Genomic DNA, 72,089 nt, shown 5'->3' with positions numbered 1-72,089 from the left:
GTTTGTGCTCATTTTATGCATCTTTTGAAATTCCTTTTTACAATGGCTTCTCAGTATAAGTGAGTCACGACTGCTTATCAGAATTTATGCTGTTGTCATAGTATTTCTCCAGTAATCAGAGAATGTGAAAAGTCACCAAGAAAATTTATTTGCTTTTCTAATGGATATTACTTAATACCAGTAATGCACTTGGGTCTTCCCTTCCACATATTTACTCTAGATCTCAAAGGAGTACCTGACTTTTATTTTATTTTCTTTTATTTTATTTTGATAAGTTAGGCTTATCATCATTTAGTTTATTCTTAAGATTTACTGAAAGCAGAATCTAACAAATAAGAAGCAAGAATCTAGTTTGTGGCTTAGTAATAAGATACACAAAGTAAACTTGACTAAGCTCAAAATCAGAATTTGCTTGTGTTAATGAGTTTCCACATAAACAACTAATTCAAACATGGGATTCTAGTATGTTAAAGACTACTAGGTCAACATCTAGCACAGTTATCCTCATTGGATTGAATAGTCACAGAACATTCAAAACACTATCAGAGTTTAAAGATCCACATCAGATAACAATCAGCATTTAATGAATTTCAATTAAAAAACAAATTTCATGAAGATAAGACAATCTGTAAACACTGATCATAATGTCTGATGCATGAGAACAAAAACTAAGTAGATTTAGAGAAAGAAATTGAAACCATTCCAAGTTCATTTACCAGTCTTGTAAAAGTAGCTTCACATAGTGGTTTGGTGAAAATATCTGCTAGTTGTTGATCTGTTAGAACAAATGCAATTCCACTGTACCTTTCATCATATGTTCCCTTATGAAATGGTACCTAATGCTGATGTGCTTTGTCATTGAGTGTTGAACTGGATGACCTGTCATAGCAATAGCACTTTGATTATCATAGTAAATAGGGATTTTAGAAAATTTTAACCCATAATCCAGTAACTGATTCTTCATCCAAAGAATTTGTGCACAACAGCTTCCTGCAGAAATATAATCTGCTTCTGCAGTTGATGTGGAAATTGACTTCTGTTTCTTGCTAAACCAAGAAACCAGTATGCCTCCAAGAAATTGGCAACTTCCACTAGTCCTTTTCCTGTCTATTCTGCATCCTGCAAAATCTGCATATGAGTAACCTATTAGCTTAAAATTTGATTATCTAGAATACCACAATCCCAGATCAGCTGTACCCTTAAGGTACTTGAAAATTCTTTTCACAGCTATTATGTGAGGTTCTCTTGGATCAGCCTGAAATCTTGCACAAAGACAGGTAGCATACATGATATCAGGTCTACTTGCAGTTAAATAGAGTAAAGAGCCAATCATACCTCTGTAAATAGTAATATCTACTGATGAACCAGTATTTTTATCTAACTTGGTTGCAGTGGCCATGGGATTGGATGCAGTTGAACAATCTTGCATTCCAAATTTCTTCACTAAATTTCTGGTGTACTTGGATTGACAGATAAAAGTACCTTCTTCATTCTGCTTGACTTGAAGGCCCAGAAAATAACTAAGTTCTCCCATCATACTCATTTGATATCTTGACTGCATTAGCTTTGCAAACCTCTTACAGAGTTTGGCATTTGTAGAACCAAATATGATATCATCAACATATATCTGTACCAAAAGTAAGTCATTTCCATGGTTTAGGTAGAACAGTGTTTTATCAATTGTACCTCTGTGAAATCCACTTTCCAGAAGGAATTGAGCTAAAGTCTCATACCATGCTCTAGGAGCTTGCTTAAGGCCATAAAGTGCTTTGTCTAGCCTGTAGACATGATTTGGAAATTTTGAATCTATAAAGCCTGGAGGTTGTTTAACATAGACCCCTTCTTCCAATTCTCCATTAAGAAAAGCACTTTTCACATCCATTTGAAAGACTTTAAACTTTTTGTGAGCAGCATAAGCCAAAAAGATACTTATGGCTTCTAATCTAGCAACTGGTGCAAATGTTTCATCATAATCAATACCCTCCTGTTGAGAGTAGCCTTTAGCAATCAGCCTTACTTTATTCCTTGTAATTATGCCATCACTGTCAATTTTTTTTCTGAACACCCATTTTGTGCCAACAACTGATCTGTTCTTTTGTCTTAGCACTAGGGTCCAGACTTTATTTCTTTCAAATTCATTTAACTCTTCCTGCATTGAAGAGTTAAAGAGCCAATCAGCATCTTGCTTTATTTCTTGCACCCAATCAGCATCTTGAAGAGCTTCTTCCACTTTCTTTGGTTCAGTCTGAGATAGAAAAGAATGATAGAGACATTCATTTGATGTTGCAGTTCTAGTTCTGACACCTGCTTCAGGATCTCCAATAATTAAGTCAGGTGTATGTGATTTGGTCCACTTCCTAGCAGATTGAAGTTGACTTCTAGAACTGGATCCTCTCATCCATGCTGTCTCCATCAGCATTTTCTGATGCTCCCCCTGTAGTTATGCTCTCTGAGACTTCAGAGTTTGACTTGGATCCTTTAGGATTTGAAGTATCAAAGCTTCCAGAATGATCAGAATTTGGCTCATCAGAACTAGATGAATCAGAACTTAAAGAGCCAATGACAGGTTTTGATGCTTCTTGAGAGTCTTGAGATATGGTAGGATCTTCAGCTTGCTCCCCCTAAACAGGTGCATTTTCCTTTGGTGTTGTTACCACAGATTCAATGACATCAGTACTTATAGGATCAGAGTTTAAGTCATCAGAATTTACAGAATCAGTATTTAAGTCTTTATATCAAATCTCAGCTGATCGTGATCATTGAAATCTTCAAGTCCAACAATCTTCTCATCATCAAAAGATACATTGATAGATTCCATGACAACCCTTGTTCTTAAATTGTAGACTCTGGAGGCTTTTGTGGAAAGTGGATATCCAACAAAAATTCCTTCATCAGCTTTTAGATCAAATTTTGACAGCGGTTCAGGATGAGTCTTAAGAACAAAACAGTTACATCCAAATACATGAAAGTATTTCAGATTTGGCTTCTTTTTCTTCACCATCTCATATGGTGTTTTTCCATGCTTGTTTATGGTGTTGCATCTGGTGTAAAATAAGCAGTCTGCACAGCTTCAGCCCAAAAGTAGGTTGGCAGCTTTGCTTCATCAAGCATAGTTCGTGCAACTTCTGTGGCGCCCTCCAAACCCGGGTCAGAAGTTTGGGGTCCACAATACATACACAATATATAAACCTGTATAAGACATATTATTTGCAATGACCCTTCTTTACATATCCACGGATAGAAACAGGTTAAAGTATGAAAATAAGCCACAACCTTAACTTTTATTACATCGTACCAAATCCCGACTAATTTAACTTACAACTGATAATAAAATTATTCTTACAATCTTACTATCTCACTACCGCAATAAGCTCCTGCTAGCTCGATCCAACTCAATCTGTAATCCTAGCTCGTGCATTGAACTGGGAAACCTCGTTATCAACCGTATCCTTCTTAACTGTAGAATACATAAAAAGATTCGCAAGAGTGAGCTAAATAGCTCAGCAAGTCATAATGACAATAATTGGGGTTAATCAATGATTAAACAAGATGATTCAGAGGAATCAAGTTTATTGCTAGACAATCATTAGAATTGAATATTCATTCTAAGTTTTAAAACCAAGGTTAGGCTGCTGATCAGTCACGCACTAACCCCGAGCAAAGCACACAGCACTGCTCTAACTACTGGATCCAAGGCACACATTGGCCTAAATTGACCATAGATATGGTCTGACCACGAATCCGGTCCCCATATATAAAAAAAACTATCCAATTCTAAAGCAGTTTAATATGATAAACAAGGTATAGTTCTTTGATGTTATAAAGAATGGTTGGAGTATAAAAGTTTCTGGTTTTCAAACAATTTTGTTCCAATATTTGGTGTTTGGTAGTTATACATTTGGGGAGTAGTATCATATTTGTGTGGTTTGGTGTCTGAGGATCAACAAAGGATGGTTTATAAAGTATAAGGCTTATGACTCAAGATCAAGAAAAATCAGAGTTCAAGGTTAAATAGTTTAAAGCATTTGCATCATAAAATAGGAGTTATGTTTAATAATAGCGACATGTTATGAAATAGTTCGAAAACATTGGTAATATATCTTGAAGAAAAGTTCAGAAATACTTGCCTCACAGGGCTTTACAACTGTTACTGATCAATTCTGAGCCGACTCTACCGCTCAGGCTTTAACGTCCAACCCCTAGACCATCTTAGATTCGACTTTGACGCTCAGGTTTTCTGTTGAAATTCTATTGAGCTTGTCGACTGACTACTAGGTCATCTCTAGTCCATCGTTCACTTTCAGGTTCCCGATTATAATCACAGGGTCGAAATACCCTATGTTAGACGTCTAGGTATGCTTGACACATCCTCGATAATAATTTTTACCCAACGATATTCAAACCCGACTCGTAATTATATGGATTATTATAATATAACAACACACCCAATAGTCAGGGTTCACATTCTCGAGAAATCGGTTTGGTGTTCACTTTCCGAAAATATGTATACTTGAAATTTCACAAAACCAGGGTTATGGATTTTAGCAAATTATTTCATCACATCGTGCAATCAAGTTCCATATAGAACACATATATATCTATATAACCATTCGATGTCCCGATAATCGGTGGATACGCTCCCGTATTTTTGTAGGTAAATTTTTCGGAAATCGGGCAGCGTCTCCTTTGTTTATCGGACTACCCGTCGATACATCAATCGACGTCAAACCAACAACAATCAAATTCACAACTACAATTCCAACCACCAGTTCAATCCAACAATCAATCCAATCACAATTCGTCAACTAAATTACGTACTCGACTTTAATGCAAAATCAAATTCTCGTTTCAAAGATAATCTCACGACTAATTTATTTATTTTAAAATATTAGGACTCAGAATAAACATCACAATCCACCGTCAGCTCACGAATGTTCATCGCTGACGGCGGCGAAATTCGCGGGTACCCGATTAATTTCGGGTTTCCTACGCGGACTCCACCGATTTAGTAACTAACGATTCCCGCATAAATTTATTATTTATCTCACAAAAACCATCAAAATTCGATCCTGCAGAAAATAAAATAAAATGAAAACAAATTCAATTCAGCAAAAGCACTGAAGTCACAGAACTGCACACACACAGGGGCATACACACGCTGCGCGTGCACACCCACTGAACCACCACCATAGCATCACACCCAGTTCATATACATATGTATATAGACTGAAAACGAAACCGCACCATCACAGATGGCCGGAATAAAAGAAACGGCGACAATCACAGACCCACACACACGGAGATACACAAGAACACCCCGATACACATCAGGCACACACGACTGAACCAAGAATCAAATAGAAGAATGGCAAGGGCGGCCGGAATTTTGAAGCGGCCAAGAAACTCACCAGAACTCAGGGCCAATCCGGAAAATAAAAAGGAAAGAACACCGAGGAGAGAGAAGCAGCCAACGAGAGAGGAAAGAAAAAGGAGAAGTGAAAAATCGACCTGATAGATTAAAGAGATGATATAGGTAATCAGAGAAATTGGTTCTGTGAAGTAAAAGTGGAGAAACAAATAAATCCTGGACACGTATTCTGGAAATAACAGGGAGCTGCCACGTGTCCTTAATTTCCCTGGAAGCCTAATTTTATCCCGAAATTCGAAACTAACGAACAAAGGTGCACGCGAAACAATTTTAGAAAATTATGAAAATAATCTTAAAATGTCATAAATATCCCGAAGTAAATAAAAACGTAATTTTCATAATTTTAACACAATTTTTAAAATGCCACTTATACCCGCTTTTATCAATAAAACGAAACAACGCGCGGGTAAAATTAATCCCAAAAATTTCCAAAATAATTTTAAAATTCTCGGAATATTTCAAACTTAAATAAATATGAGTTTCATAATTTTTGAAGAATTTTAGAATTAAATATGGATTTTACAAATAAAAGCAATCTGAAAATCATACAGGGCTAAATAATTAATGAAATATTGATTTCTAAATTTTATAAAATCCCAAAAATAATTATTGTAATTATAGAACCATAAAAACAATTTTTGAGATATTTCGTATATCTATGCAAATACATTTGCATGAAATCCACTTTTTGAAAGTGAGAACAATTCAATACGACTCCATAATTATTCCCGTGGACAACCCGGTACACCATAATTCACACCTAAATAATAATAAAACAACATCGAGCTGACAAAAACTATACACATACTTTATTTATTTAATACTTCCACAATTACATATTTAAATAATTCAAAAATACACGAGTCGTTATAGCTTCAATGAGAGTCATGTTCTTTCTTTCTACAATTCCATTTTGCTGTGGAGTTCTAGGTGCAGAAATTTCCTGTTTGATTCCATGCTCTTTGCAGAACTCTTCCATGATTGAATTCTTGAATTCAGTGCCATTATCACTTCTTATAATTTTAACAGAACCTTTGACCAACTTATCCAGCTGTCTGACGTGATCAGTTAGAGTAAATGCAGTTTCATTCTTCTTGTACAAGAAGTACACCCAAGTGTACCTGTGAACTCATCCACTATAACCATAGCATATTTCTTCTTTGCAATTGACATGACATTGACTGGACCAAATAGATCAAAATGCAGTAGGTGATAAGGCTCAAGAATTGATGACTCAGTTTTGCTCTTGAAAGAAGATTTTCTTTGTTTTGCCTTTTGACATGAATCACAAAGGCCATCAGGAGTAAATACTGATTTTGGAAATCCTCTCACAAGATCTTTCTTTACAAGCTCATTTATGTTGTTGAAATTTAAATGAGAGACTCTTTTGTGCCAATTCCAGCTTTCTTCAATTGATGCTCTACTCAACAGACAGATTGCAGAACTATCAGAAGTTATTGAAAGTCTGGCTTCATAAATGTTACCATGCCTATATTCTTTCAGAACCACTTTTCTTGTAGAATTGCTTACAACTTCACAGTATTCTTCAAAGAAATCCACATGATAACCTCTGTCACAGATTTAACTCACACTCAGCAGATTGTGTTTAAGTCATGAGACAAGAGCTACTATTTCAATGATGACATTCCCAAGATTACTACTGCCATATCCCAGAGTTTTTCCCATGTTGCCATATCCATAAGAAACTCCTGGGCCAGCTTTCTCCACAAAGTCTGAGAGCAGAGCTTTATTTCCAGTCATATGTTTTGAACATCCACTATCCAGTACTAGGATATTTTTCCTATTGCCCTGCAATCACAAAGACCACTAATGGTTAGTTTTAAGGACCCAGACTTGCTTGGATCCTTTGGCATTTTCAAGTTTGTTAGCATTAGCAGCGGATTTAATATCAGAGTTTATGCTAACATGCTGTTTATCAGAACTTATATCAGACTTTGCATCAGACTTTACACTAGAAGGAATTAAAGCAACTTTCTTCAAAGAAGGTTTCATTTGAAAATAATCATAGTATAAAATATGATATTCCTTACAAGTATAAATGGATGCCATACACTTCCACAATGAAAAAAAGAATTTTGTGGCTTAAACCTAAGAAACTGACTCTTAACTCCTGACTTAGGAGGTAAAGAGTTTATATTCTTATTCTTCCTGCAAAAAGAAGTAAGATGGTTAGAGTTTCCACAGTTATAACATTTCTTTCTAGGAGCATTAGAAACAGGCATATAAAGTTTGCTTTTATTCACACCTTTCTTTCCATTCCTATTTTTCCTAGCTGCCTTAACCTTGTTGACATTCCTTATTTCTTTTAGCTTATGCTTAAGCTGCTTCTTTGTCATTAAGCCTATTTGACTTCAGCTGGTTTATCCTGTTCTAATTTGTCAAAAGTTGACTTCTCCTTAACTTCTGTCACAGACTCTTTCATCTTTTCAGAATCCGACTTTACAGTTTTAGCTACAAACTTAATAGGATTTACCTTTGGCATAACAGTTTGTTTAACAGTAATTGGCTCAATTTGTTCAGTTCCTTTTTCACTTTTATCATCTCCATAACCTAAGCCCTATTTCCAGTTTCCATTACTTAATAAATTCTGAGTTGTTCTGCCAGAGTTAGTCCAAGTCCTGATAATCTCTTTTACTTTTTCTAACTCAGTTTTGAGAGATTTATTCAATTTTAGCAATTCATCTCTAACATAAAAAGCATCATCTCTCTTTCTGAGTTTGATGGAACATAACTAACTCTTTTTCTAATTATCATTCCTTTTCTTATAAGCAAGATTTTTATAAGTTAATCTTTCATATGTTAAAGTTTGATCTCTGTAGCTAATAAACATGGTTTTAAGATATAATCTCAACTCAGTAATATCATCAGTATGAAAGGCATAAGTTGTTTGAGGTACCTTTAATTCAGCAGTTTCAGGGCTGCCATCAGCATTTGCCATTAAAGTATAATCCACCTCATCTTCAGAATCTGAAGAGTCTGTCAAGCTTTTCTTCTTTGTGACAAGTGCCTTGCCTTTGTCACTCTTTCCTTTCTTGCAGTCAGGAGATATGTGGCCTCTTTCACCACAATTGTAGCATTTGACTTTTGAGTTGTCTCCTCTGTCAGACTTTGCACTTTTGCCTTCATACTTTCTGAAACCTTTCTTATCAGTACTTCCACCTTTCTTGAAAAACTTTTGTCCCCTTCTGAATTTCCTGTAGGCTATCTTTGTGATATCCTTCACCATAAGAGCACACAATTTCATCATCTCTTCATCAGCATCTATTTCAGGTAAACTTTCAGTTTCCGAATCATCATCATCAGAACTTGATGATTCTGAATCAGACTTTGTGATGAGAGCTTTTCCTTTGCCTTTCTTTGAGACAACCACTTTGGGGGATTCGTCCTCAGCCTTAAGAGCAACTGTCCTCGACTTTCTCCCTTGTCTCTTGCTTCTTTGATCCATCTCAAGTTCATAAGTCTTGAGCATACCATAAATTTCATCAAGAGTAGTTTCATCAAGTGATTGACAGAAGTCAAGAACCAACAAAACTTGAAGATATTCCAGTTATGAATGAATTTCCAGACGTATTTCCCGACGAGTTACCAGGACTTCCTCCAGATAGAGAAATTGAATTTGCGATCGACTTAGCACCTGGAACAAAACCAGTATCCAAGACCCCGTATAGAATGGCACCCGTCGAGATGAAAGAGCTAGCAAAGCAATTGTAGGAGTTGTTAGAGAAAGGAGTAATCAGACCCAGTGTATCCCCATGGGGAGCCCCGGTATTATTTGTCAAGAAGAAAGATGGAAGCATGAGACTGTGTATCGACTATAGGAAGCTCAACAAGCTGACAATCAAGAACAAGTATCCGTTACCCAGAATTGACGATCTGTTCGACCAGTTGAAGGGAGCCAAGTATTTCTCCAAAATTGATTTAAGATCAGGATATCATCAACTAAAGATCAAGCCAGAAGATATACCAAAGACAGCTTTCAGAACAAGGTATGGACATTACGAGTTTTTAGTGATGTCTTTTGGGTTGACCAATGCCCCGGCAGCGTTTATGGACCTGATGAACAGAATTTTCAAGGAGTATTTGGATAAGTTTGTTATTGTGTTTATAGACGATATTTTAATCTATTCAAAGACGGAAGAGGATCATGCGGAACATGTGAGAACGGCTTTGGAGATTTTAAGGAAAAAAAAGTTATATGCTAAATTCTCAAAGTGTGAGTTTTGGCTACAGGAAGTTCAGTTCTTAGGGCACATAGTTAGTAATGAAGGGATCAAAGTGGACCCGGCAAAGATCGAGGCAATTACGAATTGGGAGAAACCGAAAACACCCACCGAGGTAAGAAGTTTCTTAGGATTGATGGGATATTATCGTTGATTTGTTCAAAATTTCTCGAGGATTGCCACACCATTAACAAAGCTTACATGAAAGAATGAGAAGTTTACATGGAGTGACAAATGCGAGGAAAGTTTTCAGGAGTTAAAGCGACGATTAATCACGGCACCTGTTTTGTCACTTCCAGATGATCAAGGGAATTTCATAATTTATAGTGATGCTTCTGACAAAGGATTAGGATGTGTTCTAATGCAGCACGAAAAGGTGATTGCGTATGCGTCAAGGCAATTGAAACCACACGAACAGAAGTATCCTACTCATGATTTGGAGCTAGCAGCCATAGTTTTCGCTTTGAAGATTTGGAGACATTATTTGTATGGAGAAAAGTGCGAGATTTTCACGGATCATAAAAGCTTAAAATATATATTCACACAGAAGGAACTTAATATGTGACAAAGGAGATGGTTAGAGTTGATCAAAGACTATGATTGCTCGATTAGTTATCATCCCGGTAAAGCGAACGTGGTAGCAGACGCATTGAGTCGGAAGGAAAGGTTGAATGTGTTATCAGTACCTGAAGATATATATAAGGAATTTCAGAATTTGGAATTGGAGATTAAAGTTTGCGAGCCTGAGGAAGCGAAAGTATACAGTATGACTTTCCAACCGGAATTATTTGAGAAAATAAAGAAATGTCAGGAAGATGTAATGGATCAAGATATAAATCGCTTGGTAGGGGAAGAATTATGCACGCAGAAAGATGACCAAGGTATTCTGAGGTTTTCATCTAGAATTTGGATTCCACCAGTGACGGAGCTGAAAAATGAAATTTTACAAGAGGCACATAATTCAAGGTATTATATCCATCCAGGCCAAAATGTACAGAGATTTAAAGAAGAATTATTGGTGGCCAGACATGAAGAGGGAAATTGCGGAATGGATTAGCAAATGTTATACCTGTCAGAGAGTTAAAGCAGAGCATCAGAGACCAAGTGGATTGTTACAGCCATTGGAGATTCCAGAGTGGAAATGGGAACATATTGCCATGGATTTCATAGTTGGATTACCAAGGACAAGGGCTAATCATGATGCCATTTGGGTTATAGTGGATACACTTACCAAGTCAGCTCATTTTCTGCCTATAAATGAAAGATTTTCGCTCGACAAGTTGGTCCATATGTACCTGAAGGAAATTGTAGTTCGTCATGGAGTTCCTGTGTCTATTGTATCTGATCGAGATCCAAGGTTTAATTCAAGATTTTGGAAGAGTTTTCAAGAATGTTTGGGAATAAGACTGAATATGAGTACGGCCTATCACCCCCAGACGGATGGCCAAAGTGAAAGAACGATCCAGACAATCGAGGACATGTTACGTGTTTGTGCTATTGATTTCAAAGGAAGTTGGGACGAACATTTACCTCTGGTAGAGTTTGCTTACAACAACAGTTATCATGCCAGCATTGGGATGCCACCCTATGAAGCCCTTTATGGACGCAAATGTAGATCTCCAATATATTGGGACGAAGTAGGAGAACGCAAGATACTTGGGCCTGAACTGGTACAGCAGACAAAGGAAATTATCAAAATTATCCAGAAGAGATTGATAGCCGCAGAAGACCGTCAGAGGAAATATGCAGATCAGTCAAGGAAAGACATGGAATTTGAAGAAGGAAGCTTGGTATTACTGAAAGTATCACCGTGGAAAGGACTAACGAGGTTTGGAAAGAAAGGAAAGCTGAGTCCAAGATATGTCGGACCTTTTGAGATCCTAAAGCGCATTGGCAAAGTAGCTTACGAGTTGGCGTTACCACCGCACATGGAGCACATTCACAATGTTTTTCACGTATCGATGCTCAAGAAATATAATCCAGACTCCATGCATGTAATATAATATGAGCCAATAGAGCTTCAGGCCGATTTGTCATATATAGAGAGTCCGATAGAGATTCTAGAGGAGAGGGAGAAAGTATTGAGAAATAAAGTGGTAAAGTTAGTAAGAGTATTGTGGAGAAACCCAAAGGTTGAAGAGTCAACCTGGGAGTTAGAAAGTGATATGAGAGAAAAGTACCCTCATTTGTTTTCTTAGGAGATTCTGAGGACAGAATCCTTTTAAGGGGGAAGGATGTAATATCCGGGATATATCGTGTAATTATTTTGCTATTAAATAATTATTATGTGTGTTCAGTATCTATTCTGTGAGTTAATTGTTAAATATTATCTGTACATAGATATTCAAAAATAATATTAATTGAGTATTTTAATTTTTATATGTCCAAAATAAAATATAGATAATTGTCATATCTTCCTAATTATTTTTATGTTGATTTATGGATTTATAAGGATCATATGAAATTTATAAAATCTTTTTCCGAGTATTTAAAATCTATTTTATAAAAACGGGAACCAACCGACGTCAACCGTTGTTACGTTTTTGGAACCCGAAACTCTTCCGAGAACTCCTTCCTAACCTAATTGTAATATTCCGAGCATATTCCATGTTTCGACTTTTTCGATCCGGCGTACGGTTTGTTCTGCGCGGGTCCCGGCACAACATTTCCGATACAATATTCATTTCGGTAAATCAATAAAACCCGTATTTTCGATAAACGGGAGCTTTTTATTAAACTATCCCAATTATCACTTCGTAGTACGTGTAACCAGGCGCTGAGACCAAGACCGCATTACAAATTGTACTGATTTGGATAATTATTCCGAAAACCGATACCGTTTGGATCAGTTTTTATAAATAAACGTACCGTTTTATATCCGGAATGATCCAACGGGATACTAATTTTGTGTAATTATAAATAACCTTTTTCCCTATTTTATTTCGTATCAAAACCATTTGTAGATAGTTAATTCTATAATTTTCAGAGAAAAACCCTAACTACATAAACTGTTCTAAGAATCAAACAGCAAAACGAAGGCGTTATCGATCTCTGTTTTCAAAGCTTGAGTAACCAAAACGAAGGATTTGAAGTGTTCTATCAGATTCTGAGCTTTGTTTTACTGTAGAATCAAAGGTTTATTTTCTGAAAATTTATTTATTTTCGAATTAAATTTATTAAAAATATGAATTTTTGTTCGGATGATTGTTTGTATGATTTGATGATTGCATGTTGTAGAACTTGTTTTCCTGATGATTTTGATATATTATACGTCTGATTTGGAGTTCAATAACATGTTCAAATTTGAGTTTGATTTTCGAATTTTAAAATTAGGGTTTATAACCCGTCTGAATGTTCTTAATTGAAATTTGGGGGTTTCTTATTCTGAAATAGATTGATGTTGTGGTATAGTGTATTGTATTCTCTGTGAAATTTGCAATCTAGTCGTACAAGTTTCATGAATCAACGAGGTCTGTAGAGAAGGAAGTTGTGTTTTGAAGTTTACGTCGAACCCGCCGGAAACCGGCGAGTTTCTTGATCAAATTCCGGCCAAGTCTGGGGTTATTGATGAATTTTGATTACAGATATAGGTTCCTGGTGTTGTGTAGTTTAATTCTGGAGGTGATGGTGGTGGGTGGATGTCGGAGGTGAGTTCTTCGGCCACCCCCGATTTTCCGGCGACTGAAACTACAAAATTGCAGTTTAGTCCCTATATTTTTAAAGATGATGAAGTTTAGTCCCTGTAGTTTGCAAAGTTTTCAAAAATAGGATTCCTGTTTATAAAATGTTTAAAAATCATATTTCCTATTTATTTTTATTATAAAAATTCATTTTTAATTTCTGAAAATTCTGAAAATTATTATTTTAATTCCGAAAATTATTTTTAATTCAAAAATAAATATGAATTAATTAGTTAATTAATTTCAGTTAATTTTTAATCGATTAATTGGTCAATTAATTTGGAAATTAATTGATTAATTGATTTAATTAATTATTAATTGATTTTAATTAATTATTTAATTAGATATAATTACTTAAAAATGATTTAAAAATTCCGAAAAATAGTTTTGAGCTTTAAAATATTATTCTAAATTATTTCCAAAGCTCGATAATTAGTATAAAATTGTTTCGGAGCCATAATTGGCCTACCGAACCTTGTTTATTAACACAAAATTGATCCAAGACCCATTTTAATTCCGAAAAATGTTTTAAAAATCATTTTAAATATCAGAAAGCCTATTTATGACCTGAGACTTCTTTATAAATAATATATCATTGATTACGTGATGTATTATGTGCTATATGTGACTTGTTGATTGACTATCAGTCTATATATTCGGTGTTTACTTGATCATTGCATAACTTTCAATCCGTTAATCGGATTTGGGTAAAACGAAGGGTAGATAGAAGTATGTGTTGAATAGAATTCTATGAGCCGATTATTGATAGATGCTTATGATATGTGAGCAGAAGAGGCAAGGCGTAGGAAAGGGAAACAAGTAGTTGAGGAGTAAGACGGTTGTGATTGGAAGCGAGTGCAGTGTAGTAAGCTAATACCAGGCAAGTGTTCTGAACTTTCTCAAGATATTGTAGTACTTGATAGTCTTGTTGATATTGCAAGTGCTTTGAAGCACTGTACCCTAAACCTTGATTCCAGTTATTGATCTTGAGCCGTAACTTAATTCTTTCTAGACCATTGATTGTTGTATACCCAAACACGAACCTCAAGTATACGATCCTACTCCACAAATACATACAAACTAAATATTAAACACAGAACCAGATTGCTTACACAATAAAATCTTTGTATTTTATGCTTTGAAAGACCAAATCCTTGAAACCCTGAAACATTGATTCCTTTGTTATCCAATTCTTTCATTACCCAGCATCCAAGCTTTGAAATTACCTTATTGATCCTTACAAGGATTGAAACCCTTTCATTATTAAACACTTATTGTTGTTGATGATTCTGGTTATTGATTATTATTGCTTATTCTGTTATTATGTTAGAATTGGATTGTTTTTATAAAATTGTGGACCAGATTCGTGGTCAGACCATATAATGGTTAAGTTAGGCCAATGTGTGCCTTGGATCTAGTAGTTAGAGCAGTGCTGTGTGCTTTGCTCGGGGTTAGTGCGTGACTGATCAGCAGCCTAACCTTGGTTTTTAACATGAAAATATAATATCCAATTCTAAATTATAATCCATTGTTCACTTAATATCATAATCATGTTCACTTGATGATCATTATTCTCAGTTTTGTCATTGTGACTTGCTGAGCTAGTTAGCTCATTTGTGCGATATTGTTTCTGTTCTTCTCCAGTTAAGAAGGAACTAGTTGGTACCGCGGATCCCCAGTCCAGCGCGAGAGCTAGGGGTTCAGGTTGATCGAGCTAAGCTAGTAGGTTTCTTTTGGGATAATTTAAGTCTGTAAAAGTTTGTAATAATGTTTAATACTCAGTTTTAAGTTTGGAATAGTTGGGATTTGAACAGTATGTAATATAAGTAGATGTGTGGCTTGTGTGCATACTTTAACCTGTTGCGATCCGTGGTAGTTGGTAAATAGGGTCACTACATATTATTGTTATTTTTATTATTGCTATAAGCAGGTTATAAAGAAAGCGGGTGTGTGTGTGTGGACCCCAAACTTCTGACTCGGGTTTGGAGGGCGTCACACAATAGTTAGCTCTCTGTCTCGAAAACTAAGAACAAGCAGTTGTATGAAATTGGGCATTACGACGACTATGTTTACGCGATTACCAAGTTTTAAACCACTCCAAACAACCACCATTCAACTCACAACCAATAGTACAACCAACCCTCATCCAAACCTTACTACATCAGTCCCCAAACCTCAAGATTTTCCAATTTATACAACCCCATACATGAACTACTAGCTATACTTAAGTTTCATTAACTATAAACAAGATTTCAACATCCAAATCACTAAAAATCCAATCCAAACTCTAAACACACAAGCATCATGCTTCTCATTTACTATAACCATCAAAACCATCATAATACTCAAAGTAAATCTAGGGTTTGGAGGTGTTATACCTTCCTTGGAGTGATTAGAGTAGCTAGGAAGTCTTAGGGAGCCTCCTACAAGCTTGATATTTCCAAAGAAATCAAGAACACAAAGTTAGGTTTTGAAGTTTCTAAAAGTCAGATTGAAAGAACTGTCAAAACGAGGGTCTTACCATGCTTATTTGGACTAGACTTGTGAACAAGAGTTGTAGGCCATCTCAATACCTTTCCAAAGAGATATAGAACATACTATTTGAGTGAGTATTGAAGGAGATATGGTATTTTGAAGTTACTGCTCTGGTTTTGGCCGAGAGCATTTGTTCTTGGAAAGCAAAAGTCAACTTCTAATTTGTGTTTTGTGTTTTTGATTTGTTTTGCTTGGTTGTTTCCTTTTGTTTTGCTTAATTACCTTTTAACCATGGTAAAATTTGTGTGGCTTGTAATCAACCAACAATCCCTCCATTTGTCATGCTTATGTCACCATGTCTATGTCATCCATTTGCCACATGTCTCTTCCTTGTGGTTTGATGATGTCACAATCCTTGGCTTCTTGTACAAGCTTGTCTCTTGGTCGCTTATTTGTTTTACGATTCGCTTAACTTTCGTTCTCGTTTATCGTTTGAGAGATCATACCCGGGATCTTATTACTTGGGTTCCCCTAAACCCTTCTTAATAATTTATATTCCTTTTATGATCCTCTTTTATAATCCTTGAATTTAAATCCTTTTAATCATGTTACCTTATACCCAATTCTTTCGGTATCTGGTAGATTTTTGGGAAAAATCAAAGTGTTCGAATTTGGATTCTGACGATCTTTACATACACTTATTTACTTTATGGAGTACTAATACGATCTTAGAATTTCCATAACAGTACTCCTATATAGCGTGTTCTGATAATTTTCCTTAATCAGCATCATCAGCAAAAGTTACTATTCATCCGTGTTCAAAAAAAAAATTCCAAAATTGGGGTTATTACATGTCTTCATCCAACTTGGTTGCAGTAGACATTGGTGTAAATGCAGGTGAGCTATCCACCATACCAAATTTCTTCAATAAGTCATTCACATATTTGATTTGGCTGATGAAAATACCATCACTTCTTTGACTAACTTGAAGGCCAAGTGTAATAACCCCAATTTTTGGGAAATTTTTGAAACCCTTATGAATAGTGTTTTTGCTGAATGAGAAAACTTTTCATGCCACACTATGTAGGGGTTCTGATATGGATATTCTGAGATTTTATTAGTACTTTATATGGGATATAAGTGTACGTAAAGATCGTCAGAATCCAAATCCGAACACTTTGATTTTTCCCGGAAATACACTAGATACGGTGAGAATTGAGTATAAGGTAACAGGATAAAAATGATTTAAATTAAAGGATTATAATAGAGGATCATAAAAAGGAATATAATGTATTGAGAAAGGTTAAGGGAACCTAAGTAATAAGATCCCGGGTATGATCCCTCAAACGATAAACGAAAACGAAAGTTAAGCGAACCGTATAACAGATCAGCGGTCATTAGGCAAACAATTAGGAAGTTAATCAAAGGGATTAGAGAGGATGATGTCACCCAACCAATGGGAAGAGGACAAGGAGGGAAAGATGACATCATAGCATGACACAAGCATGACATAAGGAGGAAGGAGATGTGGATGGTTATTAACCACACAAACATCAAGGTTAAATTGGTAATTAACCAAAAACAAATCAAAATCTCATCCACCAAGCCAATCATTTCATTTTCATCAAACAAAACACAAAAATCTCTCTTTCTTCCCAAGCTAGCTCTCGGCCTCTTTTCTTAAAAATTGAAGATCCAAGCTCCACCACTTACTATTTAGCAAGGTAATTATCTAAGCTTCCCCATGGATAGTTACATACTTCCTATAAGTTTAAGCTTCTAATTCCAAGCCAATCTTTTTATATAAATCATGAAAGAAGATGGTGAATAGTGTTTTTCAAGAATTAAAATTTGTGTTCTTGAAGTTTTGTTTAGATTAAGCTTGGATAAGGACTTTAAGGGTGATTCCAAGCCATTCTCTTGATTCTCCACTCTCCAAATAAAGGTAGTACTTTCATATAAGTATATCTTTGGTTATTTAATACTCGTTTCAAGTATAAGTTTTAAAACTTCTACTTCAATTATTTTTATAAAGATTATTCTTTATGGGAATATTATTTAAATAATAATATTCAGTCATTTTCTAAATATTCTGGAGACTGATTTACTTCATTAAATCAGCTTTACTCCAAACACTCTATAAAGTGTTTTCGAGTCTTCAAAATGATTTTTAAAAGTTAGAGCGGATCCCAAAACTCATTTTTATATTTAAGATCTTCCTTTTTAAGGGGATTTAAATACTCGCTCAAAACCTGAGGGATCCGGCTCTGTGGTGTATTTTATATTCGCAACACGGTTGCAGTTTTGGTAAATGACTTGATTACTTACCCAACGTTCAGGAAGTAAGTCCATCTATTGAGTCGGCATAAGCAACATGGGCTCAGTGGGCGTCCATAATAGTGTAAGTGGCTCAGTGGGAGTCCATCAAATGCATAAGTGGCTGAGTGGCAGTCCAGCATAAGGTCCTATTGAGACCAGGGTGATGACCAGTGGGGAATTCGTCCATCTACTAGTAGAAAAGGTTACTTATGGGTATCTTTGCCTGATCAGCAAGATATCTGGTTTATGCCAAAATTCTTTTCCTTTCCAAATTTATTGGATATTGCAATTCTGTTCATACTTTACATGACAGAGGTTTTCAGGAAATGTATAAAGAAGATGTATATGTGGATATATATATATATCAGAACTTAATGAAGTATATCAAAACTTCATTTCCTTTAATAATATTTCAAAGATTTAATCTATTCAAATCTTGTCTTGTAGTCTCATCTATGTGATGAACTGTTGAAAGCTCATTATACTTTGAACAGTGGTAGTTCAAGTAGCTTTATAAATGATATAAGTATAGTGAAGTATTTGGTAACTTCATCCCTTGTTTTTACTTATATCTAGTAAGTAATTATCTTACTCATGATAAAAGAATCTAGTAAGTATCCATTTAGATACTTATATTATTGTTATCACTATATATTATCTTGCGAGCTGTAAGGCTCACTCTTGCTTTATTTCTTCATCACACAACAACAGTTAGGAAAGATGGCCAGACTCCAGCAAACCCAGCGCAAGCGCGTGGGAAGCGTCCCGCGTCTTCCCGATGATGTTGTGGCTGCTATAGCTGCAGAGGTAGATCTATTGGTAGATCAGGCATTCTATTTTTGAGAATCAAATTATGTATAATTATAACTTGTGGCAGATAATGGCAATTAACTGTAAATTTATCAAGTAATCATTTTGGGCTGTAATAACTTTTAAATTGTGGATTCAAAGACTTGTACTTATTTAAATTTCATCTCTGAGACTATAACGGGTTGTGGTGTGTGTTAGTGTGGGGTCACAGCATAAGGTTATTATTATTAATTAAGTGAAGTGATATTGTGGAAGGAAAGACCGTGACGACCCGGATCCCCGACCCCGGATCTGGGGGTGTTACAGAAATGGTATCAGAGCTAAGCGTTATAAACCTCAGAGATGATGTGACGTTAAGATAATAAGTTAACCAAGATAATAAGAACTCTTGCCAAGTTCATAGTCGGGCTACCTAACGTAGTACTGACAGTTAAAACCCTTATGGGAACCCTTATAAATATCGTGATAGGAGCATAGTTCGTTATCGTATATGGTAGCGGAACTCCGAACCCTAAGGTTGAGGAGCAACAACGCGATGATGTTTTATTAGTTATTGGAGATCAGATTGTGGATCCGATAGAGCGTCCTAACACGGGACTGGATGATGTTCATATTGAGGACGTAGCGGTTGAGGATGTTGTCCTAGAAGGGATAGTTGCTGAGGAGGATCCCATGGAGGATCCTGACAAGAATGAATAAAGGACCACTGATGAATTGATGACCATGGTTAGGTCGACTACCAGAGGTAGGATTGGTCGGTCACTACCGGAGGTTCGTTCAAGTTTGTAAAGATAGTAGCCCCTTTAACGCGGCTTACTCATAAGACTGAGAAGTTCGAATAGACAGAGAAATGCGAGAACAACTTTTAAGAACTGAAGCAAAGGTTGGTGACGGCCCCTATGTTGGCGTTGCCGGATGGAAAAAGGAGATTTTGTGATTTGTAAGTGACGCTTCGCATAAGGAATTAGGGTGCTTCTTATATAGCATAGCAAGATAATCGCGTCTGCGTCAAGACAATTAAGGGAATTTAAAATTCGATATCCCCACCCATGAGCTTGGGCTCGTGGCAATAGTTTTGCCCTAAAGATTTGAGGCACTACTTGTATGGAGAGAAGTGTGAGATTCATAAACCATAGGAGCTCTAGTACATTTTTACGTAGAAAGAGCTCAACATACGCCCGAGGAGGCGGTTAGAGCTAATCAAGAATTATGATTGGGAGATTCTGTATCATTCGGGGAAAGCCAATGTGGTGGCTGATGCCCTTAGTAAAAAGGAGAGACTCAAGATGATAATGTCTTTGGGAGAATTGATAAGAGATTTTGAGAAAATGGAAATAGTAGTGAAGGTAACCGGAGCCGGTACCGAAAAGTTGTTTGAGATTGCAATAGAGACCGAATTATTGGAAAAGAGCATATTGTGCCAGAAAAAGGTGATGAATGAAGGCAGAAAGCCAACAATTAGATAAAAGATTAATACCGAGAAAGATGATAAAGGAATAATGAAGTATTACTATAGAATTTGGGTTCCGAAAGTTCAAGAGCTTAAGGATGAGAACTTATATGAGAGCCATAGTTTGAGGAATAGGATTTAGGGCAAACCCAGAATGTGATAGTCAGGGAGGTTGCCATCAAGAAAGAAAGAACCCATAACATAATAGAGTGGAAAACAAGGTTTTTAATGTATAAGATAACCCCGATTATGGGAGAAGGTTGAAATATTTCATACTAAGGAAACAGAAAGTCGAGTAAGGAAAGGAGACCCGAGACGGTACTCCTATACGGCAATTTATGGACCTGTCTAGACAGAACTTAGACTATTATCCCCAACCACCACCTTGAGGAAACCTTGAGATAATTCGAAGGATAAATAATGAGACGCGGATAGACTGAGGACATAAGAAAGTAAGAAATTAAGAAAATTGGATGAAGGAAGTGACCTTCAAGAAGGTGAAGTGTAAGACCGGTGGCAGGATACCCAGAAAGGGAGACGCCAGGTATGAGAGATATCCCAACCTTGAGATGACTGTTGAGATAAACAACAAAAGTAAATAAGGAATTATTAAGAAGAAGTTCACGTTGAACACGACCAATATCTTCCAGAACATCCTTGTTATCGTTACCAAATTAGGCAAGAAAAGCGGATGACCATTGTTATCTTTTGGAGGCCATATGGATCGACCTCAATTTGAATAAGTATGCTATTATGAAGTTAGGTATAGACTATCGAGGTGGGAATGATTGAATAAGACACCCTTATCAGGGATATATGACTTGATTTATCCATGGAAGGATGCAGGTACCTTTTAAAGGTGGAATTAAGGATAGAACATCGGTAACTTAAAATGAATCCTAGGGGAGTGCATAAAGGTTGGCATTTCACCCTTAGTAGGGATAGTATGAGTTTGCCAGTAGGATTTGGAAAGGGTTAAGGTAACAACAACCTTTAAGTATCAGTGGAGAAATTTTTCAGAAGTATATAGACAATGATTCTGGTATTAGTAAACGGTATTTTGATATGCCCTGTATCTAAGGAATACAGGAGGAACGATTCAAGGATAACCCTAGAGGTTTTACAAGGAGAAAGGTAATATTCAAAATTTTCAAGAATAGAAATGTTGATAAAGGAAATATGACGTAATTATATTGATGCCAAGTGAGGCATGTGTTAAACCACGAGAAGGTATGGATCGAACCAGTAATGGTCGAAATTGTTCAGGGCAATTAGGACTTAAGATAAAAGATGTTCTAAGTATAATTGAGAGTTAGTCGTGACAGTGATTAACCTCTAAAGACTGAGGCAATAACTTATGGAAAAAAATGGTGATTTTTTTTTTACTCATCAGATTTTAAGGAAAACATCTTCACATAAGCTGTGATTGAAATGAGGTAGAAAATTATTTGGAGGTGGTTAAAATGACATTGACTGTAAGGAAATTGCACTATCAGGAAAGGCCAAAGAGGTGGCCGACACTTTAAAGGTAAGAGGATAATTATAGGCGCCTGTGCCAAAAGAATACAGTGATGATGGTTAAAGCTGTGAAGGTTGTATTATGGTTTGGAAGATTGACATTCCTTCTGATGACTGTGCAATACCCAACCGTAATAGTAGTTGGTAAAGGTTTAATTCGTGTAATCGCCATGAACGGGCTATCTATCTTAGAAGGTCCTATCTTGAGATAAGCCAGGACCATGTTTCAAAAAGGACTAAACAAACCTTTGAGTTAAGTCTTCTATTGAAGGCATATGATTACGAATGGTATTAACCTGCTATCGTTGCTTTGAGCGAAACTCTTCTGCAATTTTATCTGCTTCATGTCATGTATGTATGTCAGAATCAGGAGTGTACTCCATGAATCATGAATGGTGATTATGTTACCTCCTTAGAAGGATTTGATACGACATGTATGGACTTCGTATGGTTAGATATTAAGACTTCATGGAAAATGAATGACTACAGTAGGTCAGTGGTGGACCATAGTAAGGCAGCAATGATTCTGCGAGTATTGAGCTGAATACAACCGTGAGAGTTGTATTGGAATGGGTGTTGAGATTGAGTACCACTAATCGGGTCGTGGTAGTGTATAAGTTATCATTGATAGACTAATTAAGTAGAGTATCTACCTAGTGAATAATTATTCTTTCTTATCAATAGAGAGTCGTATTATTATACGAGGAAGGTTGCGGAGCAAGCATAGAATTCTAGTAACGATGATGTATAGAATGAGATCCCAGATTCGATTTTCGATGTCGAGGGAGTTTCAAAGGTGATTGTGTATAAGCTCGAGGAAGAGTGTGGGTCCATAAAATGATGGACGGGATAGCGAAAATATTTAGGCATGGGAAATACGATGCTATAATGCTTAATGTTGATTTATATATGTATATGATTTGTTCTCCTATGACAAACCTCTATAGTTCAGAGGTAGGTTCCAAGCCAGATATTTTGTGGCAGTATATTTTTTTTTCATATATACAATTCTCTTCAATTCGTTCTTTTCTCTTCATTTCATTTCATGTAAGCTGAGAAGAACAACCCTTCCAGAAAGGGGAGGTATTGCCGAATGACTATCTATTTGTGTGATAGAAGCCTAGTAGGATACCATCTATTGTTTAATTGCTTGTCAAGTACAAAAGGCTGGCCACCTTCTGTACTAACTATGCGATATAACAAGTGTTCATGATCATAGTGATCTCTCAATAAATTCTTTTACTTCTATATGAAGGATTAAGCTTTCGAAGATAGAAGCAGCTGAAAAAGGATAATAAAATTGTGATAGTATTTGGGATGGAAACACATTCGTGATACTAAGGTTGACGTGGTTATTAAAAGGTTATAGAACGCTAACGAGCAAAAGTATAACCAGTATAATATTAGGAACGAAAGGTGATAGCGATTACGAACTGGAAAAGAATGGGTATTGAGAAGCAAAAGCTATAATGATTAGAAGCTATGATGAGAGTCTGTGTAATAGACTTGAAAGAATTTGGAATGATCACTTAACGCGGATTAAGTTATCTTACGACAATAGATCATATGTCAGTATTGAGGTATCGCCTTATGAGATCCTTAAGGGAAGACAATGTCGATCTCCCTTATGTTAGGATGAAGTTGTAGAGCGCAAGATGCTCGGACCCGCAGTAGTCCAAAGGACCAGGGATATAATAGATCTAATCAGAGGACGACTGGTAGTAGCCAGGAAGGACATAAGAAGTATGTCGATTTGACACGAAAAGACAAAGAATAGGAAGGAGGCAACCTTGTATTGTTAAAAGTATTCCCTTGAAAAGAATTAATTAGATTCGGAAAGAAAGGAAAGCTAAGTCCACCAATTGTTGGACCCTTGGATATATTAAGAAGTATTGGGAAGTTAGCATATGAGCTAGCCTTACCCCAGAACATGTAGCAAGTCATAACGTGTTTCACGTATCAATGTTAAGAAAGTGTAATTCGGATGCCAGATAAATAGGGGCATAGGAGCGTATAGACATGCAACCAGACGTAACCTATATGGAGCAACCAGGAAGGGGTATAGATTAAGAAGGAACGAGTGCTTAGGAGAAGGGTTATCAAACTAGTAAGAATTTGATGGTAGAACCACAATGTGGGAAAATTGACTTGAGAGTTAGAAAGTGCAATACTAAGAAGGTATCCCTATTCATTTCTATCTGATTCCGGGACGGAATCCTTTTAAGGAGGGGAGACTGTAATAACCCCAATTTTTGGGAAATTTTTGAAACCCTTATGAATAGTGTTTTTGCTGAATGAGAAAACTTTTCATGCCACACTATGTAGGGGTTCTGATATGGATATTCTGAGATTTTATTAGTACTTTATATGGGATATAAGTGTATGTAAAGATCGTCAGAATCCAAATCCGAACACTTTGATTTTTCCCGGAAATACACTAGATACGGAGAGAATTGAGTATAAGGTAACAGGATAAAAAGGATTTAAATTAAAGGATTATAATAGAGGATCATAAAAAGGAATATAATGTATTGAGAAAGGTTAAGGGAACCTAAGTAATAAGATCCCGGGTATGATCCCTCAAACGATAAACGAAAACGAAAGTTAAGCGAACCGTATAACAGATCAGCGGTCATTAGGCAAACAATTAGGAAGTTAATCAAAGGAATTAGAGAGGATGATGTCACCCAACCAATGGGAAGAGGACAAGGAGGGAAAGATGACATCATAGCATGACACAAGCATGACATAAGGAGGAAGGAGATGTGGATGGTTATTAACCACACAAACATCAAGGTTAAATTGGTAATTAACCAAAAACAAATCAAAATCTCATCCACCAAGCCAATCATTTCATTTTCATCAAACAAAACACAAAAATCTCTCTTTCTTCCCAAGCTAGCTCTCGGCCTCTTTTCTTAAAAATTGAAGATCCAAGCTCCATCACTTACTATTTAGCAAGGTAATTATCTAAGCTTCCCCATGGATAGTCACATACTTCCTATAAGTTTAAGCTTCTAATTCCAAGCCAATCTTTTTCTATAAATCATGAAAGAAGATGGTGAATAGTGTTTTTCAAGAATTAAAATTTGTGTTCTTGAAGTTTTGTTTAGATTAAGCTTGGATAAGGACTTTAAGGGTGATTCCAAGCCATTCTCTTGATTCTCCACTCTCCAAGGAAGGTATAAACTACTAACCCTAGCTTTAGTTTTGAGTAATTAGGATTGAATATGATTGATATAGTATATGTGAAGCATGGTGCTTGATTGTTTGAAGTTTGGTTGAGTTTGTAGAGATTAGTTGGTTTTGTGGTATTGTTGGAGTTGTAAATCTTGATAATTAGTTAAAGAACCTAAGTAAAGCTTTTAGTTCATGTGGGGAATAAGTATAAATGGTTAATGTAGATTTTTTGGGGCTGTTATGATGTGGTTTGGATGGGTGTTGGTTGTATGATTGATTTGGGGTTGAATTGTGGTTGGTTTTGAATGATTTAAATTGGGAAATCGCGTAAACATAGCCGTCGTAACGTCCGATTTTCTTTAGACTGTTTTTGTGCATAACATTAGGACCCGAGAACCCCCTTCTAGATTATGACCATTACCATGTTTAGATAGCTCATGTTACGAGCTTCGTTTTGATATGTAGTTCGTTCGATTCCGATGCACGGTTTAGGAGAAACGACCGTTTCAAGTAACGGCGTTTCGCGAACGAAACTTTTCCCCTCGCCTTACTTTGAAACATAGGTTAAAGACCAAAAAGAGTTAATTAATGTATGAAACATTTATGGTAAGTGTGCTAGGAAGTTAGTAAGACACTCGCGAAGGAATCGCCTTAAAACTCATAAAGGTTAAATTATTAAAAATGGTTGAGCCGAGGGTACCCGAGTGACTTAAGCGAGTCAGTAAGCGCAAAATAAGCGTTAGAGTCTAAGTTAGTTAAAGTATAGATTTACAAGTGACTTTGGTTTAATTCCAACTTGTTGTTTATAGGTTACCAGACTCGTCCCGAGCCTTTTATCACCCCAAGTCGCTCAGGTAAGTTTTCTACCAGTTATAACTGTTGTTGTGATGTATATATGTATTTGCATTATCTTGCGATAGATGCATGTTGGTTAATTAGCAAATGTTGCAATATATTGAAGCATGTTGCTATGGTATATATATATGCATGCCTGTTTCGTATTCTTTCCATATATATCTGTTGATTCAGTTGATAATACCTATGCTAGAGGATAGCGGTAATTTGCATATACCCTTAGTACAGGGACCCAAAGGTGAAAATATTTTCTAAAACCGGGAGTCGAGGATCCCGAGTAGATTTTGTATATATGGATATAAATATATATATATATATATACTTATATATATATGGTCATAGTTTTCAAAACTATTAATCGAATAAGGTTTATTCGATAACTTTAACTTTATTTTATTATTGAATATTATTTCGAATATTATTCGAAGGCGTATAACTCCTTTATATTAAATGAATATTATTTTGAATATTCATTCGAGGACTTATGACTCCTTTTACTTTATTATCTGAATATTATTTGAATATTCATTCGAGAGCTTATAACTCCGTTTATATTATTTAATGAATATTTTTGAATATTCTTTTGAGGATCTATGACTCCGATTATTTGCTGAGATTTGTTCTTTATTTTATTAAAGAATAAGGTGTAAATAATCAAACTTATTTTCGATTATTCAAATAAAGATAGTACTTTCATATAAGTATATCTTTGGTTATTTAATACTCGTTTCAAGTATAAGTTTTAAAACTTCTACTTCAATTATTTTTATAAAAATTATTCTTTATGGAAATATTATTTAAATAATAATATTCAGTCATTTTCTAAATATTCTGGGGACTGATTTACTTCATTAAATCAGCTTTACTCCAAACACTCTATAAAGTGTTTTCGAGTCTTCAAAATGATTTTTAAAAGTTAGAGCGGATCCCAAAACTCATTTTTATATTTAAGATCTTCCTTTTTAAGGGGATTTAAATACTCGCTCAAAACCTGAGGGATCCGGCTCTGTGGTGTATTTTATATTCGCAACACGGTTGCAGTTTTGGTAAATGACTTGATTACTTACCCAACGTTCGGGAAGTAAGTCCATCTATTGAGTCGGCATAAGCAACATGGGCTCAGTGGGCGTCCATAATAGTATAAGTGGCTCAGTGGGAGTCCATCAAATGCATAAGTGGCTGAGTGGCTGTCCAGCATAAGGTCCTATTGAGACCAGGGTGATGACCAGTGGGGAATTCGTCCATCTACTAGTAGAAAAGGTTACTTATGGGTATCTTTGCCTGATCAGCAAGATATCTGGTTTATGCCAAAATTCTTTTCCTTTCCAAATTTATTGGATATTGCAATTCTGTTCATACTTTACATGACAGAGGTTTTCAGGAAATGTATAAAGAAGATGTATATGTGGATATATATATATATATCAGAACTTAATGAAGTATATCAAAACTTCATTTCCTTTAATAATATTTCAAAGATTTAATCTATTCAAATCTTGTCTTGTAGTCTCATCTATGTGATGAACTGTTGAAAGCTCATTATACTTTGAACAGTGGTAGTTCAAGTAGCTTTATAAATGATATAAGTATAGTGAAGTATTTGGTAACTTCATCCCTTGTTTTTACTTATATCTAGTAAGTAATTATCTTACTCATGATAAAAGATTCTAGTAAGTATCCATTTAGATACTTATATTATTGTTATCACTATATATTATCTTGCGAGCTGTAAGGCTCACTCTTGCTTTATTTCTTCATCACACAACAACAGTTAGGAAAGATGGCCAGACTCCAGCAAACCCAGCGCAAGCGCGTGGGAAGCGTCCCGCGTCTTCCCGATGATGTTGTGGCTGCTATAGCTGCAGAGGTAGATCTATTGGTAGATCGGGCATTCTATTTTTGAGAATCAAATTATGTATAATTATAACTTGTGGCAGATAATGGCAATTAACTGTAAATTTATCAAGTAATCATTTTGGGCTGTAATAACTTTTAAATTGTGGATTCAAAGACTTGTACTTATTTAAATTTCATCTCTGAGACTATAACGGGTTGTGGTGTGTGTTAGTGTGGGGTCACAGCATAAGGTTATTATTATTAATTAAGTGAAGTGATATTGTGGAAGGAAAGACCGTGAAGACCCGGATCCCCGACCCCGAATCTGGGGGTGTTACAGAAATGGTATCAGAGCTAAGCGTTATAAACCTCAGAGATGATGTGACGTTAAGATAATAAGTTAACCAAGATAATAAGAACTCTTGCCAAGTTCATAGTCGGGCTACCTAACGTAGTACTGACAGTTAAAACCCTTATGGGAACCCTTATAAATATCGTGATAGGAGCATAGTTCGTTATCGTATATGATAGCGGAACTCCGAACCCTAAGGTTGAGGAGCAACAACGCGATGATGTTTTATTAGTTATTGGAGATCAGATTGTGGATCCGATAGAGCGTCCTAACACGGGACTGGATGATGTTCATATTGAGGACGTAGCGGTTGAGGATGTTGTCCTAGAAGGGATAGTTGCTGAGGAGGATCCCATGGAGGATCCTGACAAGAATGAATAAAGGACCACTGATGAATTGATGACCATGGTTAGGTCGACTACCAGAGGTAGGATTGGTCGGTCACTACCGGAGGTTCGTTCAAGTTTGTAAAGATAGTAGCCCCTTTAACGCGGCTTACTCATAAGACTGAGAAGTTCGAATAGACAGAGAAATGCGAGAACAACTTTTAAGAACTGAAGCAAAGGTTGGTGACGGCCCCTATGTTGGCGTTGCCGGATGGAAAAAGGAGATTTTGTGATTTGTAAGTGACGCTTCGCATAAGGAATTAGGGTGCTTCTTATATAGCATAGCAAGATAATCGCGTCTGCGTCAAGACAATTAAGGGAATTTAAAATTCGATATCCCCACCCATGAGCTTGGGCTCGTGGCAATAGTTTTGCCCTAAAGATTTGAGGCACTACTTGTATGGAGAGAAGTGTGAGATTCATAAACCATAGGAGCTCTAGTACATTTTTACGTAGAAAGAGCTCAACATACGCCCGAGGAGGCGGTTAGAGCTAATCAAGAATTATGATTGGGAGATTCTGTATCATTCGGGGAAAGCCAATGTGGTGGCTGATGCCCTTAGTAAAAAGGAGAGACTCAAGATGATAATGTCTTTGGGAGAATTGATAAGAGATTTTGAGAAAATGGAAATAGTAGTGAAGGTAACCGGAGCCGGTACCGAAAAGCTGTTTGAGATTGCAATAGAGACCGAATTATTGGAAAAGAGCATATTGTGCCAGAAAAAGGTGATGAATGAAGGCAGAAAGCCAACAATTAGATAAAAGATTAATACCGAGAAAGATGATAAAGGAATAATGAAGTATTACTATAGAATTTGGGTTCCGAAAGTTCAAGAGCTTAAGGATGAGAACTTATATGAGAGCCATAGTTTGAGGAATAGGATTTAGGGTAAACCCAGAATGTGATAGTCAGGGAGGTTGCCATCAAGAAAGAAAGAACCCATAACATAATAGAGTGGAAAACAAGGTTTTTAATGTATAAGATAACCCCGATTATGGGAGAAGGTTGAAATATTTCATACTAAGGAAACAGAAAGTCGAGTAAGGAAAGGAGACCCGAGACGGTACTCCTATACGGCAATTTATGGACCTGTCTAGACAGAACTTAGACTATTATCCCCAACCACCACCTTGAGGAAACCTTGAGATAATTCGAAGGATAAATAATGAGACGCGGATAGACTGAGGACATAAGAAAGTAAGAAATTAAGAAAATTGGATGAAGGAAGTGACCTTCAAGAAGGTGAAGTGTAAGACCGGTGGCAGGATACCCAGAAAGGGAGACGCCAGGTATGAGAGATATCCCAACCTTGAGATGACTGTTGAGATAAACAACAAAAGTAAATAAGGAATTATTAAGAAGAAGTTCACGTTGAACACGACCAATATCTTCCAGAACATCCTTGTTATCGTTACCAAATTAGGCAAGAAAAGCGGATGACCATTGTTATCTTTTGGAGGCCATATGGATCGACCTCAATTTGAATAAGTATGCTATTATGAAGTTAGGTATAGACTATCGAGGTGGGAATGATTGAATAAGACACCCTTATCAGGGATATATGACTTGATTTATCCATGGAAGGATGCAGGTACCTTTTAAAGGTGGAATTAAGGATAGAACATCGGTAACTTAAAATGAATCCTAGGGGAGTGCATAAAGGTTGGCATTTCACCCTTAGTAGGGATAGTATGAGTTTGCCAGTAGGATTTGGAAAGGGTTAAGGTAACAACAACCTTTAAGTATCAGTGGAGAAATTTTTCAGAAGTATATAGACAATGATTCTGGTATTAGTAAACGGTATTTTGATATGCCCTGTATCTAAGGAATACAGGAGGAACGATTCAAGGATAACCCTAGAGGTTTTACAAGGAGAAAGGTAATATTCAAAATTTTCAAGAATAGAAATGTTGATAAAGGAAATATGACGTAATTATATTGATGCCAAGTGAGGCACGTGTTAAACCACGAGAAGGTATGGATCGAACCAGTAATGGTCGAAATTGTTCAGGGCAATTAGGACTTAAGATAAAAGATGTTCTAAGTATAATTGAGAGTCAGTCGTGACAGTGATTAACCTCTAAAGACTGAGGCAATAACTTATGGAAAAAATGGTGATTTTTTTTTACTCATCAGATTTTAAGGAAAACATCTTCACATAAGCTGTGATTGAAATGAGGTAGAAAATTATTTGGAGGTGGTTAAAATGACATTGACTGTAAGGAAATTGCACTATCAGGAAAGGCCAAAGAGGTGGCCGACACTTTAAAGGTAAGAGGATAATTATAGGCGCCTGTGCCAAAAGAATACAGTGATGATGGTTAAAGCTGTGAAGGTTGTATTATGGTTTGGAAGATTGACATTCCTTCTGATGACTGTGCAATACCCAACCGTAATAGTAGTTGGTAAAGGTTTAATTCGTGTAATCGCCATGAACGGGCTATCTATCTTAGAAGGTCCTATCTTGAGATAAGCCAGGACCATGTTTCAAAAAGGACTAAACAAACCTTTGAGTTAAGTCTTCTATTGAAGGCATATGATTACGAATGGTATTAACCTGCTATCGTTGCTTTGAGCGAAACTCTTCTGCAATTTTATCTGCTTCATGTCATGTATGTATGTCAGAATCAGGAGTGTACTCCATGAATCATGAATGGTGATTATGTTACCTCCTTAGAAGGATTTGATACGACATGTATGGACTTCGTATGGTTAGATATTAAGACTTCATGGAAAATGAATGACTACAGTAGGTCAGTGGTGGACCATAGTAAGGCAGCAATGATTCTGCGAGTATTGAGCTGAATACAACCGTGAGAGTTGTATTGGAATGGGTGTTGAGATTGAGTACCACTAATCGGGTCGTGGTAGTGTATAAGTTATCATTGATAGACTAATTAAGTAGAGTATCTACCTAGTGAATAATTATTCTTTCTTATCAATAGAGAGTCGTATTATTATACGAGGAAGGTTGCGGAGCAAGCATAGAATTCTAGTAACGATGATGTATAGAATGAGATCCCAGATTCGATTTTTGATGTCGAGGGATGTTAGGTCCCAATGTGTTTGTAGAAGGGGGGTTGAATACAAACGTTACCAAATAATCGAATAAAATGCGGAATAAAAAATGTGAAACAAAATTCAAGTTAAATAAAAATATTATTAAACTTGAAATGTGTTACAACAACTGTATCGATTACAAGGTATTAATCTCAAATCAATTATCACAAATTTAGAATAAATTCGACATGAACTTTTTCTATTTTTGCAATAATTAGAATCAAATGCTAAACGCGATTTGAGATTAAGTTCTAGGGATTTTAATCCGCTAGATTGATATACAAGAACAAGATAAAGATTTCTAGTGGATTAGATTTAACATTACAATCTAGAAATTATGATCTTGAATAAAGCAGATGAAGGATGTTATATTTTTCAGAGGCGGCTGCTCTTTGTTCTTGTCTTCTCTCTTTTTGTTAAAATGACTTCTGCTTCTATTTATCAACAGCTGAGTTAATTGAATTGGAATGACAATCCTTTAAGCTTGTATGACTTTCGGTAGGACAATTGAATGAACTAGCAAGACAATCTGAATGAACTAGCAAGACAATCAGAATGAACTAGCAAGACAATCACCCTCCTGATGTAACTTTCGGTATGACAATGTAAAATGGCCTAGCATGACAATCGGTATGACAATCCTGATTGTCATGCTAGTTCATTTTCAATTGTCTTGCTGATTTAAAGCTTAAATTTAATCCAATTAAACTTCTGAAAATTCCTAAAATTCCTAGAATTAAATCAGAATTAATTAATCAATTAATTCAATTAATAAATAAATTATTCTTCACAGATATAATTTATTTTCTTAATTAAATTAGATGAATTAATTAATTACTAGAGAATTAATTCTAGTCTTGAGCAGCAACCATTCTTCTGCAAATCTTCCGAAAATCACTGAAAATTATGAATCAATTCCACCACTTCAACGTTGACACTCGATGTACTGTCTGGTTCATGAGTGACTAACTTCCGTGACGTTTCTTCATGTCTTGACTCTGACACTTTGATTTTCTTCAGATTAAATCCTTGTAATTTATTGATACCCTGACGAGATCTCTGTCACTTGATTAAATCCACGATCTTGATTTATATCACTGAGGCATGATCAACTTCTTGAACTTCTTCCAGTGAATTAACTCCTCAAGTCTGTAGATGAACCTTGTTTCTGAATCCTTTGACAGATATTACTTTGCGAGATCTCTCTGACGGTAGATCTACTATTTACTTATTACATTCTTATTTGAGTTGAGTTGAATCCTCGAATATACAAATAGGCTATGACATATGACTTACAATCTCCCCCTATTTGTTTGTTAGACAATGACACACAAATACCTAGAGGATAACTCAACTAACAAATAAGAAAAAGATATAAACATACATGCAAAGTAAATAGCAGAAAAGTTCTGGATGAGATTTAACATTTTCCAGATTCCAAGTAGATGTTCCTCTAGACTGAACATATCTTCAAGTAGTTCCATCTTCATTTGTACAACCACATTTCCTGTTGAGAAGCCCATATCTCTTGCTTCTCCCCCTATGAGAATCAACTGATTAAAGAAGATCACCTTCGTTTTACCACCTCTCCCGTACAATAGGATCCGCAGATAAAAACCAATGGTACTCCCCTAACAGCTTCTTCCCTTACTAGGAAATCACCTTGTGTTTACCACCTCTCCCGTACAATAGGATCCGTAGTTACAAACAACAATGGTGTGGTGTAGTGTACATGTAGGATCTTTTTCTTACTCCCTGCTATTTCTCCCCCTTAGTTGAGGAATCCTCCAAACTATTACTTAAGCTTTTATCTCCCCCTTAAAGAAGGAATGTATGCCGTCGTCTGAAGGAGTTCTCATATTTCACTTGGTTGGAAAAGAAATAACAAGTAGTTTCTTTTTCTTCCTCACTGTGAGTGTGTGATTGTGTTTTAGTGTACCTCACATGTGTTTCACTCTTCTCTCCACTCGTGTTTACACTCATTCTCACAAGTGTATCACTCCTCTCATAGCTCCAAAAATCAGCTATACCTGCAAGGAAAATCACCTTAGCCATCCTTAAGGAGGTCACAGGTGGTGCAATGGGAGTTCACAAATCCCCATCCTTGTTAAACTCGTCAGATAAATCTGAGTCATAATCTACAAGTTGCTAGTTTCCCTTTTAGGGTTCCAGATTTGAATTCTGGGAAGGTAAACAATGATCCAAAGAATTTAGCATAAAGATCAAAGTTCCCTTCTAATGCCTGTGAAGACATTTCCTTGTGACTCATCAGGTAATATCTGAATCATTGTCAACAAGTTGCCGATCTGCACCTATGTCAGATCCACTATCCGCAGATGCATCCAGGGGATTTAAGCCTGGGGAGGTAGACACTGACCACTGACATATGGCTTTTGGATCAGTATCCTCTCCTAACACCTGTAAAGGCAATTGGTCCACTAACGAACCTTGAACAATCGAATCTGACCTTAAAATGGTCGAAACTCTTGTTTCCGTCAACTCATCCTTTGTGTGTGTAACCTCTCCTTGTGCATCAAGAATTGATTATGTTTGAAGTGGTGACACTACATCGGATACCTTGGCCGACAGGCAAAATTCAATAGACGCACCCTGTTGAGAGAATGAATCTAGTAACTGTTTTTGTACCTTTTCAGCCATTACATCTTTTTGAGAAGATGTATGGGGGCTAGCAGTTGTCTCGGTTTAAATACTACTCATCTATGTAGGAGACAGAGCTACTGGGTTGACTACAGAACCTTCCTTATGTGGTGCACTAGGCACTATCTCCCTCACGCTCATTCATACTACTTTTAGTGGTAAGAGAGTGTTGGTTGGTTCTGTTTTTGTGTTTGTCTTTACAGTCTGGGATAGACGTTGTGGGTTTTCAACCTCATGACTGTCAATGAAAGAAAGTCATTGGAGACTGAACCTGTATCATAGAACATATGGTAATAGAGAGAAAATGATTTACAATAGTGATTTCAAAAGATTTTACATGACATAAGAAATCACTAATGTAGAAAGAAGTTTGATTTTGTTTTTCAATATGAATGAGTTTTTGATAAAACATTGATCACTTAGGGTAAAGTCTAAGTAATTCTCATTCATATCAAAAGCTTACAAATATCTGCAACATAATGTTAACAAGATATCATTGACCGATACTTGTCAAGTACTTTAGATACTAATTGTTATGTTGCATAATTATGACGACTCTACTAGTTCATATAAAATTACAATTTCTGTTAGAGTGCCATACCATGTTCTTGACGATTGCTTGAGCAGTATACTAGTTCATACCAACCTGAAGTGAGATTGTGAAGAAGAGATTGCATAGTCCGATAGATCTGCAGCTGCAAAGTCCATGAACTGTGGTGCACTGACTTCCTCTTTTAACTCACCAAACAGGAGTACACTTGTACACATCTTACTAGAGTCCAATTCCAAGTGTAATGTGCAGCAGGTGCCTGATATGTCGTAATATTCTCAAGTCTCGTCACTGGTGCTATATGTTAGATACTGCTTCCTGATAATAACCTAGCACAATATACAAAATTACAATGATAACATTCCCAGCTTGCAAACAGCCATATCCCTCAGATAAACCTTTGCTGTTATCTCCAAAGGTAACCAGGGGGCCAGCTTTCTCAATCACATTTGATAGCAGGGCTCTATCTCCGGTCATATATCTTGATGATCCACTGTCAAGAATCCACACTACCGGTTACACCTGTATACTGCCCTGCACTTCAAATGGATTAGACCTTCTTCGGAACCCAAACTTGGTTGGGCCCGGCATACTTGTAGAACTGTCCTTTGTCAGGAAAAACAACATTTTTAATCTTAATTGTCTCAACTTTCTCAATGACTGAACATTTGACCTTGTAAACAGCCTTAACAAATTTCTGTTTAAGCTTAGGCACAAATGTCTCCTTTCTAGCCTTAGAAGGACTAGCAGTCTTAGACCTATCATGCTTCTTGTTATTCACATGCTGACGAGGAGTAGTCTTATCATTAGACACATACTTACCATTAAAATAAGCATACATCATATTAAAAGCACAAGACATACAATTAGCAACACCACATGCTTTATGAGAGTGATTAACATCAGGCAATTTATGCATGGTAGACATGGCATTATTGTTATCCAACTCATGTGTGTCTGAGTTAGTCTCAGTTGCTTTCACAACTTTGACTGGAACTTTCGACTCACTTGACTTGGAAACAATCTTCTCATAAGCATGATCCTCAGCACGAATTTCTTCTTGAATAATAGAAGAGGTCGCATCAAATGGTTCAGCAATTGATGCTTTATAGAGGGGTTCATCAACACCCTTAAGCACATGTGGTACTTCCCTCCCTTTAGCACATACATGAGGAGGGGAGTTTATGCCTAATTCTCCAATAGCAGCATTGTAATCATAACCTATTCCAGATGTTTGATTAACAGCTTGCTTACTGTAGAACTCTTTAGCCTTCGAACAAGAATTGAAGTAGGCTCTAACCTTAGTCTCAAGACCGGTGATCTTGTCTTTGAGAATAGTTTCGAGTTTTCTATAACAGTCAACTCTATTCTCTAGAAAAGATACCTGTTCTTTTAATTTGTCTTGATTAATGTGCACAAGTCTTAATTCATTGACCTCTTTCTCAAGGTCTGTGATCTGTAAACTTAACAGTTCATTATCACGACGTGCACAATCTAAGTTACCTCTTAGATGATAAACCATTTCAGCATCAGAAAGTTTTACCTCTATTCTTGACGATGAAGCTTTTCCATCAATAGCCATAAGAGCAAGATTTCCTTCATCTTCATCTTCACTGTCAGTATCATCCCAGCTTCTTCCCTTTGCCAGATAAGCCCTTTCAGAGTTCTTTCTTACTTGCTTTGGCTTCCTACATTCTGTGGCAAAGTGTCCCAACTCATTGCAGTTATAGCATCTAATGGTGCTCCGATCAACCATCCCTGTTTTGTATCCACCACTGCTGGTGTTAGAGGATGAAGATCCACCTTTCTGGAATTTGTTGTAGTTGGACTTGTACTTAAGCTTGGGATTCCTCTTGAATCTGACATGGGAGAATCTCTTGACAATTTGGGCCATTGACTCGTCTTCCAATTGCTCCAGCTCTTCCAAGGAATAAAAATCATCACTTGATTGATTTGTAGTAGGAGGATCATATTCTGCTACTAACTCATTTTCCTCACCCTTGGAAAACTGTACCATTCTTTCTAACTGTTGAGATTGTTGTTGTTGTTGACCTTCAGCTACAAGTGCAGTAGATGTGCTGACCATTCTATCCTTCCCGTAGACTTCCTTCTGTTGAATCTGCTCCAACTCATAGGTTTTTAACACTCCATAGAGCCTGTCCAAAGAAATCTCACTCAGATCTCTAGCTTCTCTAATGGCAGTGATTCTATGTTCAAGATGAGCTGGCAGTGTTAAAAGGAACTTTTTGTTGACCTCCCTGATTGAATAATACTTTCCATTGATGTTCAGGTTGTTGATCAACGCATTGTACCTCTCAAACACTTCAGTAATTCCTTCTCCTGGATTTGATTTGAAATGTTCATATTCAGAGGTTAGGATTTCCAACTTGTTCTCCCTAACTTCCTCTGTGCCTTCATTAATCACCTCAATAGTTTCCCACATGTGTTTGGAATTTTTACAGTTCATCACATGTCTGTTCATCAAGGGATCAAGGGAATCAATTAATATTAATTGAAGGCTGGCATCCAAGGAGGCTTCTTCCTTCTCAGCAGGAGTAAAATCTTCAGGCTCTTTTGGATAGGTTCTAGCTTCAGTAGTCACCACACCATCTATTATTACCTCCGGTTCAATAACCATCGGAGTTTTTATACCCTTCTTTAACAAGTTTGAATATTTGGGATTTGCAACTTGTAAAAATAATAGCATCTTCTTCTTCCACATGATATAATTCTCTTTATCAAATTGTGGAATTTTAACGGTTCCAACTTTATGTGAAGTCATTATGAATTTTTGAATAAATAAAAATTCAAGGAGTTGAAAAATCACAAAAGTCTAGGATCTTGATTTGTTCGTTAATCAGAAGGCTCTGATACCAATTGTTAGGTCCCAATGTGTTTGTAGAAGGGGGGTTGAATACAAACGTTACCAAATAATCGAATAAAATGCGGAATAAAAAATGTGAAACAAAATTCAAGTTAAATAAAAATATTATTAAACTTGAAATGTGTTACAACAACTGTATCGATTACAAGGTATTAATCTCAAATCAATTATCACAAATTTAGAATAAATTCGACATGAACTTTTTCTATTTTTGCAATAATTAGAATCAAATGCTAAACGCGATTTGAGATTAAGTTCTAGGGATTTTAATCCGCTAGATTGATATACAAGAACAAGATAAAGATTTCTAGTGGATTAGATTTAACATTACAATCTAGAAATTATGATCTTGAATAAAGCAGATGAAGGATGTTATATTTTTCAGAGGCGGCTGCTCTTTGTTCTTGTCTTCTCTCTTTTTGTTAAAATGACTTCTGCTTCTATTTATCAACAGCTGAGTTAATTGAATTGGAATGACAATCCTTTAAGCTTGTATGACTTTCGGTAGGACAATTGAATGAACTAGCAAGACAATCTGAATGAACTAGCAAGACAATCAGAATGAACTAGCAAGACAATCACCCTCCTGATGTAACTTTCGGTATGACAATGTAAAATGGCCTAGCATGACAATCGGTATGACAATCCTGATTGTCATGCTAGTTCATTTTCAATTGTCTTGCTGATTTAAAGCTTAAATTTAATCCAATTAAACTTCTGAAAATTCCTAAAATTCCTAGAATTAAATCAGAATTAATTAATCAATTAATTCAATTAATAAATAAATTATTCTTCACAGATATAATTTATTTTCTTAATTAAATTAGATGAATTAATTAATTACTAGAGAATTAATTCTAGTCTTGAGCAGCAACCATTCTTCTGCAAATCTTCCGAAAATCACTGAAAATTATGAATCAATTCCACCACTTCAACGTTGACACTCGATGTACTGTCTGGTTCATGAGTGACTAACTTCCGTGACGTTTCTTCATGTCTTGACTCTGACACTTTGATTTTCTTCAGATTAAATCCTTGTAATTTATTGATACCCTGACGAGATCTCTGTCACTTGATTAAATCCACGATCTTGATTTATATCACTGAGGCATGATCAACTTCTTGAACTTCTTCCAGTGAATTAACTCCTCAAGTCTGTAGATGAACCTTGTTTCTGAATCCTTTGACAGATATTACTTTGCGAGATCTCTCTGACGGTAGATCTACTATTTACTTATTACATTCTTATTTGAGTTGAGTTGAATCCTCGAATATACAAATAGGCTATGACATATGACTTACAAGGGAGTTTCAAAGGTGATTGTGTATAAGCTCGAGGAAGAGTGTGGGTCCATAGAATGATGGACGGGATAGCGAAAATATTTAGGCATGGGAAATACGATGCTATAATGCTTAATGTTGATTTATATACGTATATGATTTGTTCTCCTATGACAAACCTCTATAGTTCAGAGGTAGGTTCCAAGCCAGATATTTTGTGGCAGTATATTTTTTTTTCATATATACAATTCTCTTCAATTCGTTCTTTTCTCTTCTTTTCATTTCATGTAAGCTGAGAAGAACAACCCTTCCAGAAAGGGGAGGTATTGCCGAATGACTATCTATTTGTGTGATAGAAGCCTAGTAGGATACCATCTATTATTTAATTGCTTGTCAAGTACAAAAGGCTGGCCACCTTCTGTACTAACTATGCGATATAACAAGTGTTCATGATCATAGTGATCTCTCAATAAATTCTTTTACTTCTATATGAAGGATTAAGCTTTCGAAGATAGAAGCAGCTGAAAAAGGATAATAAAATTGTGATAGTATTTGGGATGGAAACACATTCGTGATACTAAGGTTGACGTGGTTATTAAAAGGTTATAGAACGCTAACGAGCAAAAGTATAACCAGTATAATATTAGGAACGGAAGGTGATAGCGATTACGAACTGGAAAAGAATGGGTATTGAGAAGCAAAAGCTATAATGATTAGAAGCTATGATGAGAGTCTGTGTAATAGACTTGAAAGAATTTGGAATGATCACTTAACGCGGATTAAGTTATCTTACGACAATAGATCATATGTCAGTATTGAGGTATCGCCTTATGAGATCCTTAAGGGAAGACAATGTCGATCTCCCTTATGTTAGGATGAAGTTGTAGAGCGCAAGATGCTCGGACCCGCAGTAGTCCAAAGGACCAGGGATATAATAGATCTAATCAGAGGACGACTGGTAGTAGCCAGGAAGGACATAAGAAGTATGTCGATTTGACACGAAAAGACAAAGAATAGGAAGGAGGCAACCTTGTATTGTTAAAAGTATTCCCTTGAAAAGAATTAATTAGATTCGGAAAGAAAGGAAAGCTAAGTCCACCAATTGTTGGACCCTTGGATATATTAAGAAGTATTGGGAAGTTAGCATATGAGCTAGCCTTACCCCAGAACATGTAGCAAGTCATAACGTGTTTCACGTATCAATGTTAAGAAAGTGTAATTCAGATGCCAGATAAATAGGGGCATAGGAGCGCATAGACATGCAACCAGACGTAACCTATATGGAGCAACTAGGAAGGGGTATAGATTAAGAAGGAACGAGTGCTTAGGAGAAGGGTTATCAAACTAGTAAGAATTTGATGGTAGAACCACAATGTGGGAAAATTGACTTGAGAGTTAGAAAATGCAATACTAAGAAGGTATCCCTATTCATTTCTATCTGATTCCGGGACGGAATCCTTTTAAGGAGGGGAGACTGTAATAACCCCAATTTTTGGGAAATTTTTGAAACCCTTATGAATAGTGTTTTTGCTGAATGAGAAAACTTTTCATGCCACACTATGTAGGGGTTCTGATATGGATATTCTGAGATTTTATTAGTACTTTATATGGGATATAAGTGTATGTAAAGATCGTCAGAATCCAAATCCGAACACTTTGATTTTTCCCGGAAATACACTAGATACGGAGAGAATTGAGTATAAGGTAACAGGATAAAAAGGATTTAAATTAAAGGATTATAATAGAGGATCATAAAAAGGAATATAATGTATTGAGAAAGGTTAAGGGAACCTAAGTAATAAGATCCCGGGTATGATCCCTCAAACGATAAACGAAAACGAAAGTTAAGCGAACCGTATAACAGATCAGCGGTCATTAGGCAAACAATTAGGAAGTTAATCAAAGGGATTAGAGAGGATGATGTCACCCAACCAATGGGAAGAGGACAAGGAGGGAAAGATGACATCATAGCATGACACAAGCATGACATAAGGAGGAAGGAGATGTGGATGGTTATTAACCACACAAACATCAAGGTTAAATTGGTAATTAACCAAAAACAAATCAAAATCTCATCCACCAAGCCAATCATTTCATTTTCATCAAACAAAACACAAAAATCTCTCTTTCTTCCCAAGCTAGCTCTCGGCCTCTTTTCTTAAAAATTGAAGATCCAAGCTCCACCACTTACTATTTAGCAAGGTAATTATCTAAGCTTCCCCATGGATAGTTACATACTTCCTATAAGTTTAAGCTTCTAATTCCAAGCCAATCTTTTTCTATAAATCATGAAAGAAGATGGTGAATAGTGTTTTTCAAGAATTAAAATTTGTGTTCTTGAAGTTTTGTTTAGATTAAGCTTGGATAAGGACTTTAAGGGTGATTCCAAGCCATTCTCTTGATTCTCCACTCTCCAAGGAAGGTATAAACTACTAACCCTAGCTTTAGTTTTGAGTAATTAGGATTGAATATGATTGATATAGTATATGTGAAGCATGGTGCTTGATTGTTTGAAGTTTGGTTGAGTTTGTAGAGATTAGTTGGTTTTGTGGTATTGTTGGAGTTGTAAATCTTGATAATTAGTTAAAGAACCTAAGTAAAGCTTTTAGTTTATGTGGGGAATAAGTATAAATGGTTAATATGGATTTTTTGGGGCTGTTATGATGTGGTTTGGATGGGTGTTGGTTGTATGATTGATTTGGGGTTGAATTGTGGTTGGTTTTGAATGGTTTAAATTGGGAAATCGCGTAAACATAGTCGTCGTAACGTCCGATTTTCTTTAGACTGTTTTTGTGCATAACATTAGGACCCGAGAACCCCCTGCTAGATTATGACCATTGCCATGTTTAGATAGCTCATGTTACGAGCTTCGTTTTGATATGTAGTTCGTTCAATTCCGATGCACGGTTTAGGAGAAACGACCGTTTCAAGTAACGGCATTTCGCGAACGAAACTTTTCCCCTCGCCTTACTTTGAAACATAGGTTAAAGACCAAAAAGGGTAATTAATGTATGAAACATTTATGGTAAGTGTGCTAGGCAGTTAGTAAGACACTCGCGAAGGAATCGCCTTAAAACTCATAAAGGTTAAATTATTAAAAATGGTGGAGCCGAGGGTACCCGAGTGACTTAAGCGAGTCAGTAAGCGCAAAATAAGCGTTAGAGTCTAAGTTAGTTAAAGTATAGATTTACAAGTGACTTTGGTTTAATTCCAACTTACTTGTTGTTTATAGGTTACCAGACTCGTCCCGAGCCTTTTATCACCCCAAGTCACTCAGGCAAGTTTTCTACCAGTTATAACTGTTGTTGTGATGTATATATGTATTTGCATTATCTTGCGATAGATGCATGTTGGTTAATTAGCAAATGTTGCAATATATTGAAGCATGCTGCTATGGTATATATATATGCATACCTGTTTCGTATTCTTTCCATATATATCTGTTGATTCAGTTGATAATACCTATGCTAGAGGATAGCGGTAATTTGCATATACCCTTAGTACAGGGACCCAAAGGTGAAAATATTTTCTAAAACCGGGAGTCGAGGATCCCGAGTAGATTTTATATATATGGATATAAATATATATATATACTTATATATATATATATGGTCATAGTTTTCAAAACTATTAATCGAATAAGGTTTATTCGATAACTTTAACTTTATTTTATTATTGAATATTATTTCGAATATTATTCGAAGGCGTATGACTCCTTTATATTAAATGAATATTATTTTGAATATTCATTCGAGGACTTATGACTCCTTTTACTTTATTATCTGAATATTATTTGAATATTCATTCGAGGGCTTATAACTCCGTTTATATTATTTAATGAATATTTTTGAATATTCATTTGAGGATCTATGACTCCGATTATTTGCTGAGATTTGTTCTTTATTTTATTAAAGAATAAGGTGTAAATAATCAAACTTATTTTCGATTATTCAAATAAAGATAGTACTTTCATATAAGTATATCTTTGGTTATTTAATACTCGTTTCAAGTATAAGTTTTAAAACTTCTACTTCAATTATTTTTATAAAGATTATTCTTTATGGGAATATTATTTAAATAATAATATTCAGTCATTTTCTAAATATTCTTGGGACTGATTTACTTCATTAAATCAGCTTTACTCCAAACACTCTATAAAGTGTTTTCGAGTCTTCAAAATGATTTTTAAAAGTTAGAGCGGATCCCAAAACTCATTTTTATATTTAAGATCTTCCTTTTTAAGGGGATTTAAATACTCGCTCAAAACCTGAGGGATCCGGCTCTGTGGTGTATTTTATATTCGCAACACGGTTGCAGTTTTGGTAAATGACTTGATTACTTACCCAACATTCGGGAAGTAAGTCCATCTATTGAGTCGGCATAAGCAACATGGGCTTAGTGGGCGTCCATAATAGTGTAAGTGGCTCAGTGGGAGTCCATCAAATGCATAAGTGGCTGAGTGGCAGTCCAGCATAAGGTCCTATTGAGACCAGGGTGATGACCAGTGGGGAATTCGTCCATCTACTAGTAGAAAAGGTTACTTATGGGTATCTTTGCCTGATCAGCAAGATATCTGGTTTATGCCAAAATTCTTTTCCTTTCCAAATTTATTGGATATTGCAATTCTGTTCATACTTTACATGACAGAGGTTTTCAGGAAATGTATAAAGAAGATGTATATGTGGATATATATATATATATATCAGAACTTAATGAAGTATATCATAACTTCATTTCCTTTAATAATATTTCAAAGATTTAATCTATTCAAATCTTGTCTTGTAGTCTCATCTATGTGATGAACTGTTGAAAGCTCATTATACTTTGAACAGTGGTAGTTCAAGTAGCTTTATAAATGATATAAGTATAGTGAAGTATTTGGTAACTTCATCCCTTGTTTTTACTTATATCTAGTAAGTAATTATCTTACTCATGATAAAAGATTCTAGTAAGTATCCATTTAGATACTTATATTATTGTTATCACTATATATTATCTTGCGAGCTGTAAGGCTCACTCTTGCTTTATTTTTTCATCACACAACAACAGTTAGGAAAGATGGCCAGACTCCAGCAGACCCAGCGCAAGCGCGTGGGAAGCGTCCCGCGTCTTCCCGATGATGTTGTGGCTGCTATAGCTGCAGAGGTAGATCTATTGGTAGATCAGGCATTCTATTTTTGAGAATCAAATTATGCATAATTATAACTTGTGGCAGATAATGGCAATTAACTGTAAATTTATCAAGTAATCATTTTGGGTTGTAATAACTTTTAAATTGTGGATTCAAAGACTTGTACTTATTTAAATTTCCTCTCTGAGACTATAACGGGTTGTGATGTGTGTTAGTGTGGGGTCACAGCATAAGGTTATTATTATTAATTAAGTGAAGTGATATTGTGGAAGGAAAGACCGTGACGACCCGGATCCCCGACCCCGGATCTGGGGGTGTTACACCAAGGAAGTAACTCAATTCTCCCATCATGCTCATTTCATACTCACTCTACATTAGCCTAGAGAATCTTTGACAAAGCTTTTCATTTATAGATCCAAAGATGATATCATCCACATAGATTTGTACTAGGATCATATCTTCACCATGATTCTTGTAGAAGAGAGTCTTATCAATAATACCTCTGGTAAAACCATGTTTGAGTGGAAATTCTGACAGTGTGTCATACCAGGCTCTAGGTGCCTGTTTCAATCCATATAGAGCCATGAGTAATTTGTAAACAAAGTTAGGAAATTCTGGATCTTCAAAGCCAGGTGGCTGTTGCACATAAACTTCTTCTTCTAGTTCACCATTAAGAAAAGCACTCTTGACATCCATTTGATACACCTTGAAATTTGAGTGTGCAGCAAATGCCAGAAAAATTCTTATTGCTTCTAGTCTTGCAACAGGAGCAAAAGTCTCATCATAGTCAATTCCCTCTTCTTGTGAGTAGCCTTTAGCAACCAGCCTTGCTTTGTTTCTAGTAACAATTCCATTTTCATCCATTTTGTTCCTGTACACCCACTTAGTTCCAATTATACTTCTGTTCTTTGGTGCAGAGACTAATTTCCAAACTTTGTTCCTCTCAAACTGATTCAGCTCCTCCTGCATAGCACATATCCAATCAGGATCCACTAGGGCTTCTTCAATTTTCTTGGGCTCTACTTGAGATAGAAAACATGCATGTAGGCATATATTAGCAGTTGCACTTCTAGTTCTCAAACCAGCTGAGGGATCACCAATAATAGCTTCTACTGTATGACTCCTATCCCACTTTCTAGTGTGTGTCTGTTGACTAGTGCCTTCATCATTTTCTTCAGTATTACCATGACTGTCATTTCCATTCTCTCCTTCTCCCCCTGAGTTTGTGCCATCAAATTCAGGTGTCTGAAGAGAGCTTTCATTTCCATGATTTTGTTCAGAGGTCTCTTCATTTGTCATTTGTTGTGCCACAATTCATCTTCCTCATCAGAATCACTATCAATGGTTAGATTCTCAAATGCAAGGGCTTTAGTATCATTTACATCAAGGCATTCCAAGCCTGGACACTTGTCATCATCAAAAGTCACATCTGTGCTTTCCATAATTTTCTTTTGATCAATCACATAAACTCTGTAGGCTGTTCTTTCCAGTGAATATCCTAGAAAAATTGCTTCAAAAGCTTTAGAGTCAAATTTTCCCACATATTCAGAGTTGTCTTTTAGAGTATAACACTTGCTTCCAAACACATGTAGATGCTTCACTGTAGGCTTCCTGTTAGACATGATTGAGTAAGGTGATTTGCCATAAGCTTTGTTGATGATATATATGTTTTGAGTGTAGCATGCAGTATTAACAGCCTCTTCCCAAAAACTAGTTGGCAACTCAGCATCTTGTAGCAAGGTTCTAGCAGCTTTAACCAATGTTCTATTTTTCCTCTCAACTACTCCATTCTGTTGAGGTGTTCTAGCTGCTGAAAATTCTTGAACAATGTCTTTGCTTTTGCAGAATTCACTTAATGTTGAGTTTCTGAATTCTGTTCCATTATCACTCCTTAATCTTTTCACACTAACTTTTCCTTCAGCTTGCTTCTCAATTTTCTTGATGTGCTCAATTATAATGTTTGGAGTTTCATCTTTAGAGTACATGAACTCAACCCAAGTGTATCTTGAAAAATCATCAACCATGACAAGGGCATATTTGTTCCTTGAAATGGACAAGACATTTACTGGCCCAAACAAGTCCATGTGAATAAGTTGCAGAGGTGCACTTATAGAATTCACAGATTTTGACTTGTGACTTGATCTTTTCATTTTTCCTTTCTGACAAGCTTCACAAACTTCCAGTTGAGCAAATTCCAGACTGGGCATGTCTCTCACAAGCTCCTTCTTGACTAAGGTGTTGATTGCTTTGAAGTTCAAGTGAGATAGCTTCTTATGCCACAATTTGCTTTGCTCTTATGATGCCTTGGTGTAGAAACAACACACTCCATCCTTATTTGTTGAGTCTAAGTCTGCAATAAACAAGCTTCCCTTTCTTACTCCTTTAAGAGCAATTTCACCAGTCTTTTTGCTAATAAAAGCACAATCTTCTTTGTTGAAAACAACTTGAAAACCTCTGTCTGCAAATTGACTAACACTTAGAAGATTTACCCTCAATCCAACAACTAGTGCTACATCTTCAATGACAACATTTCCAGAAACAATCTTGCCATATCCCATTGTGAATCCTTTGATGTTGTCTCCAAAGGTCACCAAAGGGCCAGCCATCTCCTCAAATTGTGATAGTAGGGCCTTATCACCTATCATATGCCTGGAACATCCACTATCAATGATCCATATGACCTTCTTTCCTTTTCCCTGCACACAATAAGGATTAAGTGTGTTTAGCTACCCAAGCTGTGTTGGGCACTTTCTTCTTGTTAACTGATTTTGTAGAAGTAGAATGAGAAATTTCAGATAAAATGGAATTCATAGACTGTTGAGTATTTTCCCTTTCAGATATAGAACCAAATTTTGATTCTATGAGATCAATTCTCAATTTGTGGCAACTCTTCATCACTTTCATGTTGCAGGGAATGCAGTCAAACTTGTCACAGAATGAATAGGGATCATTAGCCTTAGCTTCATTATACTTGCAGACTCCTTCAGGTGGATTGCTAACAATCTTTTTACAAAGGTGAGTTAGGTGATTCATTGATCCACAATTCTCACACCTTTTTCTAGGAGCATCTGCAACATAAGCAAAATTGTTGCTTTTGTTTATCCCAATCTTTCCATTTATATTCTTCTTTTTCTTTTTGACCTCTTCAGCTTTAATCTCCTTCACATGCTCCTTAGTTTCTTGATTGGCTTTTAGTGTTTCAACAGAGATGGAAGACTGAGTTGTCTCATCATTTTTCTTTTCCTTGTCCTCATCAGCTATCTCCTGTTTGATGATCAACTCTTCTTCACTGAAGTTCACCTCACATGCCTTGAATAAAGGTGATTCAACTTTCTTCAAACTAATTGGAACATTCTCAGTTTCAGTTGATTTTCCTTTGTCACTGACAGACTTCTTCTTGTTGTTCAAACCCTCATAATCAAGATTAATGGCAATGTTTGCACATGGCTTGTTCTTTTCATGATATTGGCCAATCAACTCAGAAGCATTTTTGAAGGATTTCAGCTTCACTTTATTCTTCTCCAGCCTTTCTCTCAATACTGCTTCAATTTCACTTGCACACTTTAATTTGTTCTTTAAGTATGCATTTTCTTGCTTAGCAGCAACAAGCTCAACCAGCAATAAATTAGTCTCTTGTTTTTCACTCTCAAGTTTTTCATTGATCTTTTTCAATCTGCTAACTTCCTCATTTGCAGCAACCATGCTTGTATGAATGTGGAACATTTCTGTGCTCATCTTTTCAACAGTTTTCTTATATTGACTCATATTTAAATCAATTATGGTAAGAGTTGGTACCTGTGATTTAGATGATGAAGAATCTCCTTGCTCCAAGGCCATGAGTGCATAGTTTCCAACTTCTTCATCTTCATCATTATCTGAATCATCCCAGCTTTTGCCCTAAGCAATATAAGCTTTCCCTTGTTGCTTCTTTAGAAGAGCATCATACTTTGCTTCCAATTCAAGATAGGCTTTGTCTTTCTTTTCCTTCTTGGGTTTCCTACATTCTGTAGCAAAATGGCCCAACTCATCACAGTTAAAGCACCTTATGTTTGATCTATCAACAGATCCAGTTTTGTAGCCAGTTTTGCTATCAGGAGTGTACTTCCCTTTTCCTTTCCAGCTGCTGTCTTTGTTGAAGGACTGTCCTTTGCTCTTAAAAAATCTTAGTTTCTTCACTCTAATATTAGAGAATTTTCTAGCCAAGTAAGCCATTGATTTGTCTAGCTCATCAAGCTCATCAAGAGTGTATAACTCATCTTCTTCATCCAATTCCAGTATGACTTGCTCTTTAGTGTCATTGACTCTTTTCTCACTTATAGAAATTTCTGGAGTTTGGGATCTTTGCTCATCATTAGAGGTCTGACCATCATTCACAATCAGTGCACTTGAGCCATCCATTACACATCCTTGACCAGCCCTTAATGATTTCTTTTGAATCATTTCAAGTTCATAAGTTTTCAGAACCCCATAGAGCACTTCCAGTGTGATTCTACTCAAATCCCTCCCTTCTCTGATTGCAGAGATCTTTTATTCCAAATGATAAGGGAGAATACGCAAGAACTTCAAATTCACTTCTTCAACATCATAAAATTTATCATGAAGCTGCAAGTTATTTATCAGCTTATTAAACCTTTAAAACATATCAGTAATACCTTCCTTTGGTTTAGCCATAAAACCCTCATACTGAGAAATCAATATCCTTCTTTGATTTGACCTAACCTCCTCAGTTCCTTCACAGAGTAACTCAATCTTTTCCCAGATCTGTTTAGCATTGTCACAGTTGACAATGTTATTATACATTACATTGTCAAGTGACTCAATTAGTATCAGTTGCAAAACACTGTCTAGGGAAACTTTCTCTATTTCAGTTTCAGTATACTCAGAGGCATCCTTGAGAGCATAATGAGCTGGAATAACCATGTCTCCATCTGTGGTTTCCTCAACTCTAACCATATGAGTGAAGGGCCCATTCTTGAGGATCTGAATGTAAAGGTGATTGGTCATTCTTATAAACAGCAACATTTTCTTTTTCCATAAAGTGTAGTTGGCCTTATCAAAGGGAGGAATCTTGGTACTACTGATTTTCTGTGTATTCATTTTTCCAAGATCTAATCTGTTTACTTTCAGATTTTGCTCTGATACCACTTGTTAGGTATGAATACAACGCAGAGTGGGGGGGGGGGTGAATGTGTTTTGGCTTAAATGTTTACTTTTTGGTCGACTTTGGGTTTAGCAGTTGGTTGTTATCAATAATTTTGTAGAATAGATGTTAAACATAAATAACAATGCAAATATGTAAAACAAAGATCTTCAAAACTCACTTAATTTTATATTAAAAATCAAGCAGTGTTTTGCTACAAAATCTCTAAGTTCTTGGTTTAGAACTTAGCTTCTTTCTTGAGAGAGAATACAATTTCTAATCTATTCAGTTCTATCTTAAAACAAAGGACCTCGGTTAAATTTATATGATAGTTAACTTTGGTTTACACAGTGAACAATAAGAAGTGCTAATCACTTTTCTAACCTGTCACTAATCACTTCTATTTAAGGGAAAAGTGAGATTTCCATATCTAGATTAGCATATCTTCATCCACTGTGTATTGGTTGATTCTCCTTTGTCAGTTAATCTTCACCATTAATCTTGCACATCTCTCAAGCTGCTTTTTATAGACTTGTCAATCCAGCTGTGTGAATTGTTTGTTGATTTGCAACCTTGGATATTGAACTATTCTGCAATTCTGTACTTAGAGAAATTTCTTCACTTCGAGATCTCCAATTAAGCTGTAGAGAACTCGACATCTCGATAGGCATGTTGGCTTGTCGATATCTCTGAAACTTCATTGTTGACTTGACTTATCGACAACTCTGAGTTCTCTAGTGAATTTTAGTTTATCGATAACTCAGAGTTCTCTAATGGACTTTGGCTTATCGATAACTCAGAATTCTCTAATGAATGTATACTTGTCGATATCTCTGAGTTCTCGAATGGGTATCTGACTTATTGATATCTCCAATAGCATTTCCTGAGTTCTCGATATACAATTCCTGAGTTCTTTATAGGTCTTTCTGAGTTCTCGAATGACTTCTCTATAATACTAATTATGTGACTTGTAGAGATCTTGACTCAGAATGTTTTTCGCCAAACAGAATTATTCAACTCCAAGCTTCTTCATAATTCTTCTGAGGCATGACCTTCTTGATCTTCTTCTAGATAGAATTCTTAGGCTTGACACTGTTTAGGGAAAAATGCTCCAGTCTGCTCCATTTACATTTTACAGACATTAAGTGTTACAAGTATAAATTACATATTAAGGTTACAATACAACTAATCTTAGGGTTGTCAATATGACTTAGTCTTGTTATGATACAGGCATGTCTTGCACAACATCCTTCATAGAGTATTTCAATCTTTTCCCAGATCTATTTAGCAGTGTCACATTTGACAATGTTATTGTACATTACATTGTCAAGTGACTCTATGAAGATCAGCTACAAGCCACTATCTAGGGAAATTTTTTCTTTCTCAGGCTCAATGTACTCAGAAGGGTCTTTAGGAGCATAATGAGCTGGAATGACCATATCTCCATCAGTAGATTCCTCAACTCTTACCATAGGAGTGAAAGGCCCATTTCTAAGAATCTGAATATATAATGGATTGGCCATCCTGATAAACAGCAACATTTTCTTCTTCCATAGAGTGTAGTTGGTTTTATCAAAAGTGGAAATTTTGATGCTACTGCTTTTCTGTGTATTCATTCTTCCAAGATCTTGAATCTATTTACTTTCATATTTTGCCCTGATACCACTTTTTAGGTAATGAATTACACACGAGGGGGGGGGATGAATGTGTTTTTATATTTTCCTACTTTTTTTGAAGTGTTTATGGTTGTGAACCAAGTAAATCAAATCTTGTAGTGAAATATATTAAGACTAAAATTAAACAATAAGAGTAAAGAACACAGATCTTTCAAAACTCACTTAATTTTATATTAAAATTAAGAATGTTTTGCTACAAAATTTCTAGGCTCTTTGTTGATAAAGAGATTAGCTTCTTCCTTGAGAGAATACAAGATTTTTATGATCTAAATTGTTACTCCTAACAAAGGACCAGTGTTAACTTTATATGATAGTTAACTACTGGTTTACACAGTGTGTAATAAGAGTTGCTATTCACTTTAGTAAGCTGTCACTAATCATTCCATTTTAGGGAAAGCATATTTTCCATTTCTGGCTTAGCATATCTTTGCATACTGCGTTAACTTTGATCTTCCTTTGTCAGTTAATCTTCACCCTTGATCTTGCACTCTTCAAACTGCTTTTTGTAGACTTATCAATCCAACTGATTAGATTGTTTGTTGATTGTTAATCTTGGATATTGAACTGGTCTGCACTTTGTACTTTGAGTTTTACCTCGAGATCTTCAGTTTGGTATATAGAGAACTTGACATCTCGATAAGTATATTGGCTTATCGAGATCTCTCATTACTCTATAGTTGCTTTGACTTGTAGAGGTCTCTGAGTTCTCTATAAGAAAATTTAGCTTGTCGAGATCTCTCCACTTCATGTCTTCACTTTGGCTTATAGATATCTCTGAGTTCTCTAGTGACTAATTGACTTGTCGATAACCCAGAGTTCTCTAGTGATATTTGACTTGTCGATATCTTAGAGTTCTCTAGTGGTATTTGACTTATCGATATCTCAGAGTTCTCTAGTGATATTTGACTTGTCGATAACTCAGAGTTCTCTAGTGATTTTTGACTTATCAATAACTCTGAGTTTTCTAGTGAAGAAATGACTTGTCGATATCTCCAATCTTCATGTCTTCAATTTGGCTTGTCGATATCTCTTAGTTCTCTAGTAACTTTCCTGACTTCTCTATAAGTCATTCTGGAGTTCTCGAATGACTTCTCTATAACACTAAATCTGTGACTTGTAGAGATCTTGACTTAGAATATTTTTCTCAAAACAGATTTATTCAAATCCAAGCTTCTTCATAATTCTTCTAAGGCATCATCTTCTTGATCTTCTTCCAGATAGGATTCTTAGGCTTGATACTGTTTACTGAAAAAGACTCCAGTCTACTCTTTGACATTTTTACAGACTTTAGATGTTACAGTACAAACTGCAAACTAAGATTATAGTACAACTTACTTAGGGTTGTCAATTTAACTTAGACTTGTTATGGTACAGGCATGTCTTGCACAGTAGACACTATAGTCAAAATATTCAAATTAGATCAAAATAATATTTTTCGAAGTTCAGATAATACTAACATGATTTTATGAAATATTTAAAATAAAAATTATGATTTTGAAATCACCTGAAATTATTAAATAATTAATAATTATTAAATTATTAAACCCTCATATATAATCTATTTTTAAATGAGTATTTGAAATAGTAATCCTCAACTGATTTATGTTTAAGTAAATAAATTAAATCTTAAATGAATATTAAATGTTTCAAAATTAATAATTAAATAATCATCTAAGAATACTTCTTCCTTTAAATGAATATTTGAAAAAATATTCATCGTTTAAATAAATAATATAAGTTGAGGGAATACAATCTTTGGAAATCGTATTGATAAAAATTCGAGGTATTTCATAGTTCGTAAGTTGACATCGAGTCCCTTGGAATAAAATAGATACAGACTTTACTCGTCCAAAACATCTCCGGAATACTTCCGGATTTTTAAATAATATATACCGACCGATTTTTTGTCCAAAATATATATACCACGCTCCTCGATAGCGTAAATTATATAATACGATACATATTATATCATAGTCATCCTCGCCTTATAATACTTCGTAATTGAAATAATGGTAAACATGACATTATACGTAAATGCAGAAAATCATTTCCACAACACAACAATAATCTTGAGTAGGGTTTGCAAACTTTACCGGAAGTTTCGAGGTGAAGGGTGCTCTCGAGTTTGTCCGGTAATCTATAAACACGAACATTATCGTTTTGTTATTTCTTATTTGTATTTAACGTTACTTGTTAAATACGTACATCTTATAATCGAATAACGTGACTCATTCTACTATCATCATTTTATTAAATCACGCATAGCCATTAATCTCGATTTAGGTTCTTAGTCCTTATCGTCCATTTTACTTATTCGTTTTACAAGTCAGCTCCTCTCGCGACATCTAAGAAATTCTACTCGCGTGATCGCGAATCCGACATTTTTATAAATTTGCAAATCAATATTTTCACTTGAAATATTTATGGAATCTTATTTACTCCATTTCCCAATCTCTCTAAAATTTTCATGATTTTTTAATAATTTAGGTCGATCATTTATACTCCCAAAGTTCATAATTCGAGCAGTTTTTGTCGTGTAAATCGTGTTTACTAAAATGGACCTAACTTTTGAACCGTAAATTAAAATTAAGTGATTCAAGCACCTAAACGATCCATATGACAAGATCTATCATTTAAAATTCTTATTTTTAAGAAACACAGTTTACATAATCTGTAATTCTGCATAAAATTAAGACATCGCAAATCGGGCATTATAACGACATTACGTTTACGATCCATGGTTCGTTTTAACACTAATACACTATCAATCATCCAACAATAAAAAATTCATCATTTAGGTACTTATACAACTCAAGAAATCAAGGTTTTGTATTCATCAACTTCATCCTTAATAACTAATTTATCAACAACAATCAAACCAACATAACAACACCAAAACTACATCCTATATTCAAGATCCATGTTATTCTTGAAAAGTTCATAACTAAACAAAGTTTGAAAGAAGTTTTTATACCTTTATTGGGTCCTTTGAAGGCTCTACTTGGATGGATAATGCTTTATATGCTCTTAGGTGTGCTTAAAGATTCTTGATCAATCCAAGAAATCAACGAAAACACTTGAAATTACTATTTAGTTACTATTCATCATCATCTTTATCTTTTTATTTACCTAGGAAAAAACTCAAGAGAATTGGATGAAATATTTGTCTTACCTTAGTTTGATAATATGGAATCTTTGGAATTAATTGTAGAATTTTTTTTCATGGCTTGATCTTGGATTTTTGATTTTGGTTTTCTTCTTTTTACTAAAGGGCCGAATGAAGCTTGTAAAATGGGGGAGAGAGAGTTGTTTTGATGCTTGCTTGCTTGCTTGGTGTGTTGGATGATTTTGTGATATTTTGATAAATATTAATTGTAATAATCAAGAAGCAAGGCTCATTTTTTAAACCTACAAGCTAGGTTAGTACCATGCCCATCACTACTACTATTCATCCAACTAGTTTACTATGCTTCTTGGAAGGTTTACTATTTATTCACTAATCCTTGGTTGCGTTCTTGTACTAATTAGTTTGCATGACTTGCATGGGAAGTTGCATGAGTTTATTACATTTATTCATTCACTTACGTATTCACTTGGTCGCTTTCTCGTAATCGTAATAAATCCTCGTAAGTGACTCGTGGGCTAATTCTTTCTTATAAATCCTTATATTTTGTAATATTTATTCATATGATTTTAAATCCTTGATCGTAATGTAATTCTCGTATTCCTTGATAGCTTGTAAAATAAGGTCATTTGAAATATTGGTTTTCTTCGAAAACTAACAACTTTTATATACACTCATTTGGTACGTATAACCACAATATCAACTCGGAAAATTAAATTACATACCCTAATATAGTGTAGGCTAAAATATTTTTCCACGATTGTCAGGATTACTATCCGTTCATCATTTTACAAAGTCATAAAAATTTGGGTTATTACAATGTCTCTTTTCTCCTCTCTCACTCTCACTCGAGCTCTCATTTCACTCTTTGACTCCCACTCTCATCTCATCTAGTTTGATTTTGAAAAAAAAGTGCAGCTGTGTTATTGAATTCCAGCGAGCTTAAAAATTATCTGACATGGTAGAAGGCCGGGGAACATAATCATCTCAGGGTTCAAGCCAAGTAATTCGATGCTCCCACCTCGACTAATGGAACCCAGAAATTTGTTTGTTTTGATTTTCAAAATATTTACTTTCTATGTTCGAATTGTTTTATTCATTTTTCATGATTTTTTTTAAAAAAATGATTTTTTATTCATTTTTGTTTTAAACAGAAATTTGAATGTTAAATTTTCTTTTATTCGAATGTAACTTTGTTATGTGACTAAGTTTATATTTCGAATATTCGATTTTCAATTTCAATTTATTAAACATTCGAATTAAATATTTTATATTATAAAAACTTAGGTAGCGCTACTAGTGTAAGAAATTCTTCACACGTTTGGAATTATTATCCGAGACAACAAATACCGTAAGAACCAAACAAATATAAAGTTTTTTCTTTGCTTTACATTCAAAAAGGTCGAACACAACCTCCTTTTATTCATGCTAAGGGCTTTGATACGGGTACAGTTGATAGGCATTTACAAAAATATCATGACATTACGAAGTAAAGTCATGAAAGTGGAACCGCACATGGAGGTTCACCCCCAACAAACACAAATTGGTGGTTTTGTGACATTGTCTCCCGGTGGAGGTATGCCTTTCGTGTATAATAGAAATAGAATGATTGAATCTTTTTTCTTTTATCTTACATTAGACGGGATGCTTTTTTCTCACGGCGAGAGTCCAAATTTAGAGCATATGATTAAAGAATCAATTAACCCGATATTTAGAAGAATTCCTAGAAACACAATTAAACGTTACTATTGAGTGTCATTTATGACACTTTATAATGCTCTAATAAGCTTTGGATTAGTGCGTTTGTACTCAAGTTGTTAAGTGTTTTAACATATTTTCTAGTGTATTTGCATTTCAGGCATTAATCTATGAATCAGGTGAATTAGCATTGTTTTAGTGCTAATATGGTGTCTAGGTGGTGCTCGAGTCTGCAAGAAAAATGGAAGAAGTCAATTTTGGCAGAAGGCTAGCGCGCCTGCGCTGAACTACCGCGCGGTCGCGCCGTGTCAAGATAATAAAATCATGATTCTATTACAATTCTATTTTCTGGACTCCCGGGCTAATTGGACTACTATATATTGATAACTCAAGATCGTGTTTTAATAATGAGACTTACCAGAGCACAAGGAGAAGACGACAAGAGACCTATAGCACAATTCAATAAAGGCGAAGACGATCTAGTTTATTCTTGTGAATCTTTGTTTTGAGTTGTAATCTTGGATGCTCGTTTCTTGTTTTGTTGAACCTATATTATTGTTTGTACTTGGTTTTATTTATTCGTTATAAAGACTACATTTTATATACCATACTTTCATCGGAACCCACGTTGATGATGAGTCCGATTATGGGCTAATCATTATTGTAGGATTTTAGCGGATTTATTTATGGATTTCTTTAGTTAAAATGTTTGATGCCTTAGTATGTGGTGATTGTATGATATCCTAGTATTGGTTGTGCGTATTCGTCTTATGAGCGTCGCGAACTTATAAGATTAGTTTGTTAATTCTTAATGAAGCGAAAGTGAATTTAAGGATTTAGAACTTGTCATGCTAGCATAGGTTCATGTATTGCCATGCATGATTCGTAGGTAATTTTAACCATGTTACTTGCCCTGTGTAATCAAGATAGATAACTTATGCTTAAACCGTTATGTTGTCAAATTCTATAGACATATAAGGTCTCAATATAATTGGTGTCTATTCAGCTTCTATCTCTTTTGTGGATGTCTGGTAGTATGGTACTCGTGCAACGAAAGTTGGTGTTTATCCGTTTCGTGTTATCTGATTAGTGTCATCACCATTGCATGCTAAGGTTAAGATCAATAAGGCTATCGAATGAAGTATTTAATGAAGTTAGAATCTCATGTTTGTCATATTTATTAATTTAATCAATCTTATTCTCGTAGTTATAATTATTAGTTTAATTCTTAGTTATAAACAACCTCACTTTGTTATCGTCTTAGCATTGAATAATAACCATACATTGTTACTTAAGTGTGTGAATTAATTAGTTAACCAATACAGTCTCTGTGGGAACGAACTAGAAAAGATTCAATGCTACTTGCGAAAGCTATACTTGCGTGAATTTTAGCGCGTGTTTAGCGACTAACAGTCACACACAAAAATAATATTATCATCAACGAGCGGTATTAACTGCCTATTTTCGTGATTTTAATGGTATGGTTTCTCTAAATAATGATTGTTGGAGTTCGAGTCAAGGTGAGCCATTTATTTGTGTTACGGTTCATTACATTAATTCCGGTTATTTTTTACAAAAATGAATAATTGCCTTTTATGTTATGGATGAATGACGCATCGGTCATAATATAAAATAAAGAATAGTTGAAATAATGAACGAATTTAATTTGTTTCACAAAGTTTGTACGATTTCTTTGGATAACGACTCATCAAATAATAAAGCTATATACTATATTAAGAACGATATTCCCACTATTTTAGATTGTGTTTTATTGCATGTTAGATGTTGTGCACACATATTTAGCTTATCGGCTCAAAAGGGGATTTCACAAATAACAATATTTTTGGAACCCATTAAAAAATAATTATGTATTTACGTATAGCATACACATTAAAAAGATAATATAAAAAATTCTATAGAGACAATGAGTTAATACCAAAAGAATTGGGGTATTGATTGTCCCACGAGATGGAGTTCGAGTTATAAATTACTATGCGAGGCAATTAATTATAAGGTAGTTATCACGAAATTATATAATTCAGATTCAAGAAACCTTGTGGAGGATTGATTGATTAACGAATTTCAATGGGAGTTGACAATTAAGGTACGTGATTTGTTTGAGTGTTATGCAGAGGGTACTAAGATTTTTTCTTACGTTTACGGACTAAATTTACATCATGTTATTATTGAGTGTGTTAATATTTTTACTACTTTACGAGAATTTGAAAAGGATCCGCATTTTGGTAATATTATTGTTGATATAAAAATTAAGTGGATTGAATATTTTTCTGAATTCCTTATATTTATGGTGCTGCATGTCTTCTTGATCCCGGTGTAAGAAATGTAGGTTTAAAAAATATGTTAGAACATTATTACGAGGTATTAGGAGTTTCATATAATCATGTGATTTATGTACAAAATTGTTTAGACTTATTACATCGTCCTGTAGATGTATATATTCCAAAAACTGGAAATGTTACACCACCTAACACTAATAATGCTAGTAGGATCAATAGTACAATGATGGGTATCCTAACTAAAAACCAAACTGGTAGAATTTCCACGATATCTTTTACAACTACATCTTATTTTAGCATGACTAGTGTTTTTTTTCTTAGATGAAGCATTTTCAATACTAACATGGTGGAAGAATCATGAGAATTAATTTCCAGTTTTAGCTAAAATTACGAGGGACATTTTTGTAATTCCCGCCTCTACAATTACTTTTGAGTCCGCTTTTAGTGCCGGTAGAAGAGTGTTGGACGAGAATAGATCAAGTCATGCGCTAGATATTGTAAAAATAGTAAAAATATGTGTTTGTAAAAAGAATTGGGATCAAGCCACGAAAAGGCAAGGAAATAAGATGATTCGGATGAAGAAGAAAAAGATATTTGTATGACAATTGACACTTCGAGAATCGGGTACGTCAACTACCCACGAACATCAACAAGAAGAAATTTGAATAAATCAAATAGTGAATTGATAGAATATCTTTGTATTGTATTTTTAAATTTTATTTGTTTTATAATTTGTTTAAAATATAAATGTAGTTTATTTCATTTTTTAGAGAGGACTTCTTGTTAGTCCCTTAACAATGTAGCAAGAATTACAGAATGGGGGTTGAATGGAATTCTTGAACCTTTTTCTTGAAATAAAAATGTTCAACTCGATTATAGATATATTTGTTTTGATCAGCACAATGCGGAATATAAACTTAATTGAATCAAAATATAAGTAATTAAAAACAAGAGTCTTTAAAAACTTTCTGGTGGATTTAAACAATTCCACCAGAGATATATATAATATATCAAGAGGACTCTGTGTGCAGAAATGCTCACAGCTGCTTACAAAATAGAACTACTGAGAATACAGGAAATGCTAAAGATTCTGCTTACAAAGATTTCTCTGTTTTTGTGTTTCTCAGCTATCTCAGTTATTTTTCTATTTGCTACTCTCTTGGTTTATATAATACCAAGATTACAAAGTCAAAAAGACTGAATAAATATAAAATCTAACAGTCTTAAGCTTTGCTGCTTTTCGTCCTCTATTACCCAGTTAATGGGCTTCCACAGTGTGTTTGTATACATCTCAACGGCTGTGTGTCAGCTTTCACTGTTCAACTGCTGTTTGAATTCTTCATATGATCATCCGTCGACTTTCAGAACATCCGTTGATGGTTTAATTGATCATCCGTCGACTGCTATATTAAACATCCGTTGATAGTCATTTGATCATCCGTCGATGGCTTTGTTAATCATCCGTCGGTAGCTATTTTGGCACTTGACTCTATATCACTTATGCAGAATTACAAGACATCAATTATGTACAATTAATCAACCTATTTTGTATATCTAGTTAAAGTCAACATGACTTATATGCTACTACAGATTCTATACAAAGGTGCATACATAACTGTGCTACATACTTATTATTACATAAGCTACTCACTCGATGGATAATAAGTTAATCATCCGTCGGGACTATAATGAGTCATCTGTCGAGACTATAATTCTTATCCGTCGAGTGCTAAATTATTTCACTAAGTAAAATCTACTTAGATGTTTTGTTTATGAAATTATCAAGTACACAACATATGCACAACAATCTCCCCCAATTTATGTCTACTGGAATTGTAGCCATAAATTAAGAGATACTTGATGATAACAAAACATCCTGAACATATATCTTTAAAGATAAGTAGATAAACTAAAAGTGCTCCAATTAATTAAAATGTGCAAGGTTTGGCTCACAGGCAATTCAAGATGCTCCTCTAGCCTCAGCAGATTTTTTTAGTTCCTTGAAGGTCTGGATCTTCTTCCAAGTTTTCTGTTATTTTCTTCAATTTGATTCTGGAGCTGCCTGTGGAATTCTAGTTCATCAGATTCTGAGAGATCTAGTTTTCTTGCATTTCCAAGAGAGTCTCATTGCTAGAGATACTCAATTGGTCTTCTAATCTGAAGAATCTTCTTACACCCTTGTCATCCATGAATTCCATCAGCCAGTAGGGCCTTAGATGCACTCTTCTCCCTGTGTATGGGATGATTAGAGTCTTTGGGAGTGCATCTTTAGCTCTAACACTCCTCAGCTCTTCAATTTTCTTCAATACTAGTCTTCTTGCAGTTACATTGAACCCAAAGTTTTTCTTGAAGGATGAATAGACTTTAATCAGCACAGCTTGGCTTTCTTGAAGAATCCTGTGAAGTGGCCACTGAATCTCCCTTCCTCCTTTGTACTTGAACACCAACCTTTCAGGTAGGTTTCTGTATGCATCAATTGCCCTTACTTCATCCAGTTCATCCAGATAAAGGTTTAGATCTAAAAATTCTTTGATGTCACACAAGTACAAGTAGTCTCCCCTGTTGACCTTGGGTTGAGCTTTAACTACTGACTTGAATTTGAGAGGTGACAGCTTCACTTTCTTGACTGCCCTTGACTTTGTCCTTTTTGGCTTGCTAAGGATTGGTAAGTTGAAGTCAGGAATTGGTATTTTATCCCACTCTTTTGGCTAATCCTTTGGCACAATAGGTTCACCATGTATGTTTCTGTAGGGATCCACCACCCTTATGTCTTCAAATACCACAGAGGGCTTTAATGCTTGAGTTGTAGCTTGAGTGGATTCCTTAGGAAATTGATCTTCCAATTCCTTGTCAACAACATCCAGTTTCCTTTTTGTTCTTCTAGCCAATTCTTTCTTTCTTGGGGATTTCTTCTGTTCTTCAATCTTCTTCTTTGATTCAGCAGCTTCAGATGGTTGAGAGGGAATTTGTTGAGAAGAATTCACAGCCTGTAGCTTGGCCAAGATAGCAATCTGTTCTTTCGTTTGTTTAGACTTCTTTGCATCTAGAGCAGCTTGCCTCTTTTCCTGCTTTAATCTGGCTTTTTATTCTTTCTTTGCTTGAGTAAACTGTGGATGTCCAGCTACCACACAAATTTCCTTTCCATTTCTAAATATCTTAGCAATTCTCCTTTTTGAAGCCGAATCAGCTGGATCTTTATAGAAGACAATATATCTTGACAGAAGCTTCTTTTCATCAGGCTTGGGAGTCTCATACACAGTGTCCATAGGGTTCTTCCAAGATGACTTTGAATAATTTGCCCTTGGTTTAAGAATTGTTTCAGCCTTTGTAGACTTGATGCAGGAAGATTGTCCTTTTTCCAGATAGTTCATGCTCATCTCATTCACACTGATTGGCTTGACATGAGAGTGATGGATGGCTGACTGAACTGGCTCCTTGACTAGTTCAAACTATTTCTGTATCTCCTCATCAATCTTATTCCATTTGATCAAACTCAACTTACCTTTTTCAGCAACTTTCAAATTTGCTGCTGCTGCTGCTTTAATTAGATCTATACCATCTGCAACTGTTGGCTTGGAGATTGTAATTGAAGGTACAATTACTTTGCTGATTTGTAATTGAAGTTTCTCCCCCTCAGTTGGTCCTTTCTCCCCCTTGATTCTCTCTCCCCCTTTTTGTTATCATCAAGTTGAGGAGTTAGGCCTTGTGCTTTAGCCAGTTGCATGAGAAGATTTGTCTGAGTCTGTTGATTTTGAAGAAGGATAACCACTGAATTCTCAATAACTTGAACTCTGTTTTCCAACTTGGCTAGCTTCTTTTCAGAGTCTGATTATCTCCTCAATCTTAGTAGTAGATCTTGCATGGTACCATATGGCATTATTGAATCCAGCTTCTCAGAATTGTATGTCTTCAAGTCAGCTATATCTCTTTTTAGTTCATCCACACTCATATTTTGTCTTAAGTGCTGGATCTTCATGAGATGTAGAGAGTCTAGGTGAGCTTGAAGAATAGCCTTGGTACCAGCATCTGAAGTCTCCTGAAGGGCCTTTTGAATAGCCACCACTTGCTTGACCAAAGACATATCAAATTGTCCTGGTGTAAATTCCTTTGTCCATGCCCATCCAGGTAAATTTAAAACAGATCTTGGGCCTTCATCTCCCCTAAGTTCATGCTTCCATCCAAAGAAACAGAGTCATCATCATTAGAATTTACTCCAAATTCTTCAGATGGCTCACCAGCTTGAGAAGGCATCCTATTGACAACAGCTTTATCTCTTTGAAGAGATTCTGAGGTGTGTACTAGATTCAAAGTCTGTTCTGCCTCCACATTGCCCTGAGCAGCCAACAATTGATAGGCTGACACAGGATGAGTAAAAGTGTCAGCATCCAAGGAAATATTATCAATTTCAGCTTTGTAATGTTGCTGAAATTGTCTTCCCTTTTCAGCATCATCCACAATCATTGACTTACTAGCAATGGCTGGATCCACCCTTATTTCTCCTGTACCTGCCTTTCTCTCATAATCTCTCTTTTGTTGCATCAGGGTCTCACCCTGGCTCCCCACCCTCACACCCTCACCTTCACCTACTAAGGTGGGACTCCTCTCACTCACTTTTGCCAATCCTGAATAAATGGATTGCTGAGATTCACTCTTTTCCTCTCCTTTTTCCTGGGAGCAATCCAGCATCTCACTCAAAACACTCTCCTCTCTCAGTCCTAAGAGTGACTGTATTACCACTAAATCTTCTGCACTAGAAATAATTGAAGTTTGAAGTTGTGCAGAGACACTCGACGGATAAGTGATATCCATCGGGTGAGTGGTAAAGCTATCCGACGGATAACTGCTGTTAAGCTTATCCGTCGGGATACAATCACTACTCGACGGATGAGCAATATCCATCAAGAGAGTAGAAATGAATGAGGTGGGAAGAGAAACTATTGTTGACTCTGTGTTGATTGAAGTTATTTGAGGCACAGATGTCACAATAGTATCTGAAAGAATTGGCAAGTGAGCCAACAAATCATCTAAAAGATGATGCTCACTTGCACTAGATTTTGGCTTCCCCAACAGAGTTAAAGAAGGGGAGTCAGGAATTGAAGTGTTTATCATATCCACTTCCAGAGAGTTTGTTGGTGAGTATGATGTTTCAGAGGCTTCTATTATAAGAGATTTTGGCTGTGACTCCACATTTATTGGAGCCACATCAAACTGAATTTGAGAAAGTGCAGGGACTGTGTCTTTAACACCAGTTTGCACTGTGTGTGTGCCCTGTGCATCCCCAGTTGTTTTGGATTTCTTCTTTCTTGTGTAAATTTGGGGTGAGCTTGTGTCCCTAACCCTTTTGGCCTGTGCTCTTGGCTGAGAGCTTTGTTCAATAGCCACATCCTTTTGGGAGGATGCAGCTAGAAGTTAGCTTTTATCCTTTTTAAGCACTGCAGTTTGTTGGGAAACTGCAGTGTGGCTAGGCTGGGATTCACTCAACTCTCCAACCTTATCCTTGGGGTTTCTTTAATTTTTCAACTGGTACCTTTTGAGAGATACCAGAGGGGGTTTTCTTTGACTTGGATTTAGAAATTGTAGTTGATTTGGCAGCTTTGGTAGGCAACTGTTTGGTTATTGTCACAGTTGCCATAGCTACTCCTGAATTCAAAAAAATTGAGGAGATTGGAATAGTTGAGGGTATGGATGAACTTACCTCACTTACCTGAGGTGTCTGCAATACAGGAAAGTAGAACATTGGCACATCCCTATGATGGTTGGCTCTGTTCAAATCTGCAATGATTCTTCTCTCTTGAACCCAGCAAGCTAATTTGTTGTTTGAGTTCTCAAGTACAATCTCTTGACAAAGATGGTTAGCCAATATCATGAAAAATCTAGCATAATATACATTCTTTCCCCTTTTGGTTAACTCACCTAGTTTAAAACCTAACTCATACAAGACAAGGTCACTAAAATTGTAAAATTTATGTGTAACTAGCATGTATAGCATGTTAAGCATGGAAATGTTCACAGAGTCAAAATTACTGATTTTTCCAGAGAAAACTTTAGTCACAACATCACATCACACATGAAACTCCATTCCTTCCTAAGACCTAATCTTCTAATATCACTTAGCTTAGTAGTAGGAAGTGCATAATGCATGGAATTAAGCATATTGATAATATCAGTGTCAGTGTGTGGTGAAGTTACATTATCATCAAGAATTTTGAAACATACTTTTATCACATCACTATTGATACAGAACTCATTACCTTTGATAGTTAGAGTGATAGTTTTGTCAGTAGAGTTGTAGATTGCAGTGGTCCACATCTCTTCAACAACTTCACAGTAAATTGTGGGTGATTCAAGCATGGCAAAACTTAACTTGCAGCTCTTCACGAAGTCCATCATCTTGTGATAGTCTTCTGATTGCTGAATACCCTTATTGACCAAAGCAGTGAAGTTGTTCTTCTCATAAATGAACCCAGTCTGAGACATGATCTTTACTACAGGTGCCATTGTTAGAGAATGAAAGCTTGAAGAGAAAGATGATATTTACTTGAGAGAGAATAAAATAAAAGCAGTTGAATTTGAGAATGATAAAAGAAAATAATTAGAATGAAATAAGCTTTTATACTATCTTAAAAACAACGGATGAAAATAATAAAGAAAAGTAAATTACCCAATAGAAATTGCCTAAATTAGCCGTTTAAAAATAAACTGTAAAAATTCCACCCATTATCCGTCGTGTAATGCTTACAAACTGTAAGTATACTCGATGGATAATGTTCAGGGAATTAACGGTTAAGATTTAGACACTTCGACGAATGAGGATAAACTGTTATCCGTCGAGTTTTAAAAGATTCCAGAAAAGTAATTGATTTTTATTTGCACATAGTACATCGACGGATGACTTAACTCGATGGATAATGGTCATCCGTCAAGATGCAAATTTTGACTTAGCCAAAATTTCACTCATGACTAAAAATCAGTTAGATTTCTGGCTACATATCAACTTGCAAAATAACTCAGATAGATTCAAGAGTAATTAAGCATACCTAACTCACTTACCAACCTAGAAAAGGTGGATTCATCCAGTGGCTTGGTAAAAATATCTGCAAGTTGCTTCTCACTTGGAACAAAATGTAACTCTACAGTACCATTCATTACATGTTCCCTTATGAAATGGTACTTGATGTCTATGTGCTTTGTCCTTGAATGTTGCACTGGATTTTTAGTGATGACAATTGCACTTGTGTTATCACAGAAAATAGGAATCCTCTCAACTTGCAAACCATAGTCTAGCAATTGATTTTTCATCCATAAAATCTGTGCACAGCAACTGCCAACAGCAATATATTCAGCTTCAGCTGTAGAAGTAGACACTGAATTTTGCTTTTTACTGAACCAGGACACAAGCTTGTTTCCTAGAAATTGACAAGTTCCTGTTGTGCTTTTTCTGTCAATTCTGCAACCTGCATAATCTGCATCTGAATAACCAGTTAGATCAAAACCAAAATCTCTAGGATACCAAATGCCAAGTTTTGGTGTTCCCTTGAGATATCTGAAAATTCTCTTAATAGCTATCAAGTGAGACTCTCTAGGATCAGCCTAAAATCTAGCACATAAACATGTAGCAAACATTATATCTGGCCTACTAGCTGTTAAGTACAGAAGTGAGCCAACCATGCCTCTATAGCTTGAAATATCCACAGACTTTTCAGTAGTGTTTAGTTCAAGCTTAGTTTCAGTGGCCATGGGAGTTTTTGCAGATGTGCAATCCATTAGATCAAACTTCTTTAAAAGATCAAAAATATATTTAGTTTGACTAATGAATATTCCATCACTAACTTGCTTAACTTGTAAACCAAGAAAGTAAGTTAGTTCTCCCATCATACTCATTTCATACTTACTTTGCATCAGTTTGGCAAACTTTTTACAAAGTTTCTCATCTGTAGAGCCAAAAATAATATCATCTACATAAATTTGAACAAGTATGCTAGAGCCATTAACATTTCTGAAGAATAAAGTTTTATCTACAGTACCTCTTGTGAAGTGATTTTCTAAAAGGAACTTTGATAAAGTGTCATACCAGGTTCTAGGTTCTTGCTTCAGTCCATAAAGTGCTTTCAGTAGATAATAGACATACTCTGGAAAATTTGGATCTTCAAAGCCAGGAGGTTGACTAACATACACTTCTTCCTCCAAATCTCCATTCAGAAAGGCACTTTTGACATCCATTTGATAGACCTTGAAATTGGCATGGGCTGCATAGGCTAAGAAGATTCTGATGGCTTCAAGTCTTGTAACAGGAGCAAATGTTTCATCAAAATCTATTCCTTCTTGCTGGCAATAGCCTTTAGCAACCAATCTGGCTTTGTTCCTTACTACTATGCCATTTTCATCCATCTTGTTTCTGAATACCCATTCGATGTCTATTGGATTCTTTCCTTTAGGATTGGGCACCAGCTTCCATACTTTATTCCTTTCAAATTGGTTTAGCTCCTCCTGCATAGCTAAAATCCAATCAGGATCTAACAAGGCTTTTTACCTTCTTTGGTTCTTCCTTTGACAGAAAGCTGCTGTATAGACATTCTTCTTGAGTTGCTCTCCTGGTTTGAACTCTAGAAGAAACATCACCAATAATCAGTTTAAAGAGGTGATCTTTTGTCCATTTCCTTGGTTGAGGTAGATTAGCTCTAGATGAAGAGACCTCAATGTTGTCTTGATGTGTGATTGAGTTTTGATTGATAGAAACTCCCCCTAAGTTTGTGGATCTTTGATTTGAGAAAGGGGTACTTTCTATGGGTGATCTGCCTTGATTTCCTGCTCCTTTTGATAATCCGACGGATGGTGAATTTTGAGTACCGACGGATGAGGCATGTTGTCTACCGACGGATAACACAGATTGCCTTCCGATGGATGAAGCATTTTGTAACTCGACGGATGTTGAGTTTTGTGCTTCATTGGTGGTAGATTTGTCTGCATTATCCTTAGACACTGTTTCTTGATCACTTTCATCATCACTTCCATCCCTGACCATCTCAACATTGTCGAATTTGAGGCTCTCATGGTAATCTCCATCTTTCAGTCCTTCAATCTTTTTATCATCAAACACAACATGTATAGATTCCACAACAATGTTGGTTCTTAGATTGTAGACTCTATATGCTTTACCAACAACAGATCCAACAAAAATTCCTTCATCTGCTTCAGCATCAAACTTCCCATTTTGATCAGTTTGATTTCTCAGATATAGCATTTACAGCCAAAGACATGAAGAAAGTTTAGAGTTGGCTTCTTGTTCTTGAACAATTGATAAGGAGTCATGCATATTGCTTGGTTAATCAGAGAGATGTTCTGAGTGTAGCATGCAGTGTTTACAGCTTCAGCCTAGAAATATGTTGGTAATTTTGATTCTTCAAGCATTGTCCTTGCAGCTTCAATAAGTGATCTGTTCTTCCTTTCCACTACTTCATTTTGTTGTGGAGTCCTTGTTGCTGAGAACTCATGTAAGATTCCATTTTCCTCACAAAATGCTCTCATGACATAGTTCTTGAACTCAGTTCCATTGTCACTCCTGATTCTTCTAACTTTGAAATCAGGGTGATTGTTAACTTGCCTTATGTGATTGATGATGATTTCACTAGCCTCATCTTTAGACTTTAGGAAATATGTCCAAGAGAACTTTGAGAAATCATCTACAATTACTAGGCAAAATCTTTTCTTTGAAATTGACAATACATTGACTAGTCCAAACAAATCCATGTGAAGCAATTGCAGAGGCTCTTCAATTGCTGAATCAAGTTTCTTCCTGAATGATGCTTTGATCTGCTTCCCTTTTTGGCAGGCATCACACAGTCCATCCTTTATAAACTCCACTAGAGGAATGCCTCTTACTAGTTCTTTCTTTACCAGCTCATTCATGGTCTTGAAGTTTAAATGGGATAGCTTCTTGTGCCATAGCCAACTTTCATCTTGACTTGCTTTGCTGAGAAGACAAGTTATAGATTCTGCTTTGGTTGAGTTGAAGTCAGCTAGGTACACATTTCCTCTTCTCACACCAGTGAGAACCACTTTGTTGTTTTGATTGTTAGTCACAATACAGGCTTCTTTGTTGAAGGTTACTGAGTTGCCTTTGTCACAAAGCTGGTTGATACTCAACAGATTGTGTTTGAGACCATCCACTAAGGCAACCTCTTCAATGATGACATTGTCCTTTGAAATCAAGCCATATCCCACAGTATATCCTTTGCTGTCATCTCCAAAAGTAATACTTGGGCCATCTCTCTCCTTAAACTCTATGAGCAGGGTAGAATCACCAGTCATGTGTCTTGAAAAGCCACTATCCAAGTACCAAAGATTCTTTATGTTTTCCTGCACACATCAAAATCAAATCAAGTTAATTTTGGTACCCAAGTTTCCTTGGGTCCTGCCTTGTTAGCTTTCTTCTTCTGTTTCTTAGGTTTTATCTCATTTAACTTAGGAATTCCAGATTCTTCCTTAGTCAATTGGGTTGTACCTTTGAAACCACTAAATACAACAGAATTATCATGCATGTTATGGCTAACAGGAAATGACATGCTTGGTGCAAACATGTTATTCCAGTAAGGCATGCTAAATGGCATTTGAGGCATATTGTATGCAGCATAATATGGATTAGGTGCAAATGGCATATTAGCAAACTGTGCATTCATATTCTGTGTAGGCATAGTATTAACAGGCATGGGAGGCATGGCATTCATGTTAGGAAATTAAGGCTGAACAGACATGGGAGTAGGCATGGCAGATTTGCAATTAACAGACAAATGATTTACACTACCACACTTGACACAGATTTTTCTAGGAGCATATTTATCAGGTGTGTAGTTATTGTGTTTGTTAATTCCTACTTTACCATTCCTATTGTTTTTCTTTTTAGTCTCTATTTTTACCTCTATTTTCTCAAGTCTGTTACTTAACTGTTTGACAGTCATGTGACCAACATTAGCCTTTTTCCCTTTCTTAGCTTGACTTGACTCTCCTGAAACAAAGTTCTTGGAAACAGATCCATACTTATCATTTAGCTTGATTAATTTGGCTTTGCTAATGGGTTTGCTTACAGCCGACGGATGAGGATTTTAATCATTCGACGGATAACACTTTTTGTTATCCGACGGATAGTCCTCATCATCCGTCGAGTCTACATCTGTCAGCAACCCATCTACCAAAATAGATTCTAGTTTCTCTTTATTCTTTTTCCAGGCTTCATCACAAAAAGACTCAATTCCTTGAACTTTGGTGATTTGAGCATGAGCATCCCTGGATGTTTTCCATACTTTAATCACCTCTTGTTCACGCTCGAGCTGCTTCTTCAAAATTTCTTCATTTTTCAAGGACTCAGTTAATTCCTCCTTTGCAATCTTACACTCAATTTTTAGTTTCTCAAACTCAACAAACTGAGACTCAAGCACATTATTCATCTCACTTAAAAACAAGTTATTTTCTTTGATTTTAGCATTTTCTTTAGTGAGAGACTTAAGTGTGCAAATGATACAATTCTGTAGACATGTCATTTATGGCATCATTACACTCAACTTTAGATAAATGTGAAAGGTTTGTAGTGATTACCTGATTGCTTGAGGAACTTGTCTCTGTTTCATCAGACTTGGCCATTAGGGCTAAATTTACATAACTAACATCTTCATCTTCATCCAAACCATCTGCTGCCCAGTCATTCTCTTGTGTAATGAAAGCCCTTTCCTTTTCTTTGAGTAGATCAAAGTATTTTTGCTTATAATCCACAGACTCAAACCTTTTCTTACTGGAATCTGACTTTCTACACTCATTTGCAAAATGCCCTGCCAAGCCACATTTGAAACATTTGAATTTTGACTTATCCACCATGTTTCTATTTGGCTTGGCTGCTCCAAAGTTCTTCTTGAACTTGAGCTTGGCAAATCTTCTTGAAAAAAATGCTAGGTGCTCATCAATATCCTCCATGTCATCTTGGCTCAATGAATCTTCACTTTCAGCTAGCCCCTTACCCTTATTCTCACAGACCTTTGAAGGTTATTCTACAGCTTCCATCTTCACTTCCTTCTCCTTTTCCAGATCAGCAACTAGTGCAATGGATCCTCCTTTCTTCTTTCCTCTCTTCATTCTTTCATCCTGCTCTATCTCAAGCTCATAGGTCTTAAGAATGCCATACAGTCTCTCCAAAGTAAACTCCTTATAATCTTGTGAGTTTCTCAATGAGACTGTCATTGGTTTCCATTCCTTTGGAAGAGATCTGAGAAGTTTCAGATTGGAGTCTTTAGTCTGATAGACTCTTCCATGCAACTTAAGAGCATTTAGTAGTTTTTGGAATCTACTAAAAATGTCAGTGAGTGACTCACTTTCTTCATTATGAAAATGCTCATATTGCTGAATCAGGAGCTGCATTTTATTTTCTCTTACTTGCTCAGTGCCATCACAAATTATCTGTATTGTGTCCCAAACTTCCTTGGCAGTTTTGCAGTTGATGATGTTATCAAACATATCTGCATCAACACCATTGAACAGAATGTTCATGGCCTTTTTATCTTTCCTGACTTGTTCAATGTCAGGATCAGACCATTCATGCCTTGGCTTTGGAACAGAAGGCTCGTTTCCTGTTGCAGCTCTCATTGGAACATGAGGGCCTCTTTCTATGCAGTCCACATAGGCCTCATCTTGAGTTAGCATATGAAGATGCATCTTTACCTTCCAATGATGGTAATTATCTTTATCAAGAAAAGGAATCTTGACTCCAACATCTTTCTTGTTCATCTTGCTGAATTGTTTTGATCTTTAAACTCTTTGTAGATTAAGAGCTTGCTCTGATACCAATTGTTAGTCCCTTAACAATGTAGCAAGAATTACAGAAGGGGGGTTGAATGGAATTCTTGAACCTTTTTCTTGAAATAAAAATGTTCAACTCGATTATAGATATATTTGTTTTGATTAGCACAATGCGGAATGTAAACTTAATTGAATCAAAACATAAGTAATTAAAAACAAGAGTCTTTAAAAACTTTCTGGTGGATTTAAACAATTCCACCAGAGATATATATAATATATCAAGAGGACTCTGTGTGCAGAAATTCTCACAGCTGCTTACAAAATAGAACTACTGAGAATACGGGAAATGCTAAAGATTCTGCTTACAAAGATTTCTCTGCTTTTGTGTTTCTCAGCTATCTCAGTTATTTTTCTATTTGCTACTCTCTTGGTTTATATAATACCAAGATTACAAAGTCAAAAGGACTGAATAAATATAAAATCTAACAGTCTTAAGCTTTGCTGCTTTTCGTCCTCTATTACCCAGTTAATGGGCTTCAACAGTGTGTTTGTATACATCTCAACGGCTGTGTGTCAGCTTTCACTGTTCAACTGCTGTTTGAATTCTTCATATGATCATCCGTCGACTGTCAGAACATCCGTTGATGGTTTAATTGATCATCCGTCGACTGCTATATTAAACATCCGTTGATAGTCATTTGATCATCCGTTGATAGTCATTTGATCATCCGTTGATGGCTTTGTTAATCAACCGTCGGTAGCTATTTTGGCACTTGACTCTATATCACTTATGCAGAATTACAAGACATCAATTATGTACAATTAATCAACCTATTCTGCATATCTAGTTAAAGTCAACATGACTTATATGCTACTACAGATTCTATACAAAGGTGCATACATAACTGTGCTACATACTTATTATTACATAAACTACTCACTCGATGGATAATAAGTTAATCATCCGTCGGGACTATAATGAGTTATCCGTCGGGACTATAATTCTTATCCGTCGAGTGCTACATTATTTCACCAAGTAAAATCTACTTAGATGTTTTGTTTATGAAATCATCAAGTACACAACATATGCACAACACTTCTCTCAAATCAATTGTAACATCTTTTTTAATTAATAAAATTATAGAGGTACCGCCTTTTTTACTCCAATTTTTTTTTAATTTAAATTTGGTTCGCTTAATTTTATAATTAAGAATAATTGAAAAAAATATTAAACCATTGTATAAACTTGCTTTTGCGAATATGGATGTTAGTTATTAGA

This window comes from Apium graveolens, chromosome 9 (genome assembly GCF_009905375.1).
Source record: "Apium graveolens cultivar Ventura chromosome 9, ASM990537v1, whole genome shotgun sequence".
Lineage (NCBI taxonomy): Eukaryota > Viridiplantae > Streptophyta > Magnoliopsida > Apiales > Apiaceae > Apium > Apium graveolens.
The sequence above is the reverse complement of the archived record's forward strand: the minus strand, read 5'-3'. Positions refer to the sequence as shown.